Here is a 72,089-nt window from a genome sequence, read left to right as displayed (position 1 = left end):
GCTGGGATATTGTCAGGGCTTGTAGCCTTTGCTGTATCCAGTGCCTTCAGCCACTTAACTTGATACAATGGATTTGCAATTGAAATGGTATATATGCTGGCACATTGCTCTTTCCTATTCTTAATGTTGAGATAATGGGATAGAAATTGGTCCTCATTACACCCATTTGGGGGTGAAAATGAGAGAACCAAGGATCAATTACAGGGCACATCTCCCTCGCCCAGTTTGTGCCAGTATGCTGGGTGCTGCCATGATGACTTTGCAGGCTTCCTGAGGGCTACCTAAAGCAGGCATTATAAGCCCCCTGTATATGTAAACGAGAGGCCTAAAGCCTGGTCTCTATATTCCTGATTTGAATTGGCCAGTTGACCATTGGTGGCTATGTCTTCAGCTTAGATCTTAAGTTGTGGAATCCTCTCTCTAGACCTCTCCGTCTCTTCACCTTTCACTCCTTTTTTAAGACCTAGGGATCAAACAGGTCGTATTACAATAAAACAAAAAACAGAAAATTCTGGGAAAACTCAGCAGGTCTAACAGCATCTGTGGAGAGAAAAAAACTTTTTTTTGTTTTTTTAAATTTTTTTTGTTTTTGTTCTCTCTCCACAGATGCTGTCAGACCTACTTTTTTCCAGCACTTTCTGTTTTTGTTTCATATTTCCAGTATCCGCAGTATTTTGCCTTTATATTGTATTACCATGATTTTATTTGTAAAGCCTATCACAATGTAAATGCAGCAAGATTATATCATCTTTTTGGCCATCTGCCTTAATATCTTCTTATGTCGTTCGATGTCAAAGTTTGTTTGCTAACATACCTGTGAAGAACTTTGAGAAGTTTTACTACTTTAAAGGTGCTCTATAAATGCAAGCTGCTGTTATTGTTGCCCAACAATACCAATTACCAGACAGGCAGCTTAATCTTGCAGCTCACATAGTCCTCAGTGCTCCACATTTACTGTTGGTCCATGTCAAACACCTACAAAACCATATAACTCTTTCATGCTGTCCAACTAGTGCTCCAACAAAGTGTGCATCCCAGCTGCTTCTTACAATTTGACAGTCTTCATACATTTACATTTACATCTTGATAAAATCCTTAATAATCAGTAATACACCCTACCTTCATGATGCATAGCCACTTACTAGAGCAGGTTAAAGGATGAATAATCTGTGGCAAGTGACTCACCTCCTGACTCCCCAAAGCCTGTCTACCATCTACAAGGCACAAGTCAGGAGTGCGATGGAATACTCCCCACTTGCCTGGATAAGTACAGCTCCAACAACACTCAAGAAGCTTGACACCGTCCAGGACAAAGCAGCCTGCTTAATCGCATCCACCACCTTAAACGTTCACCCCCTCCACCACTGGCACACAGTGTACCATGTACAAGATGCACTATAGCAACTCACCACACTCCTTCAACAGCATCTTCCAAACATGTGACCTCTACCACCTAGAATTTGCAAGTAATGAAATGGCATAATTGAAGATGATTCTTTTGATATGTTAATAGTATTAGATGAAGTGTGGTGGGAGGGAACTCATGTTGAGTATAAACACTAGTACAAATCAGTTGGGCTGAATGGCCTGTTTCTCTGTGCTAAATTCTATGCAATTCCATGATGTATTTAGTAAGACAAAAGCAGGTGCATGGGAAAACTATCTTGAAGCCAAAGTCACTCACCACCCTTGACTTGGAAATATATCGCCGTTCCTTCACTGTTGCTGGGTCAAAATCCTGGAACTCGCTCCCTAACAGCACTGTGGGTGTACCTACACCACATGGACTGCAGTGGTTCAAGAAGGCAGCTCAGCACCACCTTCTCAAGGGCAATTAGGGATGGGCGATAAATTTCAGCCTCACAGCAACACACACATGCCAAGGTTGAATCAAATAGAGAGGGTCCCTGATATCGATATGATACAAAATCGGCCAGCTGCATGCTGTACCATCACTGGGGAAGTTGAGATACTCGTCACGAAAGCTGTGCATCAGTTTGACACATGTGTATCAGGCATATATGGCGGCTGTTAATGAAGATGTTCATGATGGTAACCTAGAGCAGGATGGTGGCAAAAATAGCTGGATGAAGGGAATGACAGCCACTGGCAGCACTATTCCCATGGTGAAGTTTGGCTGCAGGTAGCACAACTTTGCTCCTGGCACCGCAGGCAACTGCTGAGGGGTGAGGGGGGTGTCTGGGGGCAAGTGCTGGCCAGCCTCGGAGGCGACTGCCAAGGTGGGGGGTGGTGTCAAGTGCTGCCCTGGCACTGCATCCCACACACAGGCAATCGAGGTGGAGGCAGAGTAAGCGAGGGAGATAGCCACGCATTAGGGACACTTGTATAAACTGACCAGGCCTCTGCAACTGAGAAAGATCAGGCGCAGCCACAGTGATATGATTGGGGTCAGCTCAGGCTCCTAGCCTGCCCGCCCATTGAAGCAACGCGGAGACACTAAAGGGCCACCAAGTGCTCCATACCTTACCCCTCCCACCCCTCCCCCCACCCCACCCCGGCACAGACTTAGAGTCCGCCACCACTTTATTGGACCGCGGAGCAGTTGGACTGTTGTACAACATGTTGTACAATCTCCTCTCCAACACTGGCCATGTAGCAGTCACTGCTGGAGGCACTTACAGCCCCTTGCAATCTCAGCATCCCGGTTTGGACCAGTCTCCACCATGTTGCAGGTTGATAGGGCAGCCATGCAGCGCACTCATCTCTGACCATCTGAGGGGTGACCAGCGCTCTCCAGGAAGCATTAAGGGTGGTCACACAGGGGCAGGAAAGGTGCTAAGTACACCCATGATAACCACGTCTCCCTCTCTTTTGTGCTGTAGGAGGACCACATTGGGATCATGGATCCTGGTGACCTGGCTGTATGCCTGATGGCCTACAGAGACCGTAGAAGACGGAGGAGAGAGCGACTGAGGCATCTGGCTGCACAAAGGCAGGAGCAGCAACCTCATGAAGAAGGGGCAGCAGGGGCTCCCGCACACACTGCCCAGGAGTGACAGTGAGCCCTGGCTGGTCGGCGCCTAGCGATACCCAGGGTTTATAGACGCTGCCTGCCATTCCTGCAGATGTCTGAGAACCAGTGTCGCCAACAACTGTGCATGTCTATGGACCTGGTGGCTCACTTACTGCAGGACTTGTGCCAAGGGGACATGGAGGGCATCCACTGCCAGTGGCTGTGAAAGTGACCGCGGCGCTCAATTTCTATGCCAGTGGCTTCTTTCAGGGCTCCAGAGGTGACCTCTGTGGGATTTCACAATTCGCCACCCACAAATACATCCATGGGGTCACGGATGCCATCTTCTCCATGGCACACAACTTTGCGCATTTTGCCCGGGACTGGGACAGCCAGGATGTAAGGGCCATTGGATTCGACCGGATCTCGGGATTCCCACAGGTGCAGGGTGTGATTGACTGCACCCATGTGGCACTCAGGTCTCCATTGCTACACTCGATAGGCTTCATCAACCACAAGGGCTTCCACTCACTGAACCTGCAGCTGGTATGTGACCACCAGAAATGCATCCTGCAGGTGTGAGCATGGTTTCCAGGGAGTGTGAACGATGCCTATATCCTGAGTCGCTCGCAGGTCCCTGCAGTCTTCCGGGATCCACAGAAACTGCAGGATGGCTCCTTGGGGACAAGGGTTACCCGCAGAGGCTGTGGCTGATAACACCCGTGCGGCGGCCTCAGCAGAGCGACGCTATAATGAGGCTCATGCAGCAGCTCGTAACTTGGTGGAGCAGACCATCGGGATGCTGAAGATGAGGTTCTGGTGCCTGGACCGGTCTGGTGGACCCTGAAATACAGTCCGCAGAGCGTGCCACACATCGTCATCGTCTGTTGTGCCCTTTACAACCTGGTGCTGCAACGGGGCGAGGAGCTGGCTGAGTAGGAGATAGAGGAGCTGCATGTCTCCTCTGATGAGGAGGACACTGACGGGGATGAGGGTGAGGGGGTTCTTGGTGGTGACGATGAAGGGGATGAGACTCTCGCACTGGTCAGACGAGGCAGGTGCACTTGGGAGGCCTTCATTGCTGCCAGATTTGTGGAGGATGATGATGACATGCAGTGAGGTGTACCCATAGATCCTCACATCGCAGTTGTGAATGTTTGACTCCAGTCTGGCTTATGGCAGCGCCAATACCCTCTGTAAGAATGCTCCTATCATGGAGATACAGTGGAGGCTATATAGTCACTCGATTGCACGAAGATGATGACAACATGTAGTGAGGAAATTCCATAAATCTTCACATAGCCTCTGAGAATGTCTGACTCCTGTCTGGCCGAGGGCAGCTCTCTTGCGCTCTGTGATCAGGGGCATCTCAGAGACGCAGCCATGAAACTTTATACGCATCTGATACTGTGTCCGCCTTCAGCACCTCAACCCCTCAGGAGCTGGAGCACAGCATCACTGGTCGCAGGTGTGATGGGAGCCAGCCTCACCTTAAAGGTGCTGAGAGCACACAGAGAGAATGAGGGAACTCTGTGGCGTCTGCCCACTACATTCTGGCAGCAATACCCAGCACCGCCAACGTGCAGGCATCAGTAATGTATCCATGGAGTGTGAGGCTGGACCATCACTGTGTCACTGTGGTCTGAAGGCTGCACAGAGCACGGGGAAGAGGCCCTGGACTGAGAGATCTGCCTTTATCTTGTGCAGAAAGGTTTCACATCTGAGTGACAGGAACACTGCTCATCAGAACAAGGAGCCATAGTCAGGGAGACAATCTTGGGAGTTTATTGACAATAGTGAACAGTGTGTACAAGTGATCAACACCCGTGGCCAGGCTGTACAACTAACTCTCCTTAACTTTCCTAACCCTGCCGCTACGTCTTGGTGCTCCCTGGACATCCACAGCAGAGGTGGAGGCAGCCTGCTGACTGTGACGCCCTGTCTGTGATGAACTTGGCGGGTGTTCTCTGGAGGGCCCCAGCCTGCTTTCAGGGTCCTGCTGTATGGCAGTCGCACCCTCCTCGGCCTGTGGAGCTGGATCTGCTGGGGTCACAGGAAGAGGGGAGTCAGATGGGCCGGACACTCCCAGAGTCACCTGGGTGGATGGCCCCGGGGTGTGGACCTGCTGATCCTCCCCGCTATGGGTGCCCGAGGGCCCCTGTCTGACTTCATGAGTGGAAGGGGTAGCTGGAGTGAGATCGAGCTGCCCAGCATCCCTCTCACATACACACTGTTGGAGGCCAACGATGGCATCAGCGATGGAGTTAAGCCCACGCAGCAGTACAGGAGCAACGTCCTGGACCAAGGCCTCCATGGCGGCCGCCATCCTGCCAGTGTTGACCTCGGTGCGTTGCAATGCCGACGCTATCACCTCAGCCTGAAGATGGACGGACTCCTCCATCATACCTTGCAATCTGAGGAGTGCAGCGGGCATCCCTTCCTGATGTTCCCGAGCTTGCCTCTGCAGATCCAGCAACTGTGACATGACCGAGTCCAGAGGCTCGTCATCTGACTCAGACTCAGCAACATTCTGGTCTCCAGCAGTCCTCCGAATGCTGGGGACCTGGGCAGCTCCTGCCTCCGCCTGCTGTGGATCAAAAAGTGTGATGTGCTCAACAGATTGTGATCTGGGGCTACTCTAAAGCTAGGTCTCACCGAGGTGTGTGTGTCTGCGCTGGTGGAGGGTGTGGGTGATCACTGTGATGGGGCTTCAGGGAGGGGATCCTCAGATTCCTCTTCAGAGGTTTCTTCAGGGCTTGATTGGAGGCCCTGGGTCATTAACTCTGTCGGCTGTTTGGCAGATGTGCCTGTGAAAGCAAGGGGAGATAATTAGTGCATAGCAGTACCTGTGAAAGAGGACACATCACTCACAGCATGGTTGTCTGATGGATGTTGCACTGCTGGATCCTCACTTGGTTGAGCAGCGCCGACCTCACTGTCAGCACAGGACCGGTCCCGGTCATCGCCGGGCAGCTGGATGGCTCTGTTTTCAAATTCTGTCAGAACTTTGAATTCCGGCATCCCTCCACCTGTCTGCGACCTTTCCCTCCTGTTGTGAGCCAGTTTGTACTGCATGGATAGCGATGGGGAGAGTGTATCAGGAATCCTGCCGGGCCAGATGATAAATATACCTGGCCTATGTGGGTGGTGAGTGGTCCCATGGACGGGATGAGGGCAATGACGGTGTGTGTGAGAGAGTGAATGGTGATGTCCCTTGCACTGGCAGTGAGTGAGGGCCTTGTGGGTGTGTGATGGGTTTGTGAGTGTGTGAGTTTTGAGTGATGAAAAGAGTGACTTATCCTGGTGGAACAGAGGAGATCATTCATCTCTTTTGTGGCTGTCCACTTCTGAAAGGCGTTGGCACTGACCACCGCTGCCACCGCCTCCAAAGCCAGGTTGGTGATATTGCTACCCATCCTGTGGCCAGAGCAGGGGTAGAACACATCCCAGCGGCCTCCACGGCATCCAGCAGTCACTTGAGGGACCCGTCGCTGAAGCGAAGGCTGCAGTCTTTTTGCCTTTGCTGGCCATGTCTCCCGGGCAGCGGTGGTGAGCTGGTGGCAATGAGCGCTTTGCTGGCGGCTGCCTTTTAAAGATGGCAGCCGGCATGATGCAACAGTGGGGTGCCCGCCATGGAAATGGCGTTTTTCCTGGTAATGCATAAATAATGAGATGGGCTCAGGAAGATACAGCGTGAAAACCCACCATTTTCGTTGGCGGGTAGGGCTCCATTTTACCCGCCCGCTACCACACTTAATGCAATTCTGGGAAAATTCCGCCCACTGTCACCAACTACCTCCAATTTACTCAAGTTTCTACCCTTTACTCAAATCTATTTTCTTTATCCAATTCTCTCCCCTTTGTCTAACTCTCGCCCCTTAGCCCAACTATCTCCCCTGTTGTGGACCCTCTTCCCTGTTCAGAACCACAAGGTAATTCTGAAAGGCTCAATAAGACATGTTATAAAATTGAAGCCTTTCTTTATCACTGAGGGATTGAAGTGCTCTCAGTTTCAGATTGATTCAGGTGTTGTGTGTAGACAGCTTTATCTGAAAACAGATGTGGGTTGATCAGTATTGCTGCGTGTTGGCCACATAGTGATCAAACCATTGGTTTCTTGCGAATTTGTACAAAAGTAACTGATAGAGAACGAGAGGCTGCAGCACTCAACAAAGTAAAAGGAAACATGAGCTGCAGAGCCAAAGCGTAGAACTCACAGCTCAGTAACGGCCATCCTACCCAAAGGTTCTGTGTCAATGTTTATGCTGCCCACAAGCCTCCTCCACCCTGCTGGAAGAACTGGTCAATCTCAGTTATGAGACCAGGGAAGCTGGGATGGTCGTCCTTAGGGCAGAGAAGAGGGATTTAATAGAAGTGCTGGAGGGTTTTGATCGAGTAAATAAGGAGAAATGTTTCCAGCAGCAGGAGGGTCAGTAACCAGAGGGCACAGATTGAAGGTAATCAAGTAAAAAGTCAGAGGGAAGATGAGGAGAATTTTTTTTTTTTACGCAGCTAGTTGTGACCTGGAACTCGCTGCCTGAGAAGGTGATGGAAGCAGTTCCAATGCTAACTTTCAAAAGGAAAGATTTGCAGGGCTCCAGGGAAAGAACTGTGCAAACAGGACTAATTGGATAGCTTTTTCTAAAAGTCAGTACAGGCATGAAGGGCTGATCGGCCCTCCTCTGTTCTGTATGACTCCATGATCAAACAGTGTAATAAGCAGACTCTGCCATCTCAGGTGGAGATAAAGGATCCCGGGGCACTATTTGAAAGAGGTGCGGAGGCCTTCTCCATATTAATTCTTATCCCTTAACCATCTTCGGTAGGACAGAATATTTTGTCATTATTTCAATGCTGTGTGTCTGGGAGCTTGCTGTGCGCAAATTGGCTGCTGTGTTTCCTACATTACAACAGTGACAACACTTCAGAAAGTACCTCATTGGCTGTAAAGTGTTTTGGTAAGTCCTGATGTTGTGAAAGATGCTTTATAAATCCAAGTTATTAAACAGCCAGTCGACTATTTGGGCAGGAACTTGTGTCAGTAATAGGAGGCTCGGCCGCTGGCTGGAGAGTCGGCAAGACCCTCGCGTTGCCTTTTTCTGGGAAAGCCCGCTGTTAGTGTCCAGTGGGGTTCCACCAGGGATCGATGTTGGGTCCCTTGCTGTTTGTGGTATATATAAACGATTTAAACTTGAATGTAGGAGGGTTAATCAGTAAGTTTGCAGATGACACGAAAATTGGTGGGGTGGTAAATAGCCTTAGATTACAGGAGGATATAGACGGGCTGGTCAGATGGGCTGATCAGTGGTAAATGGAATTTAATTTGGATAACTGTGAGGTGATGCACTTGGGCAGGACAAACAAGGCATGGGAATACATGATGAATGGTAGGACCCTGGGAAGTACCGAGGATCAGAGGGACCTTGGTGTACATGTCCACCGGTCCATTAAGGTAGCAGGACAGGTAGCTAAGGTGGTTAAGAAGGCATATGGGATACTTGCCTTTATTAGCCGAGGCATAGAATATAAGAGCAGAGAGGTTAGGCTAGAACTGTATAAAATGCTGGTTAGGCCACAGCTAGAGTATTGCGTGCAGTTCTGGAATCCGCATTATAGGAAGGATGTAATTGCACTAGAGAGAGTGCAGAGGAGATTTACCAGGATGTTGCCTGGGCTGGAGAGTTTTAGTTATGGGAAGTGATTGGATAGACTGGGGTTATTTTCCCTGGAGCAGAGGAGATTGAGGGGGGACATGATTGAGGTGAATAAAATTATGAGGGGCATAGATAGGGTAGGCAGGCAGGAACTTTTCCCCTTGGTGGAGGGATCAATAACCAGTGGGCATAGATTTAAGGTAAGGGGCAGGAGGTTTAGAGGGGATGTGAGGAAGAATTTTTTCACCCAGAGGGTGGTGGGAATCTGGAACTCACTGCTTGAAAGGGTGGTAGAGGCAGAAACCCTCATAACATTTAAGTAATATTTGGATGTGCACTTGCGATGCCATGGCATACAAGGCTATGGGCCTAGTGCTGGATAATGGGATTAGAATAGTTAGGTATTTGTTTGACCGGTGCAGACTCGATGGGCCGAAGGGCCTTTTTCTGTGCTGTAGACCTCTATGACTCTATGGCTCTAGTTAACTGTGCAGCAGTGGGCCTTTCCCCGGGTCAGAACCCCGGGGGCAGAGGTCCTGCCTAGCAAGAGCTGCCGGCCAAATAGAGGCTGGCAGCTCTTTTGAACAGCAGTGCCCCCTGGGAGGTGGTGGCTGCTGCTAGTACAACACCCATGTGGGGCCCAGGACCAAGAGGTGAGTGATAGCGGGAGGCGGTTTCACAGAGTGGGGGTCGCAGGAGGGTGTAGGGGAGTTGGCAGCAAGGGCAGGGCAATGGCTCTCAGCAGGCCCTCCTTCCTAATGCTGGGTCCCTCGATCAGGCACTGAATGCTTTTCAATGAGGGAACCCACTCCACCGACCCCTTGGGAGCCCACAAGCAAACTTGTCAGTATTTGCTAGTCGTGCACTTTGCATGGTGACCCTCCTGCCCCCCACTGGGATGAGGCCCTGAATTAGGCATTAATTTGCCACTTGAAGGCCTCCATTGGTGACGGGACATGAAGGCCGTCCATGAGCCTTCCCGCCATGGACTTAATTGGGGTAAAGGCAACATGATGGCAGAGTCCCCACCCACCATCCACCCACCTGAGTAACTGCATTCTCCCCCCCCATCCCCCCACCAATACCCCACCACCAAACTCACCAGGGGAGAGGGCACAAGATTCCAGCCCTTGCATTATTTGGGTACGTGTTGCTTAGTAAACTACAATTTCAGGGTAATTTATTGTTGATTGCAGGAGCCCTAGATGATACTACAATTTATAAAGAGATAAAAGTGTAGACCCATCTTTAATACACTCAGTTGTGGAATGACACAGTTGAAGGCTTGATGGTTTGAGTCCTGATTCCAATGGTTTACAGATCTCCTGCCATTAATTATTTAACTATCTAGGTTCTAAAGGCTCTAGATTATAGTAGGAAGTGAGATGTGGGGTGGTGAAGGACAGTCCAGTTATGAGATCTTGGAAACAAATGAGTTAAGAGTAGGTGATGATGGTGCAATAAGAGCAGATTGGTGTTCTTACCATCTTTTCTGTTATATTCCATTGCCAGTCATGTCTTGTTACGACCCACCCCCAGGTGAGGTTCCCCAAAGTTGTTGATCAGGTGAGACCCCTCAATTTGTCACCATCTGGCTGGGACACCCCCAAATTGTTATACCCAGGTGAGGAGGAATGAACTGGCTCCCTGTCTTTATTCAGCAGCCGCCGCCCCCCCGCAACTCTTTTGGTCACAACAAGATTTAATCTAAAAAGGATGCTTTTTGTGGATACCTTTCTCCCAGACCCAATCGCTCTGGTTTTGAAGGAGCCAATTTGATCAGACTTTCTTAAGGTAAGAGTAAGTTTATTAACTGCTAAAGGCAAGAAAGGATAAAACACATGCATATGCGGTCATACAGGTTTAAAGTAAGAATTTAGCTTGAAGTAAGTGAATATTTTATATATATATATATATGTATACACAAAAAAGTATATGGAGCATCCTTGACTCATGGGGAGTAGGTGATTGAGCATTGCGGCCATTACAATTCAAGATTCTAGTAGAATTGACTCTGGTAGATGAATAGTTGGACTCGAGGTTCCAGTAGAGTTGACTCCAATAGATGAATAGTCGGACTCGAGGTTCCAGTAAAGTTGACTCCGGTAGATGAATAGTCGCATTCAAGGTTCCAGTAGAGTTGACTCCGGTAGACGAATAGTCGGTTTCAAGGTTCCAGTAGAGTTGACTCCAGAAGACGAATAGTCGGTTTCGAGGTTCCAGTAGTGTTGACTCCAGAAGATGAATAGTTGGTTTCGAGGTTCCAGTAGTGTTGAATTTGGTAGAGAGGAAGAGAGATTGTGATACCTGCAAAATGGCGATTTGCAGGGGTACTGTGTGGCTGTTACTTCTGAGTCAAACTTCCAGCAATTGCTCTCTCCCAGGACACCCACCAACAGACAAACACCAGGGCAGCTTTTTAGCTCACTATTAACCCCTTCTTTGTATATTTCAAGTAGGGAGTGAATTCACAAATTGTCTGGGCATCGTTCACAGGATTTCTTGATGAGATGATATTCATCTCCCATTGTGTCCCATTGTCTCTACCGGAGGGAGCAATTAGTTTCTGGATGTCTTTAGAAGTACCTTGTCTGGTAACAGGGTGGGGTTCCATTACCTCTTAGGGAGTTACCCTTCAGCATTTCAGCCAGTGGCTTTTTCCTTCATTTTCATGACAATCTAAAAGCTATGTAATGCAATGGGCTCATGATACATGTGAGGTTAAGGCCAGTTCTCTTAAATGGGAGAATGGGATACAGACTATATGACCACTGTGCCCTTCTGCCTTGGAATTATACCAAGTCCTATCAAACTAACTGCATTAGATATGTTACTGTTTATTACCTTCTGACACACTACAGCTGGATCTGCAGCAAGTGTTGTAATTTAATGATATTAAAATGATCAACAGTTCATCTTGCAATGCTTATGTCTGAGTGCAAAGGTTTGATGGATAGTGTGGTTGAGGTAAAGGAAAGGCACTGAGATTAAGTGAGAAATGGGGTCATGAGTTAAACAGGGAGATGGAGCTATGAGTTGAGGGGAGGGGTTGAGCCATAACTTTGAGATGAGAAAAGGGGTCCTGAGTTGAGGTGAGAGATGGGAATGTTCAAAGCTTTGCTTTGAGCTACAAAATCATAAAAGGTGTACAGTGCATATCACGAAAAGCCGATTACAACCACGAATTACTTACGGGAATATTGAACTTTTTAAGGAAGACTTTTGTGTTTTTAAAGAAATACAAGCAAAGGCACTGAGCAAAAGATGGCTGATAATGTAAAGTGACCACGTTCTGGAAAGATTCCTGTGTGGATTATACTGACAGACCTGTCCTGAGAGAACATGGAATGTCGCACCCGAAAAGGTGTCATAGTCTTCTTCAAGCAGAGACATTTAAAAGGGAGATAGGAAAGATGCAAAAGACTGAATCATATCCTCCTGTTGTTGTGGAGACAAAGGCTGATTACCATATCTCAGCAATCATCTAAACTCCATCTCCTGTTGATTCATATCTCAGAATGTATAAAATGATTGGAGATCAAAGAAAACAGACTCTGGGCACAAGACGTGTTTTTCTTTTCCCTTACAGGAATACAGAGGGAAAAATGGACTAAAAAGCTAGCTGCAGCGCAGTGCAGTATGTGCTGGGGCTGTGTGTGTGACAGCAACAAGAAGACCAATTAGTTACCGCTGCAATTGCAGGCGAATTCTCTCTCTCACTCAGTTGCTGGAGACAAGGCTCAGCAGAAGCCACAATCAAAAAGAAATAGGACAGCTTCTTCAGCTATCATGCAGAACCAAGTGTCTCCAAACCACTGTGAAACTGCCAAAGTCAGCTCTACTGGAATCACCTAACTTAATGGCCGCAACATTTCACCATCTACACCTCACAGACAAGCCAAAGACTGATTTGTATATATTTTTTAACTTTTATTTGGACTATTAACTTCTCATTTCTGATCTATGTGCATGTGTGTTGCATTTTTATTGTTTTGCTTAGGTTTTTAGTAACTAATAAATTTAGTCCTTTCATTGACTCAAGAAAGCCTGGTTCAATTGGCTCCTTCTAAAAAATAAATACAGTTGGATCATTCCTCCTCACCTAGGAGCCTAACAAAATTGGGGTCCCATTCGGGAAGTTAACAAATTGGGGGCTCTCATCCAGGGACCGGTCGTAACATGTAGAATGAGTCAATTCAAATGGCTGAATTTTATTGACACCATTGATGAAGCAATCCAAATCTAATCCCACTGGCCACATATTCTACATTGCCCTTGTGTTTTTTTAGACTTCAGATATTTATCTATTTTCCCTTAAATGATCCCATGATCTCTGCCTCAATTATTTCCTTTGGTAAAGTAACTCAAAACCCAACCCCCTCTGACAAGAAAAAGAAACAAGTTCCTCTAACCTCTCTTCTTACACTATTAATGACTATTTTAAACTGATGATCCCTGATAACCTACTCCTAACTGTAAGAGTATTGTTTCTCTAGTCACTGTACCACAGTGTTATATGATATTAAAAGCCTCTATTAGGAATCCTTTTAGCCTTCTCTGCTGCTGTGGAAATAGTTTGGGTATCTGAGATTCCTCCTCATTCCTTCCCTGGTATTATCCTGGTGAAGTTGCACTCTCTATGATTATAAAATGGGGACAGGTACAAAGTTATAGCAGTGGTCTTACCATTGCTTTGTACAAATTTTTTAAAAATTAATTAGTGGGATGTAGGTATTACTGGCTAGGCCAACATGCATCACCCACCCTTGAGAAGGTGGTGCTGAGCTGCCTCCTTGGGGCATCTCAAGGCTGTGAAAGGTGCTAGCTATATAAATGCAAGTTGTTTCTTTCTCTCTAGCCTGAGCTCAAAATGAACACACACATCAGATGAGAAATGTGCCATGGCTTGACGTCTGCAGCTTGTTAAAAATGCACTGAATAATTATTATTCCTAATAATAGTTCTGTTACAGTTAATTTTTTAATCATTTCCTGTGTAAAAACCACATCCTTCTCAAACACAGAACTGTGCTTCATGGGATGTGTTCTTTCCCAGGAGACAGGACCTGATTTTATCAGTTAATTTAATCTGTAGTGAGTTGCATTTGGGATTCATATTAACTTTCTTTCTCAGTTTCTCATTGTACTATTCAAAGAGGAGCAAAAGAGTTCATGCCCAGTGCCCTGGCCAATATTTATCCTTCAACTAACATCACTAAAAAAAGGTGATCTTGCTGTTTTTCTCATTGCTATGTGTGGACCCTTGCTGTGCACATATTGGCTGCTCCGTTTGCTCCATTGCAACAGTGACCACAGTTAATTTGTTGTACAGAGCTTTGGGACATCCTGAAAGTTGTTGTACAAATGTAAGTCTCTCTTCCTCCTCTTCCTTGTGTCTGAAATTTAAAAATTAAGAACAGCACTTATTTACAATTGAGATACACATAGATATATAAAAAGCCAGACGAAGTTCAGACCAATATTGAGCAGCACATTGATCAATCAGCAAGTTCTGTCTCAGAGACTATGGCCAGGATTTAATGTGGGCGACGGGGGTCTCATTCTCCAGTTGGAGAACCAGTGTGTGCCCCATGTCGCTTTTCTCTGGGAGGCCCAATGCTATGTTAGTCCAGTCAGAAACTTACCTGGGCAGCATTGGGCCTCCCATCCAAATCGGCTCCCAGTAGGGCAGAAATCCCACCCCCAAGAACTGCTGTCCAGTCAGAGACCGGCAGCTCTGCAGTACTGGCAATGCCACTGGGAGCTGTGGCCACTGCCGGCATTGCACCCGGGCCTTCACCAAGGTTTGCCAATTGATCCCTGGAAGGAGGTGAGTGTGGATGAGATGGGGTCGTGGGGGGGAGAGGCTCACCAGTGACCGGGGGAGGTGGTGAGAAGCAAGGGAAGCGGGGACGCTTCCTGTGTGGACCCCCTTCCCGATGTTGGGCTTGTTGATCAGACACAGAGTGACTGTGAATGAAAGACCCCACTTTTGTTGAAAAACAGTTCCCATTGGTGGAAGGATCAAGAACAAGAGAGCCCAGATTTAAGGTAATTGGCAAAAGGAGCAATGGCAACATGAGGAGAAATTTTTTCACACAGTGAGTGGTTCAGATCTGGAATGCACTGCCCGAGGGTGTGGTGGAGGCAGTTCAATCGAGACATTCAAGAGGGAATTGGATACGGGGAGAAGGCGAGGGAGTGACACCAGGTGAGTTGCTGATTTTGAGAGCCAGTGCAGACACAATGGGCCAAATGGTCTTCTTCTGTGGTGCAACAATTCTGTGGTTTTGTGGAGCATGTGCTTTAAATTGTAGGAGTGAGTGGGAGTAACTTTGTGTGGCAGTGTTAAACAGTTGATAGTGAATCTGAAGCTTATTTCACCTTTCAACACCTTTTATGTTCATTGAAACCAATTGAATGGCCGGTTTCCTATCATCTGTTTTATCCCAAAAAGACAAAATTACCCCCAATGAGTGTTAAGGAAGTGGCTGGGGCTCTATGAACAGCGTGGAACGCTGCATGCACTCAGTGTGTCTATGCCTGTTGCCTTTGTTGGCAGTCTGTATGGATAGGATGGGCCAGGTTTTCATGCCTCCACCTGAGTTGGGACAGAGATGGAAGGGCTTTAAAAATGGGGGGCGGAACCTGATTCCAGGATTCCTGCCCCTATTCCAATTTCCAGCTATTTTTGTCAGTGCAGCCTAAGGGAATGGGTAGAGAGCCTACACGCAACACTCTCACCCTTGCTGGCTCCATTGTGGGGAGCAGGCATTTTAAATGCCCACTATTTTAGTGATTCAAGCCCATTTCATTAGGAGACAGTTCTTGGCACCTTAGAGAAGGAGAACCAAAAAAAATACAATTAGGCATTCAACATTACCTTTGAAAAACACAGCACCTCTTACCTTCTCATAAAGCTGTCAATCAATCACAGGTAGTGAAAGTCCCATTAAGGAAACCTTCAATCCACTTTACACCTCTTAATCTTGTCCAAATAAACACTCAGGCATTGGGAAACCACTTCAAATAAAGAACAGCTAATTACAAGGTAATAAAAATATCAATCACACAAAGCTAGCAACTGTGCAATTGAGTCATTCTTGGGGCTTAGCCAAACATTCCTGAGGTTATTTGACAACAAAAACAGATTGAGCAATGGTCAGGTATCTGTTTTGCCAGATGTCCTCATTATGAATGCTTGGCTCAGCTAAAGAATATGAATAGACTCTGCCCATCAGGCATCAGTTTACTCATTTGCAAAGGGGAGGTGAGGTGAGGGGTGGAGGTGGTGAGGGAACAATCTAATAACCTGGGCAATGTCTCAGTAAACAGAGGCTTTGCCATCCACCTGCCTCTGTTGCTGCCTTGGGCCTGCATCTCCCCAACACAAAAAAGGGTGGACAGGTGGGGTCCACCAGAACAGAGACTGCGGGATCAGGAAAATTCTCTCAAAAATCTGTCCCTTTGTCTTTGAGATGCTAAAAGGATTTGATGAGGTAGATGGAGGGAAACTATTTCCTCTAGTGGGGAGTCCAGGACAAAGGGGCAGAACCTTAAAATTAGAGCTAGGTTTTCACAGGTGATGTCGGGAGAGATTTCTACACACAAAGGGTGGTGGAAACCTGAAACAGTGGCCTAGATTTTCATCACCGAGGTGGGTAGCAGGAGTCAGGAAAATTCCAGGCTCAGCCCACCTACCTTAAGAGAAAGTGCCTGCAAAGGTGGGATTTTCATAGCCGGTGGAGGATGTGGGCTGGAGTCAGGCCAACTGATCCGGGAAAGTGGTTGGAGGCAGCCACAGGGGCTGATGGGAGCCGAGGTGGGATGTTTAAGAGGCCCGCCTCGGTGCTGTGGGACTTCGTCCCAGTTAAAATGAAAATAGAAAGGCCTTCCAGCCCTCACCCCTCACACCCCCTCACCCCCACATACTTCTCAAGCCATCTCATCCATGCTACCTTATGCCCCTACACAACCCCATGGCCCCTCATGTCTCCTATGCCAAGCTATGTTCCTCCACCCAGCCCCCATGGCCCATCGTGTCCCCTATGCCAGGCTCTGGCACTTCCATGTGCATTGACCCACTATATGCTGTATGGAACCAATGAACTCTAAAGGAACAATAGGATGTGTAAAAAAAATGCTTTTAAAAAAGTAATTCCTTCATTACATTCCACTATGTTAAAAAAAAGTAATTTCACTACAGGGCAATAAAGGTGCTAATCAACCGCAAGCACTTGAAACCATTTAAACTCACACAAATAAACATTGTGAAATTGGTGTCAAAGATCAGAGAGCCTGAACTAACAATCAAGCAATGTTTTCTCTGGGGCTCAGGTATTTCAACAAGAGTAATGGATTTCTTGGCTCTCAGCCAAGACTTTTTTAAGATAGTGGAAAGTAATGAATTAATGGCTATTTTAAAACTTCTTTTCATACATCCTACCATTGCTATAGGGTTCACATTTGGTTCTGTACTGTGTATAGTGGGTCAAAGGGCATCGAAGTGCCATAGCTTCTCATAGGGGGCATGAAGGTCATGGGAGGTAGGTGGAGGGGCATAGCTTGACAAAGAGGGATTGAGGGGCCATGTGGGGTGGGTGGGGATGTTACCTTGACATGGTGGGCATGAGGAGGACCTTTTGAATTCACCTTTTAAAATGTCGCCTCATGCAGACTAGGGTTCACAGCTCCTCTGAGAAGCCATGAACCACGGCTCTATGTAAATTATGGAGGAATAGGACATGCCCACTCCCACCACGGAGCTGGCAAGGTCAGGAATGATGCCGGCTTTTTTCCCAAACCAGCCCACACCCTTTAAAGGCACTCCCGAAAATTAAATAGCACGGGAATGAGGTCAGGAATCCTGGAATCAGGAGTCTCCTGCCATTTTTAAAGGGCTCCCAATTATCCCAACTTGGTGAAAATCCAGCCCAGTGTCTCCCAAAAAGCTGAGGGTGACAGATTTTAACTAGACAAGGATATTAAGGGCTGCAGAACCAAGGCAAGTGGATGGAGTTCAGACATGGGTCAGCCACGATCTAACCTTCTAACTGAATGCTGGAATAGGCTTGAGGGGCTGATTGGCCTGCTCAAGCTCCTATGTTCTATGGTGCAACTGAAAAGATGGTATGCTGTTGATATGCCAGCCAGGAATCGGAAGAGAAACAGAGACCAGCTTTACAAAACTCCCACAGGTTTAATCTCAGGGATCCCATTCAACCTCTCAATCAGGGATGGGAGAGATATCTTAAACTGCAATTTTACAACCTTCACAACAGTGACCCACTGCACATAATCTCACACTGATGGGGAAAGACTTTCCTTCACTTACATCGTGAATTAGAATTCAAGCATCAAATCATTTTAACAATGGTTCAAATACCCACTATAAACTGCAAAGCTTGACGGTCCTGTTCAAAGGCCTATCTTTCATTAACCCTTGACTAGCCACTGTCTGCATTCTTGTATAAAAATTACAACCACACAAGTTCACAAGTTGTGACTTCCCTACATTGTTAGACACAGAGTTAAGTCAGTGATAAAACAAGCACTGCTTAAATATAAAGACTTGATTCTTGGCTTATACTTTAGAAGTTTCTAGAGGGGAACTGGATGGGAGAGTGGGTTAGATGTCAGCTTTCGATCTCTGGGCCTGGATTATATGCTGAGGGCAGAGTCTCAATCGCCTGGTGTAAAGAGGGGCAAGCCTTCTTCTGCTTGGCTGTCTCACCCGCAGCCATTGAATGGGCATCAGGTCATTAATTAGCCTGAGGTGAGAATTCCACCCTCATCGGGAGGAATTCCTGCCTCCGATAGCTACTGGCCAATCAAATGACCGGCAGCTCCCTGGTACCAGCAGTGCCACCTTGAGTGGGATGTGGGGACCGGGATGGACAGTGCTCAAGTCTTTGTAGTGGGAGTTAAACACTTGTGACTCAGGGATGAAATTACTACAGAGTTTTCCAACTTCAGCAGAGACCCTGTTTACACATGTAAGCAGGGTTTCCACAGCATTATCACAATGTTATGATACCAGAAAGTCCTAGAATACTCATAGGTAAATTCTTTTTTCTATTGGATGGAATGACAGTGCCCTCAGTTGTGTTTTTTGCTGATGGTGACAGTACTTTTTTTTAATGCCTACCCTATTTCATGGCCACACAAAAGGAACCACATTTTTAAACAGTAAGATCTGTGTGAAAATCCATCCTGAATCTCTGGGTTATGTCTCTTCAGGACCCCATCAGCTGCCACCTCTCTCAGGAATGCTTGTTCTATTTTTACTACTAGGAGTTAATGCCAAGGATGCTCCTTATCCAGTCTCGGAATGTTTGCATTGCAGAAATTTAACTTAGAAAGCGCTGAGGGAGATTGATGGGCAGAATGGGGCACGAGGAAGGAGAGAGAGAAACAGAAAAAGACAGTGAACAGGCGTTGCGTGTGAATGAGAGGAAACACTTTAGATTTATAATGTACTCCTCATTTTACAAAGGAAGGTGTTCTGAAAGAATTTGATGCTGAGACTTTGGTCAACCAGAATTTATGGCACATCCCTGAGCACAGTAAGAGTCATCACATTATTTAAGACCCGGCATCCCAGAGCAACCAGCTGATCAGTTCCCTTCCCTGAAGGGGATTAATGAACAATATGTAGCACCATGGTCACTCTTCTGGTACCAGCCCACAAAACTGGCTAGAATTATTAAACTCACTTTCAGAATTTCCCATGGTGGGAGCTGAATTCAGTGCCTTGGGGTTGACAGCCCAGTGCCAAAGGCTGTGGTACCCAGGTGAAAGAAGGTTGTTCTGACTAAGGAGCAAAGCCAGATCCTCCAGTATGGCAACTGTGTTGTTCTTGATGTGATCTTGTACCAACCATAGCCAGATTATTAATATCTTCAGCACTGTACACAGACAATGTTCACAGCAGTTTAGCAACATTGGCAATTGGGAAGTCCTGAGATAGTGACAGGGAAGATCTGGGCAGGTGAGGCCAGGATCTCTTTGTGGGTCTTTGACAAACAGTCCTGCTCCTTCTGACCCACGTGGATCCAAAAATAAATGTAAAAGCTTACTTTACCTCTCTGAACCTGGCTCCTGTTCCTGGTAAATATTGACTGCATTGAGATGGGATTTTAACTACCTCCCCCGTTTGGTTTCTCTCGGGTGGGGGAGTCAAATGTCTTCAATGGAACAAGAGGCCTGCCACCAATCTCCATCCCAATTCTCCAATAAATTGCGAAGCAAGAGACAGAGGGAACTCTTCCTTGTGTGGCTCACTTGGACAATCACTCAAAAGAGAATCCTAAAGTCATAACATCTGCGCCACACAAGTGTCAGGTAATGACCATTGCCAAAAAGAGAGTCTAACCACCTCCCCATGATGTTCAATGGCATTATCATCGCTGAATCCCCCACTAGCATCATACTGAGTTACCATTGATCAGAAACTGAACTGGACTAGCCATATAAATATTGTGTCTACAAGAGCAGCTCAGAGGCTGGGAATTCTGTAACGAGTAACTCACCTCCTGACTCCTCAAAGCCTGTCCACCATCTACACGGCACAAGACAGGAGTGTGATGGAATACTCCCCACTTGGCTGGATGAGTGCAGCACCAACAACACTCAAGAAGCTTGACACCATCCAGGACAAAGCAGCCCGTTTGATCAGCACCCCCTTCACCACTGGTGCACAGTGATGCTGTGTGTACCATCTACAAGGTGCAATGCAGCAATTCACCAAGCCTCCTTTGACAGCATTGTGGTAATCTGAGGTGCAATACACCTTTAAGAGAATGTAAGCAGATTGACCATGTGGCTGCACGACTCAATAGCTGTGTAGCGCGGGCTACAATGTGAATGTTAGTCTAGAGTAGGGTCTGGTTGGAGAAGCACACATCATGTCAGTGCTCTGCTATCTGTGTAAATAAATAGCATGTGCTCCACCTCATATTGGTCTCTGCGCCTGCAGTATATTGTTATCAACTCACCTGCCGACAGATAAGTGTGCAGCTGGTTTGCGAGCAAAGCGACCCCACAGTAGAACATAACAAGCACCTTCCAAACCTGTGACCTCTCTACCATCTAGAAGGACAAGGGCAGCAGATAGATGGGAACACCACCATCTGGAAGTTCCCCTCCAAGCCACTCACCATCCTGACTTGGAAATATATCGCCGTTCCCTAACTGTCGCTGGGACATAATCCTGTAACTCCCTCCCTAACAGCACTGTGGGTGTATCTACACCACATGGACTGCAGTGGTTCAAGAAGGCAGCTCACCATCATCTTCTCAAGGGCAATTAGGGATGAGCAATAAATGCTGGTCTAACTAGTGATGCCCACATCCCACAAAATAATTTAAAAAAAGAAAGAAAAGAAAGCTAAAAGCAAAATACTGCGGATGCTGGAAATCTGAAAGAAAAACAAAAATTGCTGGAAAAACTCAGCAGGTCTGACAGCATCTGTGGAGAGGAAGACAGAGTTAACGTTTCGAGTCCATATGACTCTTCATCAGAACAAGAAAAGAAAGCTGTCAGACTGGCAGTCCCTACAGATGGTCTGCTGCCTACTTTGGGTGACAAGGAGCTATCTTCATCTATATAGATCACAAATGCAACCACAGAGGTTTCCACAGTGAGGGGAGCTCAAACTGTGGCCCATGGGTTACATGCAGCAGCTAAAAACCTATCAATACAACCTATTATAACCTACATTTCTTACTCGTTTCTTGAACTTCATGAGCTGGAGGTTTGGAAAGAGAACTAGCTTTAAAAAATTTAGGGTCGATTAGGTGCCTGTGATTTTCTGCGATAAACACTCTAGAAGTACTCAGACTACAGATTCAGCACTTAAATGTGATTCCTGAGCCTCCACAACACAGGCCTATGTAGGTCTGTGAAGACCTGAGACTTGGTGAACACTGCCCAGAATTGTCTCTGGGATTATTGCTAATCACTCTGCTGACTGGCTGTAGATTGAAGAGAGGACATTCAGGAGAAGCTTCCAGTGTCTCTGGCTGGAATTCTCTGCCCCCAGTGGTGTCGAGTGTCATGGAGGGCGTGAGCGGACAATATGGCGAGAAGGCCAAAAATCAGCTTTACGTGTCATGAAACCAGTTTGCGATTGTCCGCTCCGGCTGTCAATGGTGGGTCGCCTTTCCCACCATCCAACATCAGGAACCCAATTTCAATGCATTTGCATCTCCGCATCTTCTCTGCCCGCTGGAATCGATCCCTCACACAGGATCGTCCCAGCACGTCAGTGTGATTTTACGCCAATGTGTTTGACAACATTTAAAAGGGGTGCACCTGGTGAGCTGAACTTTGAGGAGAACTCAGAGGTAAGTGCTCACTAACATAGCGCAGGACTTGATAAATTCGCCCGTTCGACTTCAAGGAAGAGGTGCCATGCATTCAGGCGAGGGCACAGGCAAGTCAATTTTTCCCGGCTGGCTGACAGTGCGATGCTGGGGCAAGGGCTGCCCTGCGGTTTGGGCGGGTGGGAGGGTGGGGCGGGGGTTGCTCCTGAACTCATTACAGCCTTGGTTCAAATATGGACAAAAGTGCTGAACTCCGGAGGTGTGGTGAGAGTGACTGCCCTTGACATCAAGGCCGCATTTAATGGAGTGTTGCATCAAGGAGCTCTAGCAAAATTGGAATCAATGGGAATCGGGGGAAAACTCTCTGCTAGCTGGAGTCATACCTAGCACAAAGGAAGATGCTTGTGGTTGTTGGAGGTCAATCGTCTCAGTTCCAGGACATCACTGCAGGAGTTCCTCAGGGTAGTGTCCTAGGCCCAACTATTTTCAGCTGCTTCATCAATGACCTTCCTTCCATCATAAGGTCAGAAGTGAGGACTTTCGCTGATGATTGCACAATGTTCAGCACCATTCGCGACTGCTCAGATACTTAAGCTGTCCATGTCCAAATGCAGCAAGACCTGGACAATATCCAGGCTTGGACTGACAAGTGGCAAGCAACATTCGCAACTAAGTGCCAGGCAATGACCATCTCCAACAAGAGAGAGTCCAACCATCGCCCCTTGACTCAAGAAGCTGGACACCGTCCAGGACAAAGCAGCCGCTTGATTGGTACCACATCCACAAACATTCACTCCTCTACCACAGATGCACAGTAGCAGCAGTGTGTACCATCTACAAGATGCAGAAACTCACCAAAGCTCCTTAGACAGCACCTTCCAAAACCACAACTGCTACCATCTGGAAGGACAAGGGCAGCAGATACATGGGAACACCACCACCTGGAAGTTCCCCTCCAAGTCACTCACCATTCTGACTTGGAAATATATCGCCGTTCCTTCACTGTTGCTGGGTCAAAATCCTGGAACTCCCTCCCTAACAGCACCAAGGGCGTACCTACACCACATGGACTGCAGCGGTTCAAGAAGGCAGCTCACCACCACCTTCTCAAGGGCAACTAGGGATGGGCAATAAATGCTGGCCTAGCCAGCAAAGCCCACATCCCGTGAATGAATTTAAAAAAGGCAGCACGGTCTGAAGCTAGTGCACAAGCACATTCTGAGGGAGGGTGATGGAAGCGGCCACGCATTAGGGAAACCTTGTATAAAGTGAGCATTCTTCACACTTTGTGTATTTCGCCTGGGATCAGGAAAGCCAGGAAGCAAGAGTGCTGAGGTTTGTGTAGATCTCTGGTTTCCCATAGGTACAGGGTGTCATCGACTGCATTCGTGTGAAGCCTTAGATCTCCATGGCAACAAGCAGTCAACAATGTCAACCGCAAGGGCTTCCACTCGCTGAATGTTCAACTGTTATGGACCTCAGCAAAAGCATCCTGCATACAGTTTCCAGGGAGTGTCTATGACTCCTACATCCTCAGTTGGTCACAGATCCCTGGAATCTTCCAGGGTCCACAGAAGCTGCAGGGATGGCTCCTTGGGGACAGGGGCTACCCGCAGAGGATGTGGCTGATGACACCCGTGTGGCAGCCTCGGGCTGCAGCAGAGCGACAGTATAATGAGGCTCATGCAGCATCTCGCAACTTGGTGGAGCAGACTAGACCTTGGTGGAAAATGGGATTAGTGTAGTGAGATCTTTGTTGACCGGCGCAGACATAATGGGCCGAATGACCTCCTGCTGTGCTGTAAATGTCAATGAATCTATGACCAATGGGATGCTGAAAATGAGGATCTGGTGCCTGGACCAGTCTGGTGGATCCTGCAATACAGCCCACAGAGGGTGTCACACATCGTCGTCGTCTCCTGTGCCCTATACAACCTGGCACAGCAACGGGGCGAGGAGCTGGCTGAGGACGAGATGGAGGAGCTGAAAGTCTCCTCCAATGAGGAGGATGCTGACGGGGATGAGGGTGAGGAGGTCCTTGAAGGCGAGGATGACAACGATGAGGCCATCACACTGTCCAGATGAGGCAGGTGTGCTTGGGAGGCCCTCATAGCTGCTAGATTCATGGAGGATGATGACGACATACAGTGAGGAGACACCATAGATCCTCACATTGCACCTGTGAACGTTTGACTCCTGTCTGGCTGACGGCAGCGCACATGCCCTCTGTGATAAGGCTCCTGTCAGAGAGATGCAGTGGATGCCCATAGTCCCTACAGTCCAGGAGGATGATGATGACATGCAGATGACACTCCATTGATCCTCACATAGCTTATGTGAATGTCTGACTCCTGTCTGGCTGATGCCTCGCTTGCGTCCTGTGAACAGGGTCATATGGAGATGCAGCGGGGATCTTTAACTTCTCCCGATCCTATGGCATCCTATGTGAACTGACCCCTTCAGGACCACACTGTCACTGGACACACATGCTGATGAGATGAGGGCCAGCCCCACTTCAAGGTGCTGAGAGCACACAGAGGAAGGATGGGACTCTGTGTTGCTGGCCAGGACATTCTGGCAGCAATGATAAGCTCCATCGAGGTGCAGGCATGACTGATGTGTCCAGTGACAGTGAAGGCACATCCTCAGTGCATGGGGAAGGTTGCACAAAGCACAGGAAAGAGGGCCTGGACTGAGACACCTGTCTGTACCTTGTGCAGGAGCCAAGGTTTCACTTCAGGCTGACACAATCACTGCTCATCAGAGCAAAGAGCCATAGACATTGTTGGAAGTTTAGATACAATAGTCAACATTATGTACAAGTGATTAACGCCCGTGTCCATGCAGTGAAACTACATTTTCTTAACCTTCCTAACCCTGCTGCTATGTCTTGATGCTCCCCTGATATCCACAGTGGAGGTGGAGGCAGCCTGCTGACTGCTAGGCCATGTCTGTGATGACCGTGATGAGGGTCCTCTGGAGGGCTGAGACTTGGAGGGCCCCGGCCTGTTTTTGGGGTCCTGCTGTGTGGCAGTGGCACCCTCCTCGGCCTGTGGAGCTGGAGTTGCTGGGGTCACAGGAAGTTGGGTTTCGGATGGGCTGGTCACACCCAGAGTCACCTGGGTGGATGGCCCCGGAGTGTGCACCTGCTGATCCTCCTCCCTATGGGTGCCCGAGGGCCCCTGGCTGACTCCGTGAGGAGAAGGGAAAGCTGGTGTGAGATTGAGTTGCCCAGCACCCCACTTATGTTGATACTGTTGAAGGCGTCGGTGATGGAGTTGAGCTCGCGCAGCAGTGCAGGAGTGATATCCTGGACCAAGGTCTCCATGGGGGCCACCATCTTACCAGTGTTGACCTCAGTGCATCGCAATGCCGGCGCTATCACCTCAGTCTGAAGGCATACGGATTCCTCCATCGTGTTTTGCAATCTGAGGAGTGCAGCGGACATCCCTTCCTGATGTTCTCGAGCTTCCCTTTGCAGCTGCAGCAGCTGAGGTATAACCAAGTGCAGAGGCTCATCATCTGACTTGGACTCAGCAATGTTCTGCCCTCCAGCAGTCCTCCGGGGGCGGGGACCTGGGAAGTCCCTACCGCCACCTGCAGTGAATCAGACAGTGCGATGTGCTCACCAGATTTTGATCCCGAGGCTACTCTAAAGCAAGGTCCCACTGAGGTGTGTGTCTCTGCGCTGGTGGAGGGCGTGGGTGAGCGCTGTGATGGGTCTTCAATTAGGGTGTCATCAGATTCTTCTTCCGAGGTGTCTTCAGGGCTGGAGTCGAGGTTCTGTCTCATGGACCCCCCTCAGCTGCTTCCCAGATGTGCCTGCAAAAGAAAAGAGAGATAATTAGTGCTTGGCAAAAGACTGTGGGACAGGAGAACTCACTCACAGCATGGTTGTCTGATGGATGTTGCACTGCTGGATCCTCCCTTAGTTGAGCAGCGCCGACCTCACTGTCAGCACAGGAATGGTCCAGATTGTCCCCAGCCAGCTGGATGGCTCTGTTTTCAAAGACCATGAGGACCATGATGTCAGACATTCCTCCACCTGTCTGCTATCTCTCCCTTTGTTGTGAGCCAGCTTGTCCTGCATGAATAGAGATGGAGAGAATGTAAGCAGGACACCTGCCAGGCCAGATTGCAGGGCGTTGGCACTGATCATCGCTGCCACCACCTCCCATGCTGGATTGGTGACCTTGCTTGCAGCTCTCTGCCCAGAGCTGGGGTAGAGGACTTCATGGTGGATAGAGGACTTTGCGGTGGATAGAGGACTTCGTGGTGGGCCATCACAGCATCCAATAGGTGCCCAAGGGGGGCATTGCTAAACCTGGAGGCAACACGTTTCCTTCCTTTGGCAGCCTTCAGTTCCCAGCAGCTTCCTATCCCTTGAAGAGTGATAGCTCTGTGCCGTGGTGACCTTTAAATATGGTGTCCCGTTTACAGAAGGCCTGAATCAGAGGCTGTCCCACCAGTGACCTGGCATGTTTCCCAGGAATGAATTATTAATGATACAGGACGCACTGGGAATGGGATGATACAGTGTGAAAAGCTGCCTTTGCGGCTGGAGGCGGGGGATGGGGGGTGTAAAACATCCTTTTTCCTGCCCGCTACTGCACTTTGTGCAAATCTGGGATGATCCTGCCCTGCGTCTCCCACAGGTCTACATCCATGAGTGTTTAAACATAAAGACAGGAACAGTCTTTTGTGCTGCGTGGAAGCAGCTGGATGATTTCTTAGTTTTTTTTATACTTTGATGATTTTTTGGTTATTTCTTTTTCCAGATAAGCAGTATTTCATATTTAAAAATACGGTGTAATGTAATCCGATGTGCAGCTCTTTCATTTTCTCTATTTTGGGGCGACATTTGGGGGTCTTTCATGCTCTCTGGATCTTCATTTCTGTAACATATGAAGGCAGTGAGCACTGTGCCATCTAATTCAGGAGACTGAGTGGAGTGCAGCTTAGAACAGCCCCTTTAACTACTATACAACTGCTGTGAATGAGATCATTTATAGGGCACTTGTTGCAAGCATAATGCTCAGTTGCAGCATATACTTAAACAGGGTATAGATTGAAACAGATTAAACAGAGGGAACTGTGAACCACGCTATCAACTCAATTACAGTACATACTAAAACAGACTTATGCACTGAAGTAGGCATTTACTCAATTATAATACATAGAGAGAAGCCAGGATATATACTCAATTGCAGTATATACTTATGCAGGGTGCATACTGAACTATGTGCTCAGGGAAATCCTTCTTGTCAGGAGCACAGATCAGAAATTTGGCTGCACAACATGTTTCTCTAAACATATAAATTAATGGTGAAAAACTGTATTCCATCTGGGTCTGAATTTCCATGGTTTTCTCCCAGCTGGCAACCCTCCCTGACACAAGTGTGAAGTCAAAAAATTACCCTCAGGTATTTAAACAATGTAGAGTGAACAAGGGTATATACCAGTTATACTCAATATACTTCTACAGAGTATATATTTAAGCAGTCTAATCTCTGGTTGAGGGGGCTGGTTAGCTCAGTTAGCTAGACAATTAGCATTTGGTTCTAAATAATGCCAACGTCATGGGATTGAGTCCCCATTCCAGCTGAGGTAGACTTGGGGTCTGCCTCCTTGCCTTGCCCTGCCATGGTCCAGCAAGAATTCACCAAGGACCTGCATTTGGGCAGAGAACTGATGATGAATCTCCAGTTATAGTCACCCACAATCAGGGCAGGTTGGTTCGATGGACACGGTAGTTTGGATCTTGAAGCTGCCCTGTTTAAGGTGTATGCAGCTGCTTTGATGTATGGATTTTGCTTTCCAGGTGCATTTAGCAAAAGTAAAATAACACTGCCAAACCGGAGTGAGAACCTCTCCAGATAAAAGCATTCAACTTCTCATTAAGAAAAATATGCCAAAGTGGTTCAGTTAAAACCCGGGAGCCATTGAGGAGCATGCTGCCAAGTCCCAGCTGCTCATTGGCTCCAGGTCTTTCCTTTTCCATGTTTGGTGATTTAAAACCTTAAGACTGACCTTTGCCACGATCTCTTCAATCTGTAGGAATTGCAGTTTTTTGACGTCTTGGGGCATTTCCTCACCTTCACTGAGTTTTTTCTGAAACTCACTATTCTCCATTATCTAAACCTGGAAACAGCTCAGATGCAGCAACTGGAATTTTCCAGAATCCTATACATTATTGGTCACCGTTGGAGATTGTTTCAGTGTGGAACTTTAGGATATGTGCCACGTACACACATATATCTTTCCACTCTTTCTTTTATCTCTGCCGGAGTCAGGCCTTATTGAGATTTTTTTTGAGGGAGGATAAATTTTGAGCTGACTGAGGTTAAGGATTTCAACACTGGGAAGTAGAACTTTGGTTCACATTTATCATCAGCAAGAATCATAGACTAGTACAGCACAGGAGGCCATTCAGCCCACTGAGCCAGCACGGTATCTTTTGAAGAGCAGTCCAGTTAGTCCCACTCCCCTGTTCATTCCCCATAGCCCTGCAAAATGTTCTTTTTCATGTGTTTACCCAATTCCCTGTTAAAGGCTTCAGTCAAATCAATATCCACCACCCTATCAGACCGTACATGCCGAATTCCAATCACTTGTTGGGTAAAAAAGTATTTCCTCATGTTGCCTTTGGTTCTTTTGCCAATCCCCTTAAATCTCTGCCCTCCCATTATTGGCCTTGCAGCCATTAGGAACAATTTCTCCTTGTTTACTCGATATAAGATTTCCACGATTTGAACACCTCTATCACATCTCCTCTCTGCTCTAAGGAGAACAACCCAAGCTTCACCAGTCTATCTGCATTATTGTCATCCCTCTCCTATGGAACTTCCTAGACTCAGAGCGGAATGTGTGTGAGGCATGAGGTGTTAGTTCACATTCCAGGCCTTAGTGCCGGCCTCAAAATCAAAACTGTCTAAACATTAGGGTAATTGTCGAAGTAATCAGGGAGTCAGGCAAAAATTTCATCCTGCCACTGATCGGAAAGGTGTCAGAAATAGTTGCGCATGTGCCGACAGCTGCACGATAGGGCAAATGCGCATGCACGGCTGTCCCGGTCAGCGGCAGGAGTTACAGTATTATCGCACTGCTCGTTTTGGGAGTTTGCTGTGTGTAAAGTTAGCTGCCATGTTTCTTCCATTACAACAATGACTACACTTCAAAAGCACCTCATTGGCTGAAAAGCATGTCTTTCTTTTTCAAAGAAATCAATCAGATTTTTAAAAATTCTTTCACAGGATGTGGGCATAGCTGGCAGGGCCAGCATTTGTTGCCCATCCTTAATTGCCTTTGAACTGAGTGACTTGCTTGTTCATTTCAGAGGGCAGTTAAGAGTCATCCACATTACTGTGGCTCTGGAGTCACGTAAGGGTGGCAGATTTCCTTCCCTAAAGGGCATTAGTGAACCAATGGGTTTTTATGACAATCGATAAGAATAAGGAGATCATGTTGTACTTGTATAGGGCACTAGTTAGGCCGCATCCAGAGTACTGTGTCCAGTTCTGGGTTTCATACTTGAGGGAGGATGTGAAGGCATTGGAGAGAGTACAGAGGAGATTCATGAGAATGATTTCCGGATGAAGATCTGCAACTATGAGGATAGATTGGAGAAGTTGGGGCTGTTTTCCTTGGAGATAAGAAGATTGAGAGGAGACTTGATAGAGGTATTCAAGATCCTGATGGGTGTGGACAGGGTAAATAGTGAGAAACTATCCCCACTCAAGGGAACATCAAAATCTAGAGGGCATAGATTCAAAATAATTGACAAGAGTAAATGTGATGTGAGGAAAACGTTTTTCACCCAGAGGCTGTTTGGAGTCTGGAACAAACTTCCTGAGAGGTTTGTGGAGGCAGGTTTGATTGAGGTGTTCAAAAGGGAATTGGATTGCTACCTGAAAAGAGAGAATGTGCAAGGTTATAAGGATAAGGCAGAGGAATGTGACTAGGTAGAATGCTCTTTCAAAGAGCCAATGCAGACTCAATGGGCCAAATGGCCTCCTTTTGTACTGTAAAGATTCTGTGATACCATTACTGAGACTAGCTTTATATTCCAGATTTATTACCTGGATTCTAAATCCACCTACTGCCCTGCTAGGATTTGAACCCCTACCCCTCAAAGCATTAGCCAAGGTCTCTAGATTACTATCCAGCAACATTACCACTGTGCCACCATCACTGATGAACTGTGAACAAAATACAGTCCCCACCACACTGTAATGACAATGGATTTTTTTCCTTTTTATTTTAAAAGATTAAACACAGCAAATAAAATTCAGCCAGTATTAACCAATAGCAGTGTAATTTATTGAGTTTAACTAACTGGCAAAATTAGCAGAATCTAGATGCTAGCAAAACAAATCAATCTATGATTGTTTGGCTAGCCGAAGCTCCAAGTTCAATTAATACAATACATCATAAATATAACATGAGTTGTGGAGTAAGAGAGAGAACAGAAAGAGAGAGAGAGAGAGGAGAGAACACCAAATTAAAACATTCACTTCAGCCGGCTACTGGCTTGGCACTTTATCTTGCAGTCTCTCCTAATGAGGTCTTGAAATCTGGTCTCTGTGTACCACATTATAGCAGGGCCCCAGTCTATTATAGATTCTCATCCTCATTTATATCACAGTGATTTCTGGAAGAGCCCTAATAAGTGTTGACATCCAGCAGAATACTTGCATCCAGTGGGACTACAGCCCCCCGCCACCACCATGTCACATTAAACCTTCCCCCAGCTGTGGCTGACATCCTGTCCACATTAAAAGGGGGCTTAGTGACTGAAAATCCAGCAGATGGCTGGATACACAGCAATGGAGAAATGGGTTGGGTCTTATGTCCTTAGACACAGAGGAGAGTTGAGAGGAGCCTTCAATCAGTGCTGTAAGCTGCATTGCTCTAATCAAGTTTCTGGTGTAGTCATACCAGGGTTAGTTGAGAAGGAAGCCAGTGCTGTTGAGAATTTATCAGCTAATTGGACTAATTTATCATCATTGATTTAACCTGATTAGTGAGGCCTGGTTCTGCTCTATCCTCCACTTGACAGTAATCCCCCAGATAATACACTCTGTTGCTCCCACTTCATTCTGATAGCAGCTGCTAGGTTATGAAGAACAGGAAGAAGTTTTCATCTCTGGTTCACTTCCAGCTGTCTCGAGGTTTTGCTGCCTTGTTTGCAAGCTTTACACAATTCATCACAGAAAGTGACAGGCATGGGGGTGAGATGGTGAACAATGAGTGAGCACTGTTAAAACAGCAAACTTGGCAATTGTCAAGTTATCGTCAAACTCATTTTTATTAGAACAAGAAGAGCAGAGGAGTTCTGACCAACCGCCTCAGGATGTCCCAACTCCTGAAGTCTTCTTAGGCAATCCCTTGGGATTGACGATAATTTGCTTCCTCTCTGGTTCAATGGGTTCTGAGATGGCTGATCTCCAGTCCCTGCCACAAATGGGGCAGTTGGTGCTTGAAGCGTTGGGTAGCTGGATCGTTTGGAGGTTCGTGCACTCTCTTCAATGCCTTAACTCTGCCTCTGCACTTTCCCGACAATATCTCTTGATGTGTTGGTGCCTTCCTAAGTGACCCTTCTCTATTTTGGTCAGTCACAGGCCAGGGACTCCCATGAGTCAGTGGGGATGTTTGATCTAGTCATTTGGCAGTATAGAACTTGAGTGTTGCTGAAAAAAGAAACATATCTAAGCTTTACATCATGTACTCATCAGGACATTTCGCAAGGATACCAATATAAGGGGAAAACAACAATTTATACTGTATGTGAAAAGAGTGCTGATTGGTTGGCAAGTGGCGTTGTCATGGAGAATGCACCAGTGATGGAGACTGACAGTTAACAACCAAGTATTGTTTGAAATTTAAACCAGGCAGCTTGACCCTGATTGCTCAAGGCATTACCCTGAGGAATGAACCAGCGAATGGCTGTCACTTATTTTGGTTACTGAAACAGGTGCAATGTGTGTACATGTCCTTTCTGTCTGCAAAGAACAGGGCCCTGTATTAATATATGTAGCTTCCAGTACACACAGCGAGCCCGACTGACAATCTTAAATTGGTTGTCAGCGTAATTCTTAGCACATCGAGGATTATTTAGCAAATGTTGTCCAATTGCGGAATCACATCTAATGTTTTGAGTTTTGCAAGCACGGGCTGGTTGGGTATGGTCTGTACCCTGCCCATTGCGAACAGCAGCTGGGACATACTGTTTGATACAATCCGCCAGTCTTTGGGACATACGACCTATGTACCAAGCATCACACTCACTGAAATTCACGTACCACATTACCATGGCTTACAAGGGAAATTAGAGATAATATTAGATCCAAGGAAGAGGCATACAAATTGGCCAGAAAAAACAGCAGACCTGAGGATTGGGAGCATTTTAGAATTCAGCAAAGGAGGACCAAGGGATTGATTAAGAAGGGGAAAATAGAGTACGAGAGTATGCTTGCGAAGAACATAAAAACTGACTGTAAAAGTTTCTATAGGCATATGAAGAGAAAAAGGTTGGTGAAGACAAATGTAGGTCCCTTACAGTCTGAAACAGGGGAATTTATAATGGGGAACAAAGAAATGGCTGACCAACTAAATACATACTTTGGTTCTTTCTTCACAAAGGAGGACACAAATAACATACCAGAAATGTTGGGGAACACAAGGTTTAGTGAGAGGGAGGAACTGAAAGAAATCAGTATTAGTAGGGAAATGGTGTTGGAGAAATTCCTGGATGCTCCCGATGATGGGGGAGCCCAGAACCAGGGTTCACAGTCTGAGGATATGGGGTAGACCATTTAGGATTGAGATGAGGAGAAATTTCTTCACCCAGAGAGTGGTGAGCCTGTGGAATTTGATACCACAGAAAGTAGTTGAGACCAAAACATTGTATTTTTTCAAGAAGGAGTTAGATGTAGCTCTTGGGGTGAAAGGGATCAAAGGATATGGGGAGAAAGCGGGAGCAGGCTATTGAGTTGGATGATTATCCATGATTATAATGAATGGCAGAGCAGACTCGAAGGGCCGAATGGCCTACTCCTGCTCGTAGTTTCTATGTTTCTATTAGATGTGATTCCGTGATTGGACAACATTTGCTAATTAATCCTCAATGTGCTAAGAATTACACTGACAACCAATTTAAGATTGTCAGCTGGGCTCGCAGTGTGGTGCATCTGCCTGTACTGGAAGCTACATCTATTAATACACAGGGCCCTGTTCTTTGCAGGCAGAAAGAACATGTACACACATAGTGCCTGTTTCAGCTAAACAAAATAAGTGACAGCCATTCGCTGGTTAATTCCTCAGGGCAATGCCACTTCATTAAGTTTCACTAAATTTCAAACAATGCTTGACAACTAACAGTCAGTCACCATCACTGGTGCATTCTCCATAGCAATGCCACTTGCCAACCAACCAGCACTCTCTTAACATACATTATAAATTGTTGTTTTCCCCTTATTTTGGTATTCTTGTGAACTGTTCTGGTGAGTGTAAGACGAAAAGTTTAGACATGTCTCTTTTTTCAGCAATATTCGATGTTTGATCTCTTCAGGGATGCTTTCAGGACATTCCTAAAGTATTTCTGCTATCTTCCTAGGAGTTTCCTGCCATCACAAAATTTTGAGTAGAGCAGTCACATCAGGAATCTGGGATCAGGCATACGAATGACATGTCCCGCCCAGTGGAGCTGGTTTTGAGTGACTTGCATCTCAATGCTGGGTAAGTTGGTTTGGGAGAGGACACTGTTGTTGGACTGCCTTTCCTGCCACTGGATTTGGAGGATCTTGGTGGTGCTTCTCCAGCGCTTTGAGGTGTCTGCCGTAGGTTGTCCAAGTCTCCGAAGCATATAGGGACACGAGGATCACTGCTGTCCGGTAAACCATAACCTTAGTCTCGGGTTTGAGTTCCTGGTCCTCAAATACTCTTTTCCTCAGTCAGCCAACGGTTGAGTTGGCACATTGGAGGCTGGTTTGACGAAAACAATGAAGAGATATAGGACCTAATTGACCGTAAGATGAAAGCTTTTGCTGACTGGAAACTTCACCACATCTCAAAAGAAAAGCAACAGTCCTACAGGCACCTGAAGGCAACAGTACAAAAACGCATGACATAAAGAACAAACAGTGGGCAGAAAGAGCATGGGAGTTCCATGCTCATGGATCTTGACAGTTTCTTCAGAGCTGTCAAGATGGCCTATGGCCCAAGTATTCATATGTCCATCCTGCTGAGAGCCAAGCATGGAGGGAAGCTCACCAAGGACAAGGAGGCAGTCAGTGCTCACTGGAGAGAGCATTCTGAAGAGCTCCTCAACCAAGGCTCAGTCTTAGAATTGAACGCCCTCAAATCCATTCATCAATGCCTTATCCGGTTCAGCCTCAGTGCCACCCCAGTCCAGGCCAAAGTTGAAAAAGGCATTCAACGGAAAAACAACAAAGCCTTTGGAGCAGATGGAATCCCTGTTTAAATCCTGAAACATGACAGATATACACACCTGGCACAGCTGCACAACATCATATCCATCATCTGGGAAGAGGGGTGCATGCGGGGGGTCTCAGGGATACTGCGATCGTGATGATATTCAAGGTGAGAGACAAGTCTGATTGCAGTAACTACAGAGGAGTCTCCCTGTTGTCTGCCACAGGGAAGATCATTGCAAGGACCCTCACCAATCGCCTCCTCCCAGTGGCCAGAGAGCTCATTCCTGAGTCACAGTGCAGTTTTCACCCATCGAGAGGTACCATGGACATGATCTTCACTGCACTGCAAGTCCAAGAAAAATACAATCAGCAGAACCAACTGCTGTACAGAGCCTTTTTCAACCTTATGTCAACTCTGTCAACCATGAGGGCTTATGGAGTATCCTCCTTAAATTTGGTTGTCCTCAGAAACCTGTCACTTCAGAAGTGTAGTCACTGTTGTGACAGGGTGGTCAGAGTTTGTCAGTTCATTGCAGCTGGCTCATCTCTGGCCTGTGATTTCCTGATCAGATGCAACTTCCTCGGGTGTCCTTTAAGCATGTGGTTAATATGGATTAGGGAGTGACTGATTTTCAAATGTATGCTGCACGCTTGCATCTCTAAAACCCGAAATGGAAATGCTCAGCCTTTATAGCTAAATGTTTTGCAAAGCAAATAATTCCCACCACTTCAGTTCATAGAATCAAAGTATCAGAGAAACAGGCAGCACAGAAGGAGGCCTTTTGGCCTGTCATACATGTGCTAACTCTTTGAAAGAGCTGTCGTGTTTAGTCCATACTTTTTGACTGTAACCTTATAAATTCCATGTTCTCAAACACCCATCCACCCCTGTTTTAAACTCATTCATAGAATCAACTTTTACCACCTTTTTTAGGCAGAGCGTTCCAGATTTTGAGTGAAATAAAATTCTCCTCATCTCCCCACTGGATCCTTCTCTAATGATTTTGAACTTATGCCCTCTGGCTATTAACTCACTCGCCAACTGGAATACATTTTCCTTATCTATTTTATCAAAACATCTTACCATCTTGGAAGCCTCCATTAGATCACCCCCTAACCTTTCCTGTTCCAAGAAGAGCAGTCTGAACTTTTCAAACCTCTCCTCATGGCTGAAGTCCTTCATCCCTTTAAACTCCCTGGTAAACCTGCTCTGTAGCCTTTCTAAGGTCTTTACATCTTCCCTGTAGTGATGGCCAGAGTTATCCACAGTATTCCAGCTGAGGGCTAATTGTGTTTTATAAAGCTCCAACATAATTTGTTTGTTTTTACATTCTATTCCACTGCTTATAAACCTAAGTAACCCATATGTTTTTTTTTTAAATCACCTTATCAACTTGCCACGGATTTGCATATATGGAAACCTTTGTTACTCAGATCCACTCCATTTGGTGAAGTTAAAACTAAGACACAGCTGCTTTCGTTGCTGGAGAGAGTTTATTGACTTAGTTCACAGTCAACACTACTCAGACACACCAGTGTCCCAGCTATCCCCATTTATAGGTGTTCCAGTACCCACCACCTGTTTAACAATGAGATTGCCCTGAAACCTTAACAATGTGATTGCCATTAAACCTTAACATAGGAGCATATGAGCAGGAGAAGTCCATTCAGCCCATCGAGCATGCTCTGGCATTCAATTAAATCATGGCTGATCATCTACCTCAGCACCATCTTCCCATGTTATCTCCATATCTTTTGATGTCACTAGTCTCTAGAGACCCCTGTCTTGAACATGCTCAATGATGAGTTTCCACAGCCCTCTGGAGTACTGAATTCCAAAGATTCGCCACTCTCTGAGTGAAGAAATTCTTCCTCATCTCAGTCTTAAATGGCCTGCCCCTTATCCTGAGACTGTGTCCCCAGTTCTAGACTCACCAGCCAGGGGAAACATCTTATCTACATCCACCCTGTCACGCCCTGTAAGAATTTTGTAAGTTTTAATGAGGCCACCCCCTCATTCTTCGAAACTCTAGGGAATACAGACCCAGTCTCCTCAATCTCTCCTCATAAGACAATCTCGCCATCCCAGGGATTTGTCTGGTGAGCCTCCGTTCTACTGTCTCCATGAAATGTATATCCCTCCTTAGGTAAGGGGACCAAAACTATACACAATACTCCATGTGCGGTCTCACCAAGGCTCTATACAACTGCAGCAAGACATCTTTACTTCTGTATTCAAAGCCCCTTGTGATGAAGGCCAATATACCATTTGCTTTCCTGATTGCTTGCTGCACCTGCATGCTAACTTTTAGTGACTCATGAACAAGGACACCCAGGTCCCTTTGGACATCAACACTTTCCAACCTCTCACCATTTAAGAAATATTCTGTCTGCCTTTCTGTTTTTTCTACCAAATTGAATAACTTCACATTTATTCACATTATATTCCATCTGCCATGTTCGAACCCATTCATTTGCCTGTCCAAGTGATTAATAAGATATTGACATCTCTACTATACTTTTCACTATCGTGCCATATAGTGTCCAATATAAATCCTCACAAATTGCATCACTTCGCACTTCCCTGCATTGAACTCCATCTGTCACGTTTCTGTCCATTTGACTGATCTGTATATGTCACCCTGAAGCCTATAACTGTCCTTATCAATAACTACAACTTTGTCAGGCTTTGTATCATCTGCAAACTTCAGAATGCTGCTCCTTATCCTGGATCCAAGTCATTCATAAAAATTGAAAAGTGTAACAGGCCCAAAAGTGACCTTTGGTGATCCCCATGCAAACCACCTCCCAATCTGAGAAACATCCTTCCGTCACCCTTTGTTTCCTATTGCTGAGTCAATTCCCTATCCAAACTGCCACCATTCCCTTGACACCATGGGTTTGTATCTTTTTAATAAGCCTCCTGTGTGGCACTTTGGCGACTGCCTTCTGGAAGCCCATATGTCATGACAATGCTGCTGAGTTTTTCCAGCTATTTTTGTTTTTGTTTCAGATTTCCAGCATCCGCAGTATTTTGCTTTTGTCATGCCAATGTGTTGTGTGCATGTGGAATATTAATCTTTAATTTCATCATCTGGTCAGATATATATTGACCGTCTTTAAAGGACTTTTGCCAAGCAAAAACACTGACTTTAAAATGGCTGCAGAAGTCACCTGACCTATAAGTTGGTCAAGTCTGGAAACTCCTGAACATGGATTTTTCAGGAGACATGGCTATAGGCAGTTCCCCTGATGAAATTCATACCTGCCATTCTCTAAACTCTTTACAAAACATAAAGACAATGGACCACTACAGGAACTACCTGGAGCAATGAATGACCAACGAACCTTATTATGCAAGGAGGGTGCTAAGGACCCCTATCTGTTTCAATGGCATCTTGATTGCTTTGACAATGGGAGATCAAAGCTCTTTTGATAACATGGATCACCCTCCATTGTGTGCCACTAACAGCTGTCACATGGCTGAAACCCCCTTGTGAAAATCTGTGATTATAAGCTTGTCTGTTGGTTTCTGAACAGGCCAGAAGTCTTCACAATGGATCAGTAATACAGCCTCTTTCCCTGCTGTTCTCAAGTTCAGAGTCCTACCCCTTTTACATTTTTGGAATACATTACAGAGATAAAGAATTAGAATCAAAAGGAGCCCTGCCTACTTATATCATACTGGGGCAACAGGCATAAAAATTCTGAATGAGATTCAAAATTCCAAAGCAGGATTTCCAGGGAAAAACCATGGGCCACCATTTAAAGAGCTGCCTCAACCAAGAACAACAGTGAAGGACCCCTAATCAGCGAATTCTCTACTTGTGCGCCTTTAAACATTGAATCTTAATTTGGCCAAAAGTTAACCTCCTCTACTGTATAATTTATAATTTTGCATGCTTGTGAGATTGTATGCTGCGGCGTGTGGGACGTGTGTTGACCTTTTTAAAATATTTGTATATCTTTACCTGGTTAGGTTTTTTGCACAATAAAAACTAGCTCTTTTAGTGTTTAAACTCAAGAAAGCATGTCAGACTGAGTTCTTTGCAATCAGCACATAAATGGTTAAGTACATACAAAGAACTATATTCATCCTTACAAATTTCAAAACAACCTGTTATGGCCAACAAGGAGTGGGAAAAGAAGGGGAGTCCTGGCACTCGTCCTCACCTGGTCATAACACATATATACAATATCTGCTGCATTACCTTGATCAGCCTTCTTTGTTACCTCATCAAAATATTCAATCATGTTAGTCAGACATTGTTTTTCTTTAACAAATCCATGCTGTCTCTCCTTGATTAACCCACAACAAATGAAAGTTTATTTTGTCTCCAATCACTTCTCCACTGCTGATACTGGGCTGATGGGCATGCAGATTCCTCATTAATTCTCTTCCCTTTTCTGAACTGTGGTACAACATTAGCAACACTTATGGTCCTCAGCACTACTCCTGTATTCAAAGAGGATCAGAGCACTGTGACCAATGCCTTTGCTTCTTTCAGCAAGCAAGGGTGCATTCCATCTGGACCAAGTGACTTACCAATAATCAGTAATGCTAATTTTTTTTAGTATGTCTTCTGAATCTTTCCAGGTCCTTCTCAGTGATTGCAGCATTCTGAAGTGTCAGCTCTGGATCACTGGTAGCACATTGCACCTCTAGATTAGAAGGTCATGGGTAAAGAGACTGGAGCACATAATATATGTAGAGTACTGAGGGAGTGTTACACTGTACCATCTGTTGGATGAGACATTAAACAGAGGCCCAATCTGCCTCTTGGATAAAAAATACCATGAGGCTATTGCGAAGAGGAGCAGGGGAGCTCTCTCCGGTGACTTCAGTAACAGCTTCAGGATGTACCAAAACACTTTCGAGTCAATGAAGTATTTTTGAAGTGCAGCCATGGTTGTAACATAGGAAACACAACAATCAATTTTCACATGGCAAGCTCCAACAATCACAAAGTGATAATGACCAGATAATCTGTGTTAGTGATGTTGGTTGAAGGATAAATGTTGGACACAAGGAGGAACTCCCTTACTCTTCTTAAAAATAGTGCCATGGGGCCTTTTAGATCCACCTAAGGGGGAACACATGGCTTAACATATCATCCCAAAAAGTGGCACCTCAGACAGTGCAGCATTCCCTCAGAACTGTGCTGGAGTTTCAGCCTGCATTATGACGCTAAAGTCAAGGGCTGTTTTTTTTCCTTTCATTCGTGGGATCTCAGTGTTGCTGGCAACACCAGCATTTCTTGCCCAACCCTAATTGCCCTTGAGAAGTTGGTGGTGAGCCGCCTTCATGAACTGCTCCAGTCCATGTGGTGTAGTGCTGTTAGGAAGGAAGTTCCAGGATTTTGACCCAGTAACAGTGAAGGAACGGCGATATATTTCCAAGTCAGGGTGGTGTGTGACTTGGAGGGGAACTTGCAGGTGGTGGTGTTCCCATCTATCTGCTGCCCTTGTCCTTCTAGGTGGTAGATTGCGGGTTTGGAAGGTGCTGTCGAAGTAGCCTTGGTGAGTTGCTGCAGTGTATTTTGTAAATGGTACATACTGTTGTGGTGGAGAGAGTGAATGTTGAAGGTGGTGGATGAGGTGCCAATCAAGCGGGCTGCTTTGTCCTGGTTAGTGTCGAGCTTCTTGAGTGTTGTTGGAGCTGCAGTCATCCAGGCAAATGGAGAATATTCCATCACATGGTGGACAGGCTTCAGGGAATCAGGAGATGAGTTACTCACTGCAGAATTCCCAGCCTCTGACCTGCTTTAATAGCCACAGCATTTCTATGGCTGGTCCACCTAAATTACTGGTTAATGATAACCCCCCGGATGTGGATGATGGGGGAATTCAGTGATGGTATTCCATTGAATGTCAAGGTTAGACTCTCAACTTATTGTCCCTGTGGGACTTGAACCCACAGCTTTCCAACTCAGAATGCAGGCATATCCACTGAGCCACAGGTGACATGTGAATGAAAAGGGCAGGGGGTATGTTCCCTGTACTCAGTAATCTCACTGTTGGTGCTATTAGTACAATATCCAACAGATATGATTAACTTTGAAAGAGCAGCAATCTATTTCCAGAAGCAGCTGTCCCAGGAATGTATTTAATGAGATTATAGGGCAATGTCTAACTATAACTTGAGCTACATTGTGCAACCAGGATATGTGCAGAAGCTATTTGTGTGTGATCGATTCCGCCTCAGATTTAACAGGAATCACCAAATCACTACATTGTTCTGAAAATCTGTGCTAGTGACTGAGTATATCCCATGAACAATGACCGATAGGAAAAGGCTCTCTGCTCCATTCAGCCTGCCCCATACAACTGCAGCACAATGTATACAACACCCACCCTTGTAAACAATCCCCACCCTTCCCAATGTATACAATCCCTGCATGTGGTTTCCAGAAGGGAAAAAAAACAGTAAAACTTGAAATGACTGGTACTGTCAAACTGGAATTGTATACCTGAACACCAAACTCCAGTACTACTGGTGCCAGTGGTACTGGTTTTTGACAATGTTGAGCTAGTTTCTCCTTCTGGCTGGGAGAGGAGAGAAAACAAGTTACAAACCCAAGTCAGTCAGGGAGGATTAATCTGGGAAATTCCTCACTGACCCCCTTAGGCCATCAGAATTGGTCAGGAAACCACTGTGGCCATGCTTAATGTTATATACCATCTCCCTTTTGTACCTTCATCTCAGTCAGAAACAGGTTGAGCTCTCATTTGGAGGAATTCAGTGAATCAGGAGGAGTCAGCAGCCTGTTGCAGAGATTCACGATTTTCCAAGAAGAGAACCACATCCTGACATCTAACCTCAACCTGACCTGAAGTTGTGTCCCCTTGGTCCTCCCGAACTGATCACATTGGAACAAACTGTCCACACCAAGGGAATTTATTCCCTTTATCATGTTGTAAATCTCACATGACTGCTTCACCTTAAAGGCTGCTTTTGACCTTCCCCTCTCTAGACTGGCGAGGAGAGATCCCCGGCTGGCAATCCGAGTTATGTCACTGAAGAGTTAGGCAAAACTTTAATCATTATTCATGTGCATTTTGGCAGAATTGTAACCCATGTGCTGGAGAACGTTAACGAAATCTCTCCTTCCATTTGCAGAAGGTTCTCACCTCGCTGGCCAGAGACAGTTGAGGCAAAAACGTCATAACCACCTCCAGAATTACTTTCCCCCCTGCACACTCCAATTTTCTCCCTAGAGGTTGATTGTCAGCTGGACTGTGACCAGTGCTGTGCCTGTCCAAGGTCCACATGCACAGACTCTCCAGCAAGGGTCCTTTGATAGTGAATGACCCTGCCTCCGCTGCTCTCTGAGGAAGAGACTCACGACCCTCTGAGAGAAAAAATTTCTTCTCATCCCCCTCTGAAATGGGAAACCCCTTATTTTTAAACTGTTCTTGTCTCTCCCACAAGGGGAACCATCCTTTCAGCACCCACCCTGTCAAGTTACCTCAGGATCTTGTATGTTTCATAAGGCCACTTCTCAATCTTCTAAATTCCAGGCCCAGCCGCTGGGCTGAATGGTCACCTTCTCTGCCATAAATGATTCTATGACTCAGAATACAGGCATTACTGGCAAGGCCAGCATTTATTACCCATCTCTAATTGTGCTATCAGGTAGGGAACTCCAGAGTTTTTGACAATGAGGTGATGGTGATATATTTCTAAGTCAGGTTGCTCTGTGATTTAATGGGGAACTTGCAGGACGGTGGTGTTCCCTGCTGCCCACGTCCTCCTAGGTTCTAGGGGTCACAGATTTGTTTGTTCAGGAGTTGATACTATAGACAATGGAAAGGCTACTCTTAGCTAATAATTTAATAAAATATTAGTTACATTTGTACAGCACCTCCTTATACCATGCCTCCAAAGTACTTCACACAATAAATCCCTTCAGCAAGTCATGTAATGCAGGTAGGAGCCTCATGAATTTACCATCAACAGACATCTGATCACATTCTCACTTGGGTTTGAACAGGGAACGGCTACTGTTTCCTGTCAGGTGAAAGTAGTTCGGCAGCTTCTGAAAGGATGAAGAAGCCCAAAAGGTAACTCTTTCCTTTTTAAGGCCTGGAGAACAGAAGGCTCCTGCTGTGGATTTGCCCCTTCCTTATTGCATGACCATCTTCCAAACCTCCTCCCTGTCATTTACCAGCAAACTGCAGGGGACCAGGCCTATCTGATCTTCAGGAGCCACTCTCTGCCTTTTTGTGTCCATTTTGGCCGGAACATGGCTGGGACATTTAAATGGGGTTAAAATTGGCAAAGGTCTCCTCCTGTTGGGAGACTGCTTGTAGTCCCAGTCCTGGCCACTGCTGCCACCAGCCCTGCTGGGACTACAGAGATGCTGACCAATCAGATTGTCTGGCAACTCTCTGAGGTGGCACATCCTAAGTGACCCTGCCTCCACTGGGAAGTCCCATATCCAACTAATTAGTGCTCCATGGGGCATCAAATGGTGATGGGACAGCCAGTATCAGTGGGGATGCATTCCACCAATTCTACAGGTTGTGGGAAGGGAAAATATCCAAAAAATCTTGTCCAAAATTCCAAGTCAGGATGGTGTGTGGCTTGGGGGGAAACTTGTAGTTGATGGTGTTCCCATGCATCTGCTGTCCTTTCATGGGTTTGGAAGGTGCTGTTGAAGGAGTTAGGCAAGTTGCTGCAGTGCATCTTGTGGATGGTGGAGGGAGTGAATGTTTAAGTTGATGGATGGGGTTCTGATCAGGCGGGCTGCTTTGTCCTGGATCGTGTCGAGCTTCTTGAGAGGTGTTGGAGCTGCACTCATCCAGGCAAGTGTAGAGTATTCCATCACATTCCTGACTTGTGCCTTGCAGACTGTGGACAGGGTTTGAGAGTCAGGAAGCAGGTTACTCACCACAGAATTCCCAGACTCTGACCTACTTTTGCAACTACAGTATTTATATGGCCAGTCCGGTTCAGTTTCTGGTCAACGGGATGTTGATGGTATGGGATTCAGCGATGGTAATGCCATTGAATTTCCAAGAGCAAGCAGGTGCTTTGACTGTTTCTTGCTGGAATTGATCATAGCCTAACACTTGTGCTTCACAAATGCTACTTATCAGTCCTGAATGTTGTCCAGGTCTTGGTACATTTGGACGTTTACTGCTTCATTATCTGAGGAATTGTAATTGGAGCTGAAAACTGTGCAAATCTGTTCAGAGAACATCCTCACGCTAGATCTTGTTAGGAAGCAACTGAAGATGGTTGACCATAAGACACTACCCTGAGGAACTCTTGGAGTGATGTCCTGGGGCTGAGATGATTAGCTTCTGACAAGCACAACCATCTTCCTTTGTGTGAGATTTGATTCAAATCAGTGGAGAGTTTTCCTCTTGATCCCCATTACATTCAGTTTTGCTAGGGCTCCTTGATGCCACAATTGGTCAAATGCTTCCTTGATGTTCAGGGCAGTGTCTCTCACCTCACTTTCTGAAATTCTGCTGCTTTGTCCTTGTTTAGTCTAGGGCTGTAATTAAGTCTGGAGCTGAGTGATCCTGACTGAGCATTGATATTTCCTTGTTTTCCTTAAAGTTGCTAAAGTCTACAGGAGCTAAATAGTAGGTGATGAAGGACTTTGTCCTGGCTTCACAGCTTCTGAACAAACCACTTGCTCTCAGACATTGGTTCAGTAATAGGCATTTCCCTTTAAATACAGCATGACTGGGTGAATGAGCAAAGGTAGAGCAGGATAGGCTGCTGGAAGAGGGAGGAGGAACTGGAGAAGGGCTATCAGCATTAGGCCATAGCCACACAGTAATTTTCCTACTTGAACCTCAGTGAGGAATAATGTGTGGGACATCTGCACTTCATTAAGGATATCCTTAATGAAATCTGCCACATGCTGCAGCCATAACTGCAACCTAACAGCAGGGTGAGGACAGCATTGCCAGTGTCTATGAAGGTAACCGTGGCCATGAGTTTTTATGCTTTGAACTCATTTGTAGCTGCAATGGAGATAGTTGCAACATCTCACAGTTTGCTACCCTGCCATCCACTGTTGTGTAAGTAGAGCCATTGAGGCTGTCTGTTTAAAGACAGATGGCAGAATTCATTCTGTCTTGCTTGACAACAGCAGACAAAGCAAGAATTGCAGGCTTCCACATGGTGCCATTGACTGCTCACGTGCTGCTTCACAGGGCAGGTCATGCCAACTCGGAGATGTAACAAAACATGAAGGATTCCACTCCCTCAATGCCCAGATGGTGTGTGACCAGAGGCAAAGAATCATGCAGGTTGCAGTCATGGGGCCTTCACTCACACCAGCCAGCTGTTCCATTGGCATTTGTACCACCACAAAAAACTCGAGCGTGTCTACTAGGCGACATGGGCTATCTGCTGACAACACGACTCATGACACTGTGCATATTCCACACGTGCAACAACATGTGTAATGAAAATTACATGCTGTCACGCAAAATGCAATTGTGCAGACCTCTGCTCTGGACGAGCCCTGCAGCATTCAGCAAAACAGGTGTTAAGTTTTGTGCTGCTCTGGTTATGCTGCTTAACAACAACAACATTAGGGGACTACCCGTAACACCAGCTGTACTGTGAGAAGCTGAGGAGCAACAGGAGAAAGTGAAGGAAGAGGAAGGAAGGAGATAATAAAGACAGTGTGCCCCTGAATAACCCATCTGACATTGATACCAGTAACCAGACCCCCAATTCCCCATTTACCAACAGTCCCACATCTTACCTTCCCTCTGTCACTGACAGTACCCACTTGGATACAATACAAAAATAAAAGCCACCACAACATAAACATTCTAAACCAAATGTATAAATTATAAAGCATGCTATATCATATAGTAATGTTAACAAATCACCCTTGTGCACTCCTTTAGTTCCTGTCTTCCATTTGCATTTGACTCTCCTGGTGCTCCAGCTCAGTGCTACCCAGTGGCTACAACATGGCTGGTGGAAGGTGGCTGGCTTTCAGCAGGGGTGACTGGAGATGGCCTTGGAGGATGACCTTGAGAAGCTCTGGCACTAAAGGCCCAGCTTCGGGCTGCACCATCTCGGCATGGGCAACAACAGTCTGGGCTGGCTGGCAGAATGTTGGCACCCTGAGAGAGGACTGCAGGGTCATTCTCCTTGGATCCATGCCTCCATGATGGTGTTTCATCAATCGTAGCGATGTGTGGGAGGACAGATTGCTGAGCTACTCTGTAAACCCCCTAAGCATTCATATCCACATTCATGATGGCAAAGAGCGGACCTTGCAGACACTGGGTGGACTCTGATTGTGCTCCGTTGGAAGCTGAGACTTGGAGCAAAGAAGGTTGAGGGGAGATTTGATAGAAGTTTACAAGATTATGACAGGTTTAGGTAAGGTGGACAAGGAAAAACTGTTTCCATTGGCTGATGGTACAAGGGCTAAGGGGACACAGACTTAAGGTTTTGGGTGAGAGATGCAGGGGGAATATGAGGGAGAACTATTTTACGCAGCAAGTGGTAATGACCTGGAACTCGCTGCCCAAAAGATGGTGGGAGTGGAAACAATCAATGATTTCAAAGGGAAATTGGATGGGCACCTGAAGGAAATAATCCTGCAGAGCTACAGAGATCGAGTGGGGGAATGGGACTGACTGGACTGTGCTGCAGGGAGCCAGCATGGACTTGATGGACTGAATAGCCTCCTTCTGTGCCCTAACTAACTCTATGACATCGGCGATCAGATGCTGCATCATGATCGAGCCCACAAGTGTTCTCTTGGAGTTGGCCACCATACCCATGCTGCAACGGATGGGATCCACACTCTGGATAAAGCCTGTGCCGAGCTAGTGCCGGATACCGCTATGCTCCTTGACATTGCGCACACGCTTGCTGGCAGGCTGCAAATGCACCAAACATTTCACTGTGCATACACATCAACCTTCTCCTCCTTATATATATATATATATTAAAAAAAACTGCTGATGCTGGAAATCCAAAACAAAAACAGAATTACCTGGAAAAACTCAGCAGGTCTGGCAGCATCGGCGGAGAAGAATGAAGTTGACGTTTCGAGTCCTCATGACCCTTCAACAGAACTGAGTAATATTAGGAGAGGGGTGAAATATAAGCTGGTTTAAGGTGGGGGGTGGGGGTGGGGGGGGGGGGGGGGGGGGGGGCGGGGTGGGGGGTGGGGGGGGAGAGAAGTTTGGGGGGGGCGGTTGTAGGGACAAGCAAGTAGTGATAGGAGCAGATAATCAAAAGATGTCACAGACAAAAGGATCAAAGAGGTGTTGAAGGTGGTGATATTATCTAAGAAAATGTGCTAATTAAGAATGGATGGCAGGACACTCAAGGTACAGCTCTAGTGGAGGTGGGGTGGAAAGACTAATAGGGCATAAAAGGTATAGATTTAAAAATAATGGAAATAGGTGGGAAAAGAAAAATCTATATAAATTATTGGAAAAAACAAAAGGGAGGGGGAAGAAACGGAAAGGGAGTGGGGATGGAGGAGGGAGTTCAAGATCTAAAGTTGTTGAATTCAATATTCAGTCTGGAAGGCTATAAAGTGCCTAGTCGGAAGATGAGGTGCTGTTCCTCCAGTTTGCGTTGGGCTTCACTGGAACAATGCAGCAAGCCAAGGACAGACATGTGGGCAAGAGAGCAGGGTGGAGTGTTAAAATGGCAAGCGACAGGGAGGTTTGGGTCTTTCTTGCGGACAGACCGCAGGTGTTCTACAAAGCGGTCGCCCAGTTTACGTTTGGTCTCTCCAATGTAGAGGAGACCGCATTGGGAGCAACGAATGCAGTTAGGGGAAATGCAAGTGAAATGCTGCTTCACTTGAAAGGAGTGTTTGGGCCCTTGGACAGTGAGGAGAGAAGAAGTGAAGGGGCAGGTGTTGCATCTTTTGCATGGGCATGGGGAGGTGCCATAGGTGGGGGTTGAAGAGTAGGGGGTGATGGAAGAGTGGACCAGGGTGTCCCGGAGGGAACGATTCCTACAGAATGCCGCCGGGGGGGGGTGAAGGGAAGATGTGTTTGGTGGTGGCATCATGCTGGAGTTGGCAGAAATGGCGGAGGATGATCCTTTGAATGTGGAGGCTGGTGGGGTGATAAGTGAGGACAAGGGGGACCCTATCATGTTTCTGGGAGGGAGGAGAAAGCGTGAGGGCGGATGTGCAGGAGATGGGCCGGACACGGTTGAGGGCCCTGTCAATGACCGTGGGTGGAAAACCTCGGTTAAGGAAGAAGGAGGACATGTCAGAGGAACTGTTTTTGAAGGTAGCATCATCAGAACAGATGCGACGGAGGCGAAGGAACTGAGAGAATGGGATGGAGTCCTTACAGGAAGCGGGGTGTGAGGAGCTGTAGTCGAGATAGCTGTGGGAGTCGGTAGGCTTGTAATGGATATTGGTGGACAGTCTATCACCAGAAATTGAGACAGAGAGGTCAAGGAAGGGAAGGGTGTCAGAGATGGACCATGTGAAAATGGTGGAGGGGTGGAGATTGGAAGCAAAATTGGTCGTCGGGACCTGGAAAAATTTATTAATTTTGCTTCCAATCTCCACCCCTCCATCATTTTCACATGGTCCATCTCTGACACTTCCCTTCCCTTCCTTGACCTCTCTGTCTCAATTTCTGGTGATAGACTGTCCACCAATATCCATTACAAGCCTACCGACTCCCACAGCTACCTCGACTACAGCTCCTCACACCCCGCTCCCTGTAAGGACTCCATCTTGTATTTCACCCCTCTCCTAATATTACTCAGTTCTGCTGAAGGGTCATGAGGACTCGAAACGTCAACTCTTTTCTTCTCCGCCGATGCTGCCAGACCTGCTGAGTTTTTCCAGGTAATTCTGTTTTAGCCTTCTCCTCCCGTAGCCCATCCCATTAAAGTGCTCAACCTAGTCCTCTGCAGCAGAATTCTTGTGTGACCTCATCCTCCAGAGAGCTAGTAACTACATAATCCTTGCCCGCTGCGCTGGCTGCAGGCTACTTGTGCACAATGTCTCAACATGTGCAGATCCCGACTCTATTCTACCCAGCTCTAAATTATGCACAGTGCTAGCATCTGAACTGCTTTTTGCTAGTGTGAAATCGAGTGTTGGTGTTTCTACATCATCAGTGTCTTGCTGCTCTCCCATCTGTCTGGCCAGGTGACAGTTTTGGATATCTGAATGGAGAAAGGCAATAAGGATAACTCCAGCACAGCACCCAAGAACCTTAGAGCCTACTCTCTCCCATGTTGAAACCTTCACATTCAGACTTTTACTGTTTTCCAGCACCTGCTCTGGCCACAATGGGCCTCATCTTTAACTCACGCTACCCTCTCACAATCTTCAGAACACTGCTGAGGTGTGCAGCCACTCGATGGTGTGTCTAGCACTGTCTGCATGCTGCAGTCAGGGTAATGAGCAGGCAACACGTCATTGGCTGCAGCCTGCAAACCATCAAACAGCCATTGGGTAACTGCATGTCCTAAGTCATGCACCCATTTTTAAGGGATGTCCAGTTTGGGTCCATTTATTTTTATTATGATGTTCTGCAGAGTTATTTAGATTAAATTTCAGAAGCTTTTCAATATTTTCTTCAATTCTCATCTTACGATTGGAATTAAGTCCTTCAGCAGTGCAGTCAGGAAGAACATCTTCACCCAAAGGGTCGGGGAAATCCTTCATTCTCTTTCCCAAAAGGCTGTGGACGCTGGAAGTCAATTGGACCTTTCAGGATTGAGGTTGATTGATTTTTGATGGGTAAGGATATTAAGTGATATGGATCAAAGGCAGGTAAATGCGGTAGAGTAAAGATCAGCTGTTGTCTAATTGAACACTGGAGCAGACTTGAAGGACTGAAAGGCCTCCTCCTGTTCCTGTCACATTTTCCCCTCTTATTTCTTATTCTTCCGAATTAAATACTGCACTCATTCCCAGCTTTGTATATTTTTCAGCTTTGATGCTGTTGGCTCTTAAATCTCATACAAGCTTTCTACATCAGTTTTTGTCAAGCTCTTCCAAGCACCATTATTCTGAATCTCGATTACTATTCAATCTCTGATGAGATTTTCTTCCAGAACCTTCTAGATAACCTGCAGAGACACAACAACCTGGATCCTGCACATGGTACAGCATTCAAAAGTTGAGTTAATCATTCTCATGCACACTTGATAAGAACAACATCTATATCAGTTTGAATTTAGTTGATTTGAGGTTCTCTTCACACAGGCTGATTCATGGAGCAGTTCTGACATCTTTTGGTTGCTTTTTTGAGATGAATACAATCTCCTAATTGTCCCAGATCGTCAAAGTTTTAAGACCATAAGAACAAAAGGAATAGGAGCAGGAGTAGGCCATTCAAACTGCTTCGCCCTTCAATCAGATCATAGTTGATCTGATCATGGCCTTAACAACACTTTCCTGCCTGTCCCCCATAACTCTTGGCTCCCTTGCAGATCAAAAGTTTATCTAACTCAGCCTTGAATATGTTCAATGACCCAGCCTCCACTACACATTGGGAAAGAGAATTCCAAAGACAAAAGACCCTTTGAGGGAAGAAATTACATATGAATATAAGAACATAAGAGCAGACGTAGGCCATTCAGCCCTCAAGCCTGCTCCACCATTCAATAAGGCCATGGCTGATCTGTTTGAGTTTCGGGTTCTACATTCCCATTTACGCCTGATAACTTTTGATTCCCTTGCCTAACAAGAATCTATCTACCTCTGCCTTAAAAATATTCAATGACCCCGCCTCCACCACCCTCTGAGGGAGAGAGTTCCAAAGTCGCATAACCCTCAGAGAAAAAATTCTCCTCAGCTCTGTCCTAAAAGGGCGACCTCTAATTTTAAAACAGTGTCCCCTAATTCTGGGCTCACCCACAAGAGGATACATCCTTTCTACGTCCACCTTGTCAATACCATTCAGGATCTTACATATTTCAATCAAGTCACCCTTCACTCTTCTAAACTCCAGTGGAAACTCCAGTCTGTCCAACCTTTCCTCATAAGACATCCCAATCATCCCAGGCATCAATCTCGTGAACCTCCTTTGAACTGTCTTCAACACATTTATATCCGTCCTTAAATAAGTAGATCAAAACTGCCTCACCAATGCCCTGTATAACTGAAGCATAACATCCTTATTTTTATGTTCCATTCCTCTCATAATAAAGGGTAGCATTCCATTAACCTTCGTAATTACTTGCTGTACCCGCATACTAACTTTTTGTAACTGATGCACGAGAACACCTAGATCCCTCTGCACCTTAGAATTCTGCAGCCGTTCTCCGTTTAAGTAATATTTTGCTTTTTTATTCTTCCTGCCAAAGTGAACAACTTCACATTTTCCCACATTACACACCATCTGTCAGATTTTTGCCCATTTACAACCTATCTATGTCCATCTGCAAACTCCTTATGTCCACTTCACAGCATACTTTCCTACCTATAATTGTGTCATCTGCCTTCTCTCCTTCATCTAAGTCATTGATGTCAATTGTGAAAAGTTGAGTCCCCAACCATAGACCACTGTGGGACACCCCTCGTGATATCCTGTCAATCAGACAACGACTCATTTCTGCATACTTTCTGTTTTCTGCCAGCCAGCCAATCCTCTATCCAGTCTGAATTGTTACCCCCTACACCGTGAGCTTTTATTTTCTGCAATAACCCTTGATTTGCCACCTTATTAAATGTCTTCTGGAAATTCAAGTACAGAACATCTACAGGTTCCCCTTTATCCACAGCACATTACTCCTTCAACGAACTCCAATAAATTGGTTAAACATGATTTCCCTTTCATAAAACTGTGCTGACTCTTCCCGATTATCTTGTGTTTTCCTAAGTGCCCAAATAACCTCTTTAATGATCGGTTCATGACTATGTTCTGTGTGAGGCCAATGAATCCGTTGTTGAACAAACCGACACCCCCATCCCCAAATGCAGCATCAAGAATTGCCCCAGCCTCCTGGTGGAAAAGCTAAACATATTTTCCATGTTTAGGATGGGCATTTCAATGAATACCTGGGTCTGGACCAAAGCTACAATCTCGATCTGGAAAAGGACATGGTTTAGGTATCAGAAGTCACTCTGGGATCATGGGCTAATAGAAAAGTTAGAATTGCTATGACTAAAAATGTATTTCCTTGTAATTTTCTGTGCAGTGTTTCTGGGACTTCACCCCCCAACCCATCTTCAAGGTCACAAACCACCTCTGATGCATAGACTTGCCATAGTCATATTACCTCTGTCATCCTCATAAAGGTTTGAGAACAGAATGATTTTATCCTCCACATGGAACACTGCTCTTCATTTTCAACCATTTCAGTGATATCACTGAACTCTGGACTCACTTTTTTAATAAGCAGCTTAGCTGTATTCTGGGGTCTGGAGGAGTAATAACCAAAGTATATAGATTTTACAATTGGCAAAAGAACTGGGGTTCTGGCAATAAGATTTTTCTTCACATAGTGAGATGCTACAATCTGAAATCAACTATTTTAAAGGATGATGGAAACAGATTTGATTAAAAACTTTCAAAGGGGAATTGGGTGTATATTTGATGATGAATAATGTGTAGGGCTGAGGGAAAATTGGGGGAGTGGGGAAAACTGGATAGCCCTTTCAAAGAGCTGACATGGACACAATGGGCAGAATGGCCTCCTCCTACAATAAGTGAACTAGGACGCAACCTTCTTTCAGTATTCCCCATAAGTGTCTTCTGTCACTAGGAAGCCTTTAACAGTAGCTAGGCCTAACCTTTATAACTTTGTGTGACATCTGTGGCTCAGGTGGTAGCATTCTTACTTCTGAATCCGCTAGGTTCACTCCAGGTCTTAAGCACAAATTCAAGCCTGATACTTTAGTGCAGTACTGAGGAAGTGCAGCACTATTAAAAATGTTGTTTTTCAGATGAGATAAAACTGAGCCCCCATATGCCTGCATGGGTGGATGTAAAAGATCCCATGGCACTTCTTTGAAGAAGAGCAGGGGAGTTATTCCCCAGTGTCCTGGCTAATATTTATCCCTCAATAAATATCACAGAAACAGATTATCTGGTTATTATTCCATTTCTGTTTCTGGGGCTTTATTAGCCGAGGCATAGAATATAAGAGCAGGGAGGTTATGCTGGAGCTGTATAAAATGCTAGTTAGGCCACAGCTGGAGTACTGTGTGCAGTTCTGGTCGCCACACTATAGGAAGGATGTGATTGCACTGGAGAGAGTGCGGAGGAGATTCACCAGGATGTTACCTGGGCTGGAGCGTTTCAGCTATGAAGAGAGACTAGATAGGCTGGGGTTGTTTTCCTTAGAGCAGAGAAGAATGAGAGGGGACCTGATTGGGACGTGAGGTGTACAAAATTATGAGGGGCATAGGTAGGGTAGATAGGAAGAAACTTTTCCCCTTATTGGAGGTGTCAATAAACAGGGGGCATAGATTTAAGGTAAGGGGCAGGAGGTTTAGAGGGGATTTGAGGAAAAATCTTTTCACCCAGAGGGTGGTTGGAATCTGGAACATGCTGCCTGAGGGGATGGTAGGTGCAAGAACCCTTATAACATTTAAGGAGTATTTAGATGAGCATTTGAAGCACCATAGCATACAGGGCTACGGGGCAAGTGCTGGAAAATGGGATTAGAATAGATAAGTGCTTGATGGCCAGTACGGACAAGATGAGCTGAAGGGCCTGTTTCTGTGCTGGATGACTATATGACTCTATGGCCATCCCCAAGACAGATGTCGAGCTAACTGGCCTATAGTTTCCTGTTTTCTGCCTCCTCCCTTCTTGAATAGAGGGGTTATATTTGCTACTTTCCAGTCTGATGGAACCTTTCCAGAATCTAGCGAATTTTGGAAAATTAACACCAGTGCTTCGGCTACCTCATTAGTCACCTCCCTTAAAACTCTAGGATGAAGTCCATCAGGACCTGGAGATTTGTCAGCCCGCAGCTCCATCAGTTTACTCAGTACCACTTCCCTAGTGATTATAATTTCACCAAGTTCCCCTCTCCCATCCACCTCCTGATTTACAGCTATTACTGGAATGTTTTTTTATATCTTCTATAGTGAAGACAGAAGCAAAATATTTTTCATTTCATCTTCCGTTTCCTTATTATCTACTATTAACTCTCCACTGTCACTCTCTATATGACCAACACTCTCTTTACTTACTCTTTTCCTGTTTAAATACTTGTAGAAACTCTTGCTATCCATTTCTACATTTCTAGCTAGCTTCCTCATGCTCTAATTTCTTTCTCCTGATTAACCTTTCAGTCATTCTCTGCTGTACTTTATATTCTGACCAATCATCTGACCTGCCACTCATCTTTGCGCAGTTATATGCTGTTTTCTTAAGTTTGGTGCTTTCCCGAGCTTCTTCAGTTAACCACGGATGGTGGGTCGTCCCTTTAGAATTCTTCTTTATAGTGGGAATATACTTATTCTGAATACTCTGAAGTATCCCCTTAAATGTCTGCCACTGCTTCTCTATTGATCCATCACCTAGCCTAGTTTCCCAGTTCACTTCAGCTAGCTCAACTTTCAGGCCCACATAGTTGCCCTAATTTATGTTTAAAGTGCTAGTCTTAGACCCACTCTTCTCCCTTTCAAACTGGATGCAAAATTCAATCATATTGTGGTTGCTGCTGCCTAGGAGTGCCTTCACTCTGAGGTCATTAATTAATCTTGTCACATTACACAATACCAAGTCTAATAGAACCTGCTCTCTAGTTGGTTCCAGAACGTGCTGCTCTAAGAAACTATCTCGAAAGCATTCTTTCAACTCTTCATCCAGGTTACTGCTGCCAATCTGATTTTTCCAGTTTATATGTACATTAAAATCACCCATGATTATTGCCGTCCCTTTATCACAGGCACCCAATATTTCTTCTTGTATACTTTGTTCTACATAGTGGTTACTGTTAGGGGGCCTGTAAACCACTCCCACTCGTGACTTCTTTCCCCTACTATTCCTCATCTCCACTCAAACCGATTCTACATCCTGATCTCCTAAACCAAGGTCATCTCTAACTATTGCACCAATGGCATCCTTGATTAACAGTGCTACCCCTCCACCTTTACCTAACTTCCTATTCTTTTTGAAGGTCACTTACCCCTCAATATTTAGGACCCAACCCTTGTCATCCTGTAGCCAGCTGCAATGGTGGCATTTCGCGCTGTATTGTCCCATTCCTGGCACGTCCCAACTCGTTCATGCATTCAAGGGAAACACACCAGATCGCTGCCAGGTGGGCTCAGGTTTGCCCACCACACCGTGACCTCAGCATTTCTCTGCTCCACGCGCCATATTGAAAGCACACCAGAGCGCATGCCTACTTCATGTCTATAGACCAGGACTGCTCCAGGCAACAGATGACCCCAAAAGAAAAGAAGACAGCAACACCCAAATTTAGTGACACCTCTCTGGAGTGCCTGCTGGGCACAGTGGAAGGTCATTGCAATGTCTTCTACCCTCTCTCTGGCCACAGGAGGTCCACCAGAGACACCAATCTGGCCTTTGAGGCAGTGGCAGTGGTGGTCAGTGCCACTGGAGCACAGAGGAGGTCAGCCATCCAGTGCAGGAAGAGGATGAATGCTCTTCTCATCTGTTCCACCAGGGTAAGTCAACCACCTCATCACTCTCAACTCACACACTCACAAACCCATCCCACGTCCACAGGGATCTCACACCTCAAGGGGCAACACCACTAACTCTCACACACACCCTCACATCTCTATCGGGCTCATATCCTCTGCAGCTCGTGTCCTCATCCTGTCCATGACTCCGCTCACCACACAAACAGTCTCTCCATCTGTTTTCATACAGGAGAAGCCTGCTCACAACAGCAGGGAGAGGGCCCAGACCAGGGGTGGAGTGGCCCACATTAGGCTCCTCACTCAATTTGAGGAGCGTGCCATTGCGCTGACTGGTGAGGACGTGGGCTGTGCCTGTGGTGTAGTGTCAGCGGCGAACACCCTTGTGAGGATCCTGCACCACATCATCCCTCTCTCAGCACAACTGTGAGTGTTCTCTCTCCTGCTTTTGACTCTGCTGCCATGCACTAATTATCTCTACTTTGGTTAACAGGGAACTCTGCCAAGCAACCGACACCCTCAGCCAGCCAGTCCCTCAGCTCTATCCAGGTCCTCACCTCTAGCCAAGAGGACACCTCCTCGATTGAAGAGCAGGAAATAAGCAGCCTGGAAGACCCATCACAGCGCTTACCCACACCCTGCACTAGCGCAGAGACACACACCTCAGTGGGACCTAGAACTCGAGCAGGCTCAGGCTCACAATATTGTGGTCACCGCACGGACAGGTGTCCACAGCATCAGGAGGCAGGTTCAATTGAGCTCCCCGGCACTCAGAGGACTGCTGCAGAAGAGGCATCTGTGAGGTCCGAGTCAGATGATGAGCGTCTGGATTCGGCCTTCCAACACATCCTGGAGAGTCAGCAGAAGGCGGGGGAACATCATGCAGAGCTGTTGGAAACCCTCAGCAGAGTGACATGTGAGTCGGAGGAGTGTGTCTGCCTGCTCTCTGATGAAGTGGTGCCCACATGTGTGTATGGAGGTCTCCATGGGGAGGATGGCGGATGCCATGGAGACCCTGGTCCAGCAGAACACAGAGATGCACATTCCATCACGGGAGCCATGGGTGAGTTCCTGCAGTGGCAATGCGAGAGGGAAATGGGGCACCTCGACATCCCTCCAGGTGCTCCTTACCTTCAAGGAGTCAGGCCGGGGCCCTTGGGCACCCAAAGGGAGGAGAAGTGGCAGCTGGACACCCCTGGGTCATTTACTCAGGAATCTCAGAGGCTGTCTGCTCCCCCTGAGTCCCCTTTGCCTGTGAGCCCCTCAACCTCATCCTCTGATACTGCAGAGGGAGCAGCTGGCCCACAGGAGGACATGCTATGCAAGTCGGGGCCTTAAGGCCTCGGCTCTCCAGGGGATGCACACTGAAGCCATCAGAGGCAACAGGGCCAACCATTGCACAGGCTGTCTCCATCCCTGCTGAGGATGTCAGGGTAGCACCTAGAAGAAGTGGTAGGCCTAGAAAAGTCAAGAAATTCTGATCACGTGGTTGCACAGGTGAACACATTTTGTCACTTTATAATCTGAAAATGTGTAATGTGTAATGCTGTCTTTCAGCTTCATTTACAGGCTTCACAAGTCCTCCCGCTGCATTCCCCCCATACTAGCAGTTCAGCAACATGCAGCCGGATCATGAGTGATTCTGGAGGGAGAGTGGCAGGGCCTTTCGGAGCCTGGTGTGAGCACTCTCCCATGGACCCGGAGCCTTCATCCATCACATTTATCTCACTGTCCTGAGTATTTTCAGTGCTGCCTGCTGGGGTTCCCTTTCAGTTGTCTATCTGAGCTGACCTGTATCTCCGCCCACTCAGTGATCACACTGCCATGCAGCTCCTGTGTCTGTCTAACATGAGGCTCCGCTCACTTTTGATTTCAAAGCCATGGTAATCATTAAGTTTATGAACAGCTCCCCCATCCTTTCCCCTCCCCCAGTCACCCATGTCCTTTCCCCCATCACTGTTGACCCCCCCGGCATCACCTTCCACCTCCCCACCGTCACCTACCAGCCAGAACCCTTTTCTTTCCAGGATGTCGTGGTGAATGTACATTTATGTATACTCTGCCAATTTACACATGGTTCAGTTAATAATCCAGAGATTATAACCTTTGTGATTCTGCTTTTCAATACAGTACCTTGCTCCTCATACTCTCCATGTAGAACCTCTTTCCTAGTTCTACCTATGTCATTGGTACCTACATGGGCCATGACACCCAGATCCTCCCCCAAATTCTGCCTCATTTCTGCCTTAAATGGGAGAGCCCTTATTTTGAAACTGTGCCCCTAGTTTAAGATTAACTCCCCCACCGAGAGGAAACACCCTCTCAGCATCTATCCTGTCAAGCCCCCTCAGAATCGTAAATGTTTCAATAAGATCACATCTCATTTTTCTAAACTCTAACAAGTAGAAGCCCAACCTTTCCTCATAAGACAAACCCTTCATCCCAGGAATCAGCCTAGTCAACCTTCTCTGGACTTCTCCCAGTGCAAGTATATCAATCCATAAGTCAGGCAGTCAGAACTGTACACAGTACTCCAATTTTCCCAATTACTTTTTAGATTATTCATCATTTGTAGTCTTTTCACACAAGTTTACCCCTGATGCTTAATGTTTTAATATTCTTTTTTTAAATTAATACCTGCTGATACAGTCGCACAGAGCAGGATAAAGTCAAATAAATACAATATTTAGTCAGTTTACAGGAATTAATTATTGTAGCAAGTGTTTTTTCCAGCTTCTAGTAGGGTTGACAGCCCTCCCAGAGTCTTTTTCTATTCTTTCATGGGATGTGAGCATCACTGGCAAGGCCCACATTTGTTACCCATTCCTAATCACCCTTGACTTGAGTGGCTTGCTGCACCATTTCAGAGGGGAGTTTAGAGTCAACCACATTGCTGTGGGTCTAGAGTCACATGTAGGCCAGTAGATTTCCTTCCCTAAAGGGCATTATTGAACCAAATGGGCTTTGATAACAATTGTGGGATTTGAACCCATGTCCCTAGGGGATTAGCCTGTGCCACAGGATTACTAGTCTAGTGACATTACCACTATGCCACCATCTCCCACAAGAGTTAATAGTTAATCTTCCGCTCTGAGTGACCTGGGAGGAAAATCTTTGTGTTTTTTTAAATTTAGGTTTGAACATATTTATTGATTGGTTATACAACCTGGAGGTGGGGGTTTCATGTAGGCACTATTCTATGTCTTTGTATGTGCTGTTACGATCCTTGGCCAGGCCCTGGGGTATGGGGGGGAGATCTGGTTAGGGACCAATAAGATTTTATTTAAAGTCGAAGGTTGAGATTCAAGACACCTGCTTTTGGAATAAAGCCACAAGATTCCATGGGTTTTGAACAAACAAAAACAAACTTTACTGCACAAGTTCAGAAAGATAAAGCAGTTTACAATATCTTATCTTCCAGCATTCAGGGTAAGTATGAGGTACATGTGAATTAACAGGGGAACTATGGTCAGACACACCGCACGACAGAGTAAATGTCAGATGAAAGCAAAAACAGATTCCGTAGATTTCTGAAGAAATCACTCAGATATTAGTCCCACTGTGACTCTTCCAATCTCACTGAAACTCTGTCTTTCTCACAAGGCTTTCCAATCTCCACCTTTGAAGATCCTGCCTTGGAATTCTCTCCAAATGTCAGTCCCCACCAGACGCCTTCAACAACAGCCCACCTCGCAGGGTTTCAATCTCGCCTTTCAAGACTCCTTCTCCCTTAATTCCTGAGTGACTCAATACTAGCTCATCTGAAGCAAACCTTCAGGTCTATGGTCATGCCAAGCAGAACACCACAGCTCCAAAAGGGAACCTTTGCCCCAATGGCCCACAGTACTTAAAGCCTGCTTCCCTTTATTTAGCTTAATTTAAATGGGATCTGTTTCTGTCCCTTTCTGTCTCTGTGACACTTGCAGGTTGGCTTCCCGAAGCTGACTGACTTAACTTGACTGAAGAAGAGTTATTCACGGACCATTGAACTGATCTGGGGGACCTTTCAAAACACTCCCAGAGGGTCCCACCCTTGTTACTAGGCAGGAACCGATATAACATCATTGGAACATCCTGTCCTTTAAACCTCCACAGTCTACGAAGTTAACAATGTATTGAATTTATAATAATGCCTATTCAGTACACAGCTGATCTGGCTCTGAGCTTACACTTCTCCATTCCCAAGTGGCCTTCATGTATCTTCTGGAGAAGTTCCTTCTGCATCGTTTTGGATATGATTATTCTGGATCTGACGAACAGACCCCACCTTTCCCCCTGCCACCCCCCACATCTTCTAGTGAAATGCCATCTCGCTGATAGGCCAGAACTGCCGTATTATTGGCTGTGCGCGTTGTATCTTATCAGGCCACCCCTGAATAACTTGCTGAGAGAACATCTGTAACTCTTGTCATGACCACATAAAAGGCACTTCCTCAAAGTGGACCATGAGCTAGGAATTTGATGTGTGTATGTTTGCAAGTGCTTCCATTAAAAATAACCTGCGGCAAGCTTTAGTCTTCAACAAGATACAGGTTCATTTATTACAACATGATTGCTGTAAGTTACTGAAGTAAAAGGAATAAAGTTACTAACTAAATACATATAAAGATTAAATGCAGATAAGAATAAAAGATACTAATAAAGATGAGAATCAGTTTGGTTCTTTAAGATAATGTTGCAGGCCCAGAGCTTGCAGTTGAAGTGTTGGTTGTCTGGAATTAAGGCTGAAGTTGAAGAGTTGGGTTCAGCAGCTATGGTAGCTTCTGTAGTCCGATAGTCAGAGATTGCCTTTCTAGTTGAACTCAGCAGGACAGCGTGTTTTTGGGAGAGAGAGAGAAGGTTTCTTGTTCTTCACTAATTCTGCAGTTATGGCACTTACAGATTGCCTGGAATCTTTCAGCAGAACAACAGCTGACTTCTGAATACCTTTCAAGTTGCATTCCCTTGGCCAAGAACCCTCTTGGATGATATCTCTCTGAGCTCTCCCTGGAGTTCTGCACAAATTGGATATTCTCAGCCAGACTTTATACAGTTCCAAACTCCAAAATGGCTGCTATCCCAAACTGTCGAATCATGCTTCCGTTTTAGGTATTGGGTTATCCCAGGTCTGGGCATAGTCCCATCCGTTGTCTCTTAGCCAAGGTAATTGACCTTCTAAATGTCTCAGTTATTAACTTGAATGGTTCCCATTCTTCCAGGTTTAGTGAGATAGGAAAGAGCTACTCACACCTACAGGGTAGCTTTTGTCAATGAGTTTCTGTTTACCCTTGTGGAAATGCGCATTGAATTTCAAATGTCTTCACTTGTGTCTAATTGCAATCCACTTGGAGCCTTCTAGAAGCTTGACAAACATTGCAGTTGTAAAAGGTCAGGTGACTTTTGGTAGTTATCTTTAAGCCTCCCTTGTGTCCATTTAAAAGAAAGATTAGCTTTTTCACAAAATCCAGACAATCACAGCCAATGTTTGTGACACTTCTCTTTGCCGACCTCCTCTCTAATTTGACTCCGTTTGGCTGGTGTCACATTCACCAGGTGATGGATCTTTGGGCAGAATTTTCTGCTCCAGGGATTAAGTGCAGTGGTGGGCAGGAAAGTCAACACAATTCCCATTGGCTGGCAGGGGAGCTGCCACACCAGATCATCCACTTTTCGCCTCATTATGTATGCACAAACGAGCAGCATGTCGTACTTTGTGGAGGAGTGGGGTGGGATTTGTCTGCCCTGCTGTTACCTCATAGGCTCATATTTCTGGCACCATAGTTAAACGGCCCCGGCTCACACATTCACTCTCTGCAGCCCAGGACCTATCATTGAAAGCACCTGAATGGCTCCAGAAGAGATGAAGTTCAGAGACAAGGTGCTGATGACACTCCTCCAGGCAGTCGGGGACCAGCAGGAGATCCTTTACCAACATGATGGGAGCCAAAGGTCCACCGACCTCACCACCTAGGCTTGGGAGGAGGTCACCAGGGCGGTCAGCACCTGCGCTCCTCGGAAGAGGACTGCTATCCAGTGCAGGAAGAGGATAAATGATTTCATCTGCTTAGCCAAGGTAAGTGAACCTTCTCCTCAATCTCAACTCACACTCTTACAAGGCCATCAGGCATTCACAGGGTTACAGTCCACAGGAATCTCACACTCCCAGCACAAGGGACGTATCACTGATTCTCTCACACACTCTTCGACATCTTCATCTCTTGTCACATCCTGCACAAGTCACGTTTTCAGGCCTTACAAAGGTCCATGCAGCACACACAGGAGGCAGGAATGCTTATCATCTGCTTTGGTATCCGTCCTGCTCACATCTGTCCATCTGTCTTTATACAGGAAAAGATCCAGAACAACAGGGGGAGATCTCAGACAGGAGGGGGAGATGCCTGAGCTCAGGCCACTCACCCACTTTGTAGAGCAGGCAACAGAGCTGGCTGGAGAGGACAGGGACTGTTCCTGTGAGATCGGCACAGGAGAGTCATAGAGTTATACAGCACAGAAACAGGCCCTTCAGCCCATCATGTCCATGCCGGCTATCAAGCACCTGTCTATTTTAACCCCACTTTCCAGCACTTGGCCCGTAGCCCTGTACGCTATGGTGTTTCAAGTGCTCATCTAAATACTTCTTAAATGTTGTGAGGGTTCCTGCCTCTACCACCCCCTCAGGCAGTGTATTTCAGACTTCCAACCACCCTCTGGGTGAAAAAATCTTTCCTCAAATCCCCTCTAAACCTCCTGTCCCTTACCTTTAATCTATGCCCCCTGGTTATTGGCACCTTCACTAAGACGAAAAGTTTCTTCCTATCTACCCTATCTATGCCCCTCATAATTTTGTATACCTCTATCAGGTCCCCTCTCAGTCTTCTCTGCTCTAAGGAAAACAACCCTAGCCTATCCAGTCTTGCCCAAAAAGCCAGTGAGGCTCCATCCACTAGTCTTCACCCACCCTCTGAAACTGTGAGAGCTCTTTAATCTAGATGGCTAGCCAACCAATCATTAATTATCTCTGACAGCATCTGCGGAGAGGGATACAGTTGACATTTCGAGTCCGTATGACCCTTCATCAGAACCAAAAAATATAGGAACAGGGCAAAAGAGACAAGTGGAAATCCTGTCGGAGAGAAGAGAGCATACCTTGAAGAAGTATTGCTCTTCTCTCCGACAGGATTTCCACCTGTCTCTTTTGCCTTGTTCCTATATTTTTTGGTTCTGATGAAGGGTCATACGGACTCGAAACGTCAACTGTATCCCTCTCCGCAGATGCTGTCAGACCTGCTGAGTTTTTCCAGGTATTTTTGTTTTTGTTCTAGATTTCCAGCATCCGCAGTATTTTGCTTTTAACTAATTATCTCTTCTCTCTATTACAGCCACCAGCATGAAAAGGAGGTGACACACCAGCAGCCAGCCCATCAGCCCCAGTCCCCAGAGCAACCTAGATGAGGACCCACGAGATGTAGAGCCGTCACTGCGTTCACCTCCACCAGTGCAGAGAGACACACCTCAGTGGGACCTGGTTTTAGAGCAGGCTCAGGGTCACCACCTGGTGAACACAGCACAGATTCTGGTCCACAGCAGGCGGAGGCAATGACAGCCAAGTTCACCGATACTCAGCGAACTGCTGGAGGCCAGGCTTCTGCTGAGTCTCAGTCCGATGATGAGCATCTGGAATTGGCCCTTAGAGATGTTGGAGCTCCAAAGACAGGCAGGGGTTCAGCAGGCAGGGCTGTCAGAGGCCATCATCAGATTAGAGCAGAGGATGGAGGAGTCCGTCCATGTTCTGTCTGATGTCGTGGTGCCGACATGCCAGAGCATCAATTATCGGAAGGGTGGCAATTGCCATGGAGACCTTGACCCAGCAGTTTGTGCCGGATATGCGCATGGACCTGCACACCATCGCTATAGCCATGAGTGGAATCCATCAGTGGTTATGTGAGAGATAGATGGGGCACCTTGATCTCCCCCTATGAGCCCTTTCTCAAGGAGTATCCTCGGGCACCCACAGGGAGGAGGACCATCAGCCGGACACCCCGGAGCAATCCACCCGGAGCTCTCCTGGGCTGTCCAGCTGCTCCAAGTCCCCCTGCCCGTGACCCCAGCAACTCCAGCTACTCAGGCCGAGGAGGGTGCACCTGCCCCACAGCAGGAGCCCAAAAGCAGGTCTGGGCCCTCTAGGCCTTGGCCCTCCAGGGTCATCATGGACAACAGGGCACAGCAGTCAGCCAGCGTTACTTGACATAATCTCTGAGCCAGCTCTCGGATGGGCAATCGACAAGGTTGTCTGATCGTCACGATGCCTGTGTGCCAGGTTTCCTTGTGTATATCTGAAACTGCTGGAATGACAATGCGGTGGTCTCAAATGGGATCAGAGTGAAGCACCACTACATCTGAGGTGTGCTCTTTATTATCAACGAAGTCACTAGTTAATACCTAAATGCTGCGTCGAGATTGACTGGGCCAGAGATGGTAAGGCAATGCTGGACATGAATTTGGGAAGCTCCAGACGAAGGCTGGGTCATGAGCGACTGTCAATGATCAGATGTTGCTGCTGCTGAACTCTCTCTGTGCACACAGAGGTAACCTGGCTCAACGGCTCGTTTCCGTGACTGAGAGTGACAGATCACTGCGTCCTAAAGAACTGTCTCATGCTGGGGACTCAGTGTGAGGATGAGGCCAGAACATTATTCTTGCATGAGGGATGGCCTGTGGAGAGATGCTGCAGTCCGGATTCAGATCAGACCTCAGACATTCACTTGAGAACCAGTGATAGATGATTGTAAAATAAGAGCAAAATACTGCGGATGCTGGAGATCTGAAACCAAAACAGAAAATGCTGGAAAAACTCAGCAGGCCTGGCAGTATCTGTGGAGAGACAAAAAGAGTTAATGTTTCGAGTCCGCATGATTCTTCTTCAGAGGATTGTCCTCCTTGAGGGGCTTCGCAATGCTCCAGACATGCTGCCAGGAGTGCACTGAGGTTTGCAGGGTTGTCCCACCTCTTGAAGGCTGCCATAGGCAGTGAAATGTTGGTGCGATGCTTGGAAAGGCTGTACCCTGTCAAATTTCTTCACAGTGCGCGGTGACCGAGTTCTTATCCCATAACAGAACCACATGCTCCACAGACTGCCTAGCCTTACAGGGGTGAGGCCATCATCATGCAAGATTGTGACTGCTCATTCTGAGGTTGATGTCCTTCATTGAGATACTGAGGATAGCAAAGAAGGTGTTAATGTTGAGCCTGCATGGAGGGCACAGGAGGTTGGTATGAGCCAGTCACCTTCATAGTCCTGGAACCTTGTGGCTATAAGGATTTCACGGGCAAGTCTGCCATGTCTGGCCAGTGCTATGGCCTCTTCCTCTGGGGCCTCAATATCCTCACCCTCATTGAGCTCATCCCTCGTGATGTCCTCCTCATCGGTGGAGACGATCAGCTGCTCCATCTCTCCACCTGGCAACTCAACCCCCCTTCAGAGCGCCAGGTTGTGTAGAGTGCAGCAAACCACAACATTACGGGGCACCCTCTGGGGACAGTACTGGAGAGTGCTGCCTGACTGGTCCAGACATCGGAAAGGCATCTTCAGGATGCCGATGGTCTGCTCAATCAAGGAGTGTGTCACGGAATCAGCCACATTGTACCCCTCCTCTGAAGCACCTTGTGACCACCAAGCGGGTGTCATTAGCCACGTCGTTTGGGGGTAGCCTTTGTCACTGATGAGCCAACCCTGGATATGCTGCGGGCCTTTGAAGATCTGCGGCACCTGCGAGTGACTCAAGATGTAAGAGTCATGTGACTTCCCAGAGTATCTCGCACAGACCTGCATAATCTGCTTTTGGTGGTTACAGATCAGCTGCACGTTGAGTGAGTGGAAGCTTTTTCTGTTGATGAATCATTGTGGCTGCTGCCAGGGAGCTCTTAAAGCCACATGTGTGCAGTTGAAAGCCCCCTGCACCTGTGGGAAGCTTAAGATCACTGCAAATCCCACTGCTCTGGCAGCCTGGCTGACTTCATCCAGGGAGAACTGGACCTAATTGTGTGTCTTACTGAATAGGGAGCCAGTGACTTCTCGGGTGCGTTTATGAGCGGAGGATTGTGATATTCTGCACAGGTCCCCAGGGGAGCCCTGGACTGAGTCACTCACAACAAAGTTGAGTGTGCAGATCACCTTTAGAGCCACTGGCAATGGATGGCCTCCCAGACCGTGTGGTCCCCCCGAAGAATTTGTCAGAAGTGAGTCACCACATCCTTGACAAGCGAAGGCGTCCAAGACACTGATTCTCACTCATCTGCAAGTATGAGAGGCGTCTTCGACACACCCTGGGTCGTGCCAAACACCCCCATGGAATGGGTCTCCCTGCCTCAGCTTCTGGGTCTTCATGGTGCCCTACTAGCCCGTGTTCCTCAGGACCAGGATCTTCCCTTTGCCCTGCCTGTCAGCGATGGGCCCTTCTCCTCCTCAGTTGCATGAGAGCCTGAAAAGGGCATTGTTGCTTGCTGCCTCCATTGTGCACTCTTCCCTATCCCTGTGGAAAAATTGAACAGAGACATGATTGACCATAACCCTGCAATGGTCATCTTCCATCGCCAAGCAAAGGAGTCATCGTGAAGCCCTTGGGCTGCCCTCATTACAGGCATTCCATCCCCAGATCCTCCATTGCAGCTGTCGCACAGTCTGAAGGATCGCTGGAAGCTGAACTGCCCCATCCCTCCACCCTCTCTATTGCTCCAGGCATGACAGCACATTCACAGAGGGAGTTGGATCTGAATGAGTACAGTCAGGTGCTATGGGCCTCAGTCAGGGCACTGTCAGGCTGCCTCCTTTGGAGTAGACTAGAGCCCAGCCTTACTCTAATGTAATGACTGTAACTGTTGAGGTGTGTAAAGCCTGAACCTCTCAGCTGCGATGTGGAGAGGTCTTTGGAGCTTTTTGCATATGCACTTTAGCCATTGCCACTTTACAGTTGGATCCTTGTGACCTTTGCACATTCCTATGAGAGGGGCAAATGGTCATTCAAACCCTTTCAGCACTGGACCCCAAGCCGCAATGGATTCTCGCAAGAATGCACATCATGAGTTAAGGCACCTTCAATTGGCATTTAGAGTCTTCCTAACATGTCTCAGCTGAGCCTTGCTTTCCATGTCCTGAAGTGGAAATTATCAGGGTGCCCCTTCAATCGGCCCAAAAGTGCAGTGGTTGACTCCTCCCACAAGCCCTCGGACAGCTCCCCTGGCAATTTATTTCCTAGGTTATTTTTCAACTGTCATTCCATCGGCTGTCGAAATAGTGCTGCTCAGCTTCTGATATGAGACCAGCCTGCAATGCCCCTCGTGACTGTCCAAGTCCCTCCTATCATCCTAGGAGAGCATCATGTGCAAGTTCCTTCCCTCTGATCACTCTTCTACCTCCCCCTCTAACCCTGGAGCCCATCGTAATCCTGGTAGATGTCCCTGTCCTCCCCATTTTCTGTGGGTGTCCCAATGTCTCATGTCAACCTCATCCCACCTCATTTTGAGGCCCTATGCACAGTGACCTACCCAGAGCCCTCCATGAGACCATCAAGTGCACCCCCCCCCACTTACCTGCCAGTTTCTCATTTACAGGCTGCCGGTGCCTCGCCTGTCTGTGACTGTGCCATCTGCTGTCCAGTACCAAGTCACCAACCCCCAGGACCCAAATGTCTGAGGGGCTGATCACGCCTTACACAGCAGGCTGTGCATGACCAACATGGAAGGCACAGGCCCTCCCCTTCCCTGGACTGGGACCAGGACACGTGTGCCAGGCAGAGCCTGAAGCATGGTCCGCACTGCACCAGGACTGCCTTTGCTTTCTGGCCCCAGCTAAATGGTGTGCATTGTCCCAGGACAGCCTCAGACTTATGCTCCCTCTTCCTTTCACCTCCCCCCCAGCCATGTGTCTCTGTCCACCCCTTCCTTCCTGTGCTTTCCCTCCTATGCTCTATTCCCTTCCCCTCCAACAAACTCCCCACCAGCCAAGTGTGTGCCTTCCAGCCCCTTCCCTTGCCTTTGTCTAATCTCTTCTACCAGGTCTGCTCCCAGGTCTTTTGAAGAAGTATCTAATTGCAGAGTGATAGGTTTCTTTCTGTCATAGACTTGTCTCCTTGCATAGTACTTCTTTGAGTTTGTTGAAATTCCTCTTGTGTAATTCTGACCACTGGTACTCAACATCTCTCATCAGCTCTCGTAGGTTTGCTGTGTGTTCTGACATTCTGACATGCGAGATGTGAAAACACTCATGTACTGGATCAAACCAAGGAAACTTCCTAACTCTTTCTCGTCTTTTGCAGCTTCCATCTCAGAGATGGCAGTGACTTTTTTAGGATTCGGCTTGGCTCCATCAGGTGTGTGCACCATTCCAAAGAAATGGCATTCTGTCACCTCCACAATGCATTTGGCTGTATTTAGCTTGATCCCAATTTTCCTGGTTCTCTCCATGGCTTTGTGTAGATGGTGGTCACAGTCTTTTCCATCTACACCACAGATCATCAGCTGCAGTGGGTCTTCACTTAAACTTATGGTTGTTATCCTGAAAATCGTGACTTTAAGTGAAACACCTTTCAATGAAACGTGGGTTCCTATAGGAATCGATGTTAAAGCTGGAGTTAAGTTCCTTCGGCCATTTCGGTCCGAATAAACCAATGTACAAGTTGAAATATCGTACAGCACATGTGCAACATTGTGCATCCTTAGCTGGATAACTTACAAACTAAAATAAATCATTAAATATAAAATAAATACTATATAAATTGAAATTAGATAACACTCACCAGTCTCTCTTTCTTCTTGGGCAGTCCCTCAGGTTCAGGGATGACTTGCTTCCACTCTGGCTCGATGGGTTCTCGATGGCTGTAAAGTCCAACGCACAATCTCCAGACTCAGCCACATGTGGGCAGATGTTGCTTGGTGGGTCAGTTAGATGAGTTCCTTGAAGGTTTTTGCACTCACTCCACCACCTGAACTTAGCCTCTGCATGTTCTTGACAAAGTCTCTCTGTGCTTAGTGCCTTCCCAAATGAACCCTCGCCTAATTTGACCGGTCACCATGAGTTGGTGGAGATGTTTGACCTCTTCAGGGATGCTTTGAGGACATCCCTAAAGCCTTTCAGTGGAGGTGGCTTTGAGTGATTTAGAGCCTCCATGCCAGGCATGCTAGTTGGTGGAAGACCTGGCTGTTGTAAAGCCTTTCTTGACACTGGATTTAGAGGATCTTACAAATACACTGCTGATGGTGTTTTGAGGATACCTGGTTTCATGAACTTAGTCTCAGGTTTGAGATCTGGCCCCTCTTCTTCTGGGAAGCTCAATGACTGAAGTTGGAGTGATTTTGGTTTTGAAATGAAGACGGCGTGGAACAGCCAGGTCCTGGTGGTAATAAGATGAAGGGCCAGGATCCTTGTTATGACACAACAGTTGGTAAAGGCTGAATTGTTTAAATCCCAGAGGGAAACTTGAACAACTGTCATAACCTATATTTTCAACTGTTTAAGATGCAGCTCTGAATTCAGGAATAAAACCACCAAGCTTCAAGAGGTTTTTTTTTATATAAAACTAAATTAAGCATTTATTAATTTAACAAGAAATTAAACACATACACATGTCTACAAATTACTACCATAATAACTTTTAAACAAATCCCCAGATTAATCTCTCCCAGGTAAATATTCACCAAGGTAGAAATAAACCATAGACTTTAAACAGACACCAGGCAAAGCACATTTGACCTTACGAATTCAAAGTGAGATTCCTTTCAATTTGGTTCCTTTGTAGACACAGTTGTAGGGCTTACAGACTGCTTAGGTCTTACATGTCCCTCACCTGCACAAACAAAACTCCTTTCTGTTTATATCTAGCCTTACCTTTGAATGTAAATTCTCATTGTATCACTAGGTCTTTGAACTCCACCTCTTCTAACAATAAAACCCATTTCATAGCACCAATTTTATTAGTAATATAAACACATTGCTCCTAGTTAGGTGCAAGAATTTACTCCTTTTCTTTGAATGATTTATTCAACAAATGCAAGTGTACACTTTACTTTCTAGCCTTACATTTATCTAATTAACATCTCCAACTACCATACATCAAAGCACCCAGACTCACTGGCTTTAATTCAATTAAGCCACAAACAGACACAGACCCTACGACAAGTCCAACTTAAAAATACTTTCCAATAACATTAATATCTCTTCATGACAATCGTCAACAACCTTGAGCAATTTATCAAAGGACTATTAGACAGTTTTTTTTGCTTCTCCTGGCAGATCTCTCTGTAACAATTGATGCCATCATTGATTACCCTGTTCACTTTGGCACTGTGAACTATATTTGGGTCATCCTCTGTGAAGGTTTCCAAAGCTCTTGACAGTTGTTTTGTTGACAAACTCGAGGGGGTGGTGTCACAGCATGTCCTTCCTCTTCAGCTCGTTGACTCTTCACCATGGAGACAATTCCTCTCCAGGGGATGCAAGAAATTCCACCACGTCAGCTTCATCCACTTTCTCAAAGCCAGCCTCCCTCGCCAAGGTGAGGATTTCACGCTGAACCCCAGGGACTGCATCATGAGATTCTCTGTGGTCACTGACACACTAGGGCCACAATTTCCACCACACACTGCTCAGACATGATGATGTGACTTCATCCCATGAATCAGCAATATTGAGAATGTTGTAGCCATGCCAAAAGTCCCTGGCTGTTGGCCCATTCTCACCATCTGTTGCCTTGATGAGCTGGGAGAAGGTACGGCCTAGGTAGTAGGCCTTGAATGTTGCTATTGCTCCCTGATCCGTGGGCTGTATTAATGTGTTCGAGGGCAGGAAAATCACCTTCATATTTTCAGGCAAGTCATCAAGGCTGACAGGATGACCTGGGCAATTATACTAGAGGAGCAATATCCTGAAGGTGAGATTTTCTCTGGCGCAATAGTCCCTTCAGCCAGGGTTGGCATACAGAGAACCATTCCAAAAAGAGTACCCCTGTCATCCAGGCTTTCTTATTTGAAAGATAAATGACGTGCCAATGTTCTTTGGAGAAACCCCTCAATGACGTGGTGTCTCAGACTGATACACCGTTAAGGGCTTAAACTAAAATCTCCTGCAGCATTTCTACCAGGCAGGACAGTCAGGCGATACTTGGCAGCTTTATATCCTGGCATTGTCTTTTCCTCTTTCGAAATGTATGTTCTCTGTGGCATACATTTCCGAAAAAGCCCTGTCTCATCAACATTAAAACTGGTTTTAGTGAGTAACCTTCTTCAATGACTCTCTTCGAACAGGCTGGTTATTCATCAACTGCTTCTGAGGCTGCAGGGTTAGGAAAGTTAGGAAGATGTAGTCGCACAGCCTGGCCATGGTTGTTGATCATTGTACATAATGTTCACTATTGTCTATAAACTCCTAAGAATGTCTCCCTGCATGTGGCTCCTTGTTCTGATGAGCAGTGTTCTTGTCACTTAGATGTGAAACCTTTCTGCACAAGATAAAGGCAGGTGTCTCAGTCCAGGGCCTCTTCCCTGTGCTCTGTGCAGCCTTCAGACCACAGCGATGGTCCAGCCTCACACTCCCTGGAAACCTTACTGATGCCTGCACCTCGGCAGTGCTGTGGGCAGAATGTCAGGGGCAGACATCACAGAGTTCTCTCATTCTCTCTGTGTGCTCTCAGCACCTTTAAGGTGGGGCTGGCCCCCATTTCTGCAGCATCTGCGACCAGTGATGCTGTGCTCCTGAAGGGGTCAGGTGCTGAAGGCTGTCAAAGGATCAGATGCTTTTAAAGATTCATGGCTGCATCTCTATGATATGACCATAATCACAGAGCGCAAGTGAGCTGTCCTCGGCCAGACAGGAGTCAGGCATTCTCAGAGGCTGTGTGAAGATTTATGGAGTGTCCTCACTGTATGTCGGCATCATCCTCCTGCAATTGAGCGACTATACAGCCTCCACTGCGTCTCCACAACAGGAGCATTCTCACAGAGGGTATTCGCGCTGCCACAAGCCAGACAGGAATCAAACATTCAGAGGTGCAATGTGAGGATCTATGGTGTCTCCTCACTGCATGATGTCATCATCTTCCACAAATCTAGCAACTATGAGGAGCTCCTGAGTACAATTGCCTCATCTGGCCAGTGCGAGAGCGTCATCCCCATCATCGTCACCTTTGAGGTCATCCTCACCCCCAGCCCCATCGGAGGAGACCTCCAGCTCCTCTGTCTTCTCCTCAGCCAGCTCCTCTCCCTGTTGCAGCGCCAGGTTGTAAAGGGCACAGCAGACGACGACGATGTGGACTGTATTGCAGGGCTCCACTAGACCAGGCCAGGCACCGGAACCTCATCTTCAACATCCCGATGGTCTGCTCCACCAAGTTGCGAGTTGCAGCATGAGCCTCATTATAGCATCGCTCTACTGCAGTCTGAGGCCGTCGCACAGGTGTCATCAGCCACGGCCTCTGCCCTTGTCCCCAAGGAGACAACCCTGCAGCCTCTGTGGATCCTGAAAGACATCAGGGATCTGAGAACGACTGAGATTGTACGAATCAAGCACACTCCCTGTAAACCGTGCGCAGACCTGCAGGATGCGTTTGTGGTGGTTGCACACCAGCACATTCAGCGAATGGAATTCCTTGCGGTTGACATCGTCGACCGTGTGTTGCAATGGAGATCTGAGCGCCACGAGAGAGCAGCCAATGGCACCCTGCACCTGTGGGAAATCTGAGATCTGGGTGAATTCAATGGCTCTTGCCTCCTGGCTGCCCTGATCCTGGGAGAAATGCACAAAGCTGTGTACCCTTGCGAAGATGGCATCCGTGACCTCATGGATGTATTTATGGGTGGAGGCTTGTGAAATCCCACAGAGGACACCTGTGGAGCCCTGTAAGGAGCCACTGGCATGGAAATTGAGTGCCGGGGTCACTTTTATAGCCACTGGCAGTGAATGCCCTCCATATCCCTGTGACACCAAGTCCTGCAGCAAGTGGCAGATGTGACCGACCAGCTCCCTAGACATTCACAGTCTTCTGCGACACTGGCTCTCGGTCATCGGCAGGAATAAAAGACGGCATCTATAGACCCTATGTGTTGCTAGGCGCCGACCAACGACTGCTCACTGTGGCTCTTTAACGGCGTGTGCAGGAGCCCCAGCCATCTCCTCT

Source organism: Cetorhinus maximus, chromosome 13 (assembly GCF_964194155.1).
Source record: "Cetorhinus maximus chromosome 13, sCetMax3.hap1.1, whole genome shotgun sequence".
Classification (NCBI taxonomy): domain Eukaryota; kingdom Metazoa; phylum Chordata; class Chondrichthyes; order Lamniformes; family Cetorhinidae; genus Cetorhinus; species Cetorhinus maximus.
Note: the sequence above shows the minus strand (reverse complement) of the source record.